Raw genomic sequence first — 72,089 nt, 5'->3', positions numbered from 1 at the left:
TGTTTAAGGAGGGTAACTAGAGTCCGAGGTAGCATATTATGTGATTACACTAGCTGTTTCGAACAATATCATCTTGTATAGGTGTAAAGTTTATTTAATTAAATGTTATTTTGAAAGATGACTGGCAATACCTAATCTTTATGGATTATATTGCTTATTTTGTGAGATTTTTTCTTTGTTATCAAATTTCTGGTAATACGTTCTCATAAGTTAATCTATTAACTCTTTGTGTGCTTCACCGACTAAAAGAGGAGTAAACTATTTTGATAATTGTAGTATTGATCTCTCATGATTACACTTTGTGAATTACTTCTTAAGACTATGTAAGATGGTATCTAGTAATCGGCTTTCCACCTTGAATGCCTAACGGCCAGGGAATAAGTTCAAGAACTTTAGTCTCGGCGTTCGTACATGGATATAGAAGATATAAATCTTATGTTGAGTCATATCATATAAATTTTCCTTTTTGTTCGTAAGTGGCCTAGAGAATAATTTTTGTCGATGATTATTTTCTCGGGAAAATATTGTGTCTTAGTGCCTCTAATATTAAGATCGTTATTTTCACCTTCTTTGTTCGTAAGTAGCGAGAAGAGAGACAACTATTGGGGATTCAAATCTATTTTGTTCGTAAATGACAAGAATTCTTTTTAATATTGTTCTTTCGGGAATGACATCAAATGGTGGAGAATTCAATTTAAACTTGTGCGTAATTGTTATATCTTTGTGGGGAGTGCGGCTGTAAAATTATAGGAGATGCTTATACTTATATACAAGTTTCAAACCCGGTGCATACGCACCGCCATTACCGAGTTGTATGATGAGATGAATTTCCTTTTAGTATGCGGTTTTAGTTTAACTTTGATCTCATTTAATTTGTGCCATCCAATCGTTATCATCCACTGTACTGTTGAGAGGTTTCCGTTTCCAAATTTCAACAGTATACTAATTACGAAGTTACAGTGCTGTTACACCTGGAAATATTAAACCAATGATAGTAGATTGGTTTTCATTCTGAATGCCGGATAAAATATAGCTATACATTTTTCTACGAAACATAGCTTTAAACATTCCTACGTACCATATCATTCACCATTTCACCTTGCAGTTGTGTCACGTACGGTTTCATCAATGTACTGCATTTTATGCTTCTTGTTACTTTATCATGCAAGAAAAATAAATAAAGGGAGTGGGTCAAATATGAAACTGATAAACAACAGTTCAATGATCCTTAAGGGAGAATCTAATTATCTATATATGATTTTGAAATGTAGAATCCTAATCACATGTCAATGAACCTTAAACCTTATAGAAAACTATTTTTGAAGCAAAACCTTACTAAACTAATAAGGCTGGTCCAAATCCTTGTTTACCACTCCCTCGTCAAATCAATTCACTGATTAGCAGTAGGAGTTCCAATGGCCAACGCATATATCGTTCAACATTGGCATCGATAATTTTTTGGAACAACCCTAGTGAATCTTAAAAGCATCTTCATCGTCTTCCTTGCCTATACATCAGAACTCTATTAGTAAAGAGAAATAGAATTTGATTGGTAAAAGCTTTTTTTTTCTATAAATTTGCCAACTTCCAGCTTCATGAATGATCTCAATTTCTTTTACCAAGGGAATTCACGACCGCTTCTCATGTACTTGTTGAACGTTGAAGGGAAGCATCTAAAGAATTCAAACCTGCCGATCTCTTGTAGATCAAATACTCCTAATTATATTCTCTTTTTTGCCACTAAATAAACAACAATATGATCGATCTCACGATTCGCCCTTCCTTGCGGACTCTCTCTGTTCTAGTTCCTCTATTCTCTTCACTGAATTATCCTTATTACTCACTGCATTACTTTCAGCAAATCTATGTATCCAAAGGACCAAGGCATCAGTATCCCGTAGATCATGACAATCACCTGATTTTAATTATAAAAGTTGTTACTTGTTAAAAATTTGATTTGTTATGTGCAGGAATTATATATCTTCGTCTCATAGCAATTAATTAATCACCATGAAAGATCACCTTCTACAGAAGCCAAAAGAAATTATGCAACAAAAATCTAATTTTGTAGATGGCTATTTTTTAGCCAGAGAGATATGTTGACAACTTGATATTACTTGAAATGATTATCATTAGAGAATATCATGGAATTAACAATCTGAAATTAAAAGGTTCTGCTGTAACCCCTCCAACACCATCTTCGCATTCTTGCCCATCCGAACTACAACGTGTTTTCTATATACATCCCAACCAAGAAGACGTTTGGGAAGCGAGCTTGGGAAGTGAGGTGGCTTTCATCTAGGATCAAAATTACTGCGTGAGTAAGTGTCTCTTAACCGAATGTAACCTTTCAACTTGAAAAGGGAAAATAAAACATACACATGTTATTTGCGATTATGTGAATAGGTTTGTGATGACACGGTGCTGTCAATGTAATGAAAAACAGAGGATTGTTAATTAGCTACATGCTTGTAATTCTTTTTGATAAGTAAGAGATCATCTGTCTCTACCCGGCATGAGAAATATTTAAACTTTGTGTTACGAAGAGTGAGTATCTCAAAGAACGAAAGGTTGTTTCCCTCGATGAGTGAAAGATTATGCTTGATTGGATATGTCTTTTAGGTGAATGGACGTGACTTTTCGTGTAAACATTGGATGGTTACACCTAGGATGATGACATGGCGATAACTTATCATGAATGGATGACTTGGCTTCACCAAAATTAAGAATGATTATGGTGTCGACATGTGGCAATTTGGGTCCCTTATTATATATAAAGATCTCTTGATGAAGACGCTAATTTTACTTGGTGAAATCATCTTAATAAAATCTGATATGTGTTCTATAGTCTTGATAACTCTTTTGTTTAATTCATTATGATTCCTGTTTTTCGCTACAACATACGGCTTTTCGGAGCATTATGTAAGAGGGAGTGGATCATGAACTACATGTTATACCTATTATGCAAAAGAAGTAAGTATTGACGAAAGGGGGAACATATCACCATAGTGTTGCTTCAAAGTTGTAGTGCAATTTATCTTTGAGGAAGGTAATAATACTATGTAGAGTGATTTTTCATTCTAATAAAGCTCTAATTGAGTATTCTCATAATCTGTTATTGCTACGAATCTTCAACAACAAAGGCGCTGAACGAACACATGCAGAACCATAAAAGTACGAAAAATTCAAGACGATGTTGAAGGACCATGGAAATCAAGCATGATATGTTCTGAGCTGAAATATCAATTTTGAATCCATATGTATTAATAGTTTTATCACTAAAATTGACAAAGGGGGAGAATGTTAGAGCACTGCTCGGTAGAACTCGCAAGTTTTTCTATCTCAAGATTGTTGTCAATGTTAGATGTACAAGTTAGATGTCAAGTTTTAGACTAGGTATAGATATTGGTAGTTTAGTATCAGACATCAATTAGTAACCCACGAAGATTGAAGATCGACGAAGATATTTGGAGAACTTCATCAACAGAAAAGGATATGAAGACTGAACCATTCTATTTACTCACAACATTACCATTTTATCTTTATGAGACTATGTCGTTTGACTTGTAGTAGATTAATATTATAACGAAGAAATTTTGAGGCAAGCTTGCCTTGTTAAACATCTCGAAATATGGTTTTAAGCAATGCATGTTCATTGGTCCTTAAAATTCTTAGTTCGAAATAATTTATTGTTCAAAAACTATTTTTGTGGATCATTTGAAGGATGACCAAACAATGATATTTTTTATATTTATGGCAAATGAGAATGATTCAACATCAAAACAGAATTTATCAGAACTACTGGAATCTGGATCTTAGGTAAGTTGGCGAACCATTTTTCAAACCACGGATATCTGAAGTTCCGGAATAAAGGTAGGTTCATAAACCTAGTTCGCGGATTATAGAGTTCTAAATGAGATAGTTCACGAACTGTGGGTGATCTGAATTTGTGAAATATCCAATGGTTCACGATTACAGTTCACGAGCCGTAGACATCTGAGTTCGAGAATAGCAGAACAGCTTACGAACGGTAGCACCCTGAATTCACAAACTGGATAACAGTTCACGAACTTTTTAACAAACCGTCCCGGTACGTATTAGCAAATGCTCAAAGGCTATTTTTATAAAAATGTTTAGCATTTCTATGGCTCTCATAAACATCTCTAAGATATCTTTGATCACTATAAAACACCTTGTGTATGTCCATCATGATTCGAATCTTAAGTGTTTAAACGAACACAATATTGCTTACAAGTTCGAAAGACATATTTTCTAAGAACTATCATTACACATGGTTCCGGAACCTGGACCACAATGAATATTCTTCTACGTGAATTTAAGATAGGTTTCTCACATGCTTACTTGAAACCCTAACTAGAGTTTCATCTAAACGAAGAAAGTGTCTTGATTGTCAAGTTATCTTAGCTTGAACTATAAGCAACCCCCAGTATTAAAAATCTATAAATAGAAATACTTATTCAACTGGAAAACTAATCCCTAACACTTACGTCCTTGTTTATTGCTAGAGTCGTTCTCGAGAAACATAATTAAGTTTACGACCGAAAGACTTCGCATAGGGATTCGTGAAGCCAGGTCAGACTATCTTTACCTCAATAATTCATATATCCTGATGTTTTTCTTTCTATTATCGAGGTTTTAGTAATATCTTTTAGGAATGAGATTGGTAGAAATATCAAAGTTCACTTCGTCTCAGACTTTGTGATTCCTCAAGATAGATATCTGAAAACTATTTAATTGATTAGTTCACAATTGTTCTTGAGAGGTGGTTAAGAATAAAGAGTCATGCTTTGTTATATGTTGTAAATAGTCTTATAAAAAGTAAGGAAGGGTGTACCTGTCGATGTACAACATGGGTAAACTGAAATATCACCAACTCTTAAGGTGAACATTCACAATTCTCGTAAAGCCAAATAGCTAGCTTGTTTTTGAATTTGGTTCTTAGCAAATATAATATCTCTTAGCAATTGGCAGTCATAATCATTCTCTATATGTGTAGATGCACATTACACTCTTATCACATGTTTATAGTTGTCCAAGTGCTAGAATTGTGCCTTTGAAAGCTAGTTTGACATATCCCTTGTTGTGAGCTAAAACTGAAATGCAGGTGTTACACTTCATTGAAGATGAGTTTATTCTTTGACCTAAAACTATGTGGGTGTTTTCTAAGAAAACCCTCACGAAACTACAACTCGTCCATTAGGGTCACCTGCGGGTTTTAAGGCTTTTTTCATTCGCCACATGCAATCGAGAGACTAGTGATAGTGGTATAATTAGTTTTTATTTAATTTCTGTTTCACTTGAGGGAAAGTAAAATTCAGGTTTGGGGTATTTTATAGTTGCCAAATATAATAATTCTATATCATCTTATTGGCTTTATCCCATTTCATGTGCTTTAATTCTCCATTTTATCCCGAATTCTGTATTTTTTTATTTTCAAGTATAATTACTTTTACTTATTTAATTTGTTCTTTAAGGTAGTAAACAACGCTTGGATTCTTATAGAGCGGGAAATTGGTGGCGGGGCAGAAAGCAAGATCCGCGCTAAAGGATTACGAGAAGTGTAGTAGAAATATCACACAGAAAGGTTGTTACAGTCCGCTTGCGCTCTTGTTGCAATCCGCTTGTGCTCCTGTTGCAATCTGTTGGCAACTAAACCTAGAAGTGGGATCAAAGGAAGAAACCGTCTTGGAAGAAGTCAAGACATCCCTTAACCCGTTTTCACTCCCGATACATCAACATCTGATGCAATCACTCAACACTTTAGCTCCCTTATTCTTTTCCCTTCATGGACAGAACCAAATGCTACCTTTATCTCTTCATTCACAGAGCCTTCAGCTCCTTCATCCCCCTTCATTACTTCATCTTCCCCACATCTCTGTGCATGACAACCACCATCATAACATCTCTTACAGTTTCAGTTCATTTTTTCTCTCTCAACTTCATCGTCAAAATTATCATCTTCAATAGTAAACCTAGGAAACTAGGGTTGGGGGAGCTAAAATAGGCTACACACTATGAGATGTAAAGACATCAAACTCTGGGACAGAGCCATGACTGATATGCTATGGGACCAAATAAATTTCATTCCAGCATGTTTAATTTTTTTTTAAAAATAATTAAACTACAGTTTAAAGTAATATGGAAGCCAGCATGATATAAAATCTTACCTTAATATGCTAGATTTTAGTCCAATTGATCTATGATCATCAACAAATCCTCCATACCCCTACAATACAGTCGCATAGTTGTTGTTTTTTTCTTTAGTTTTAGTTTATAAAAAAATATGGTCGGGTAAATAAAAAATCTAACATAGAAGAGTTTAGAGTTAGTATAAGTTTATGTTTGACTACTGTCAACCAACGGTTAAATATCTCAAAATTTTAGATAAATTATCTCATATATATGTGTGTGTATATATATATATAGTTTTTTTATTTTTTATCATTGCAAGTGTCTCGCAACGGTTAAAAGCTGAAAATCGTAAATAAATCTTTATGTTGCAAATAGATTTGGAGGTATGGAAGGAGAAAAATTCCTTATGGAGGGAGATCATTCATGAGAAGTTTGGAGGCAACATCTATTCTTTTTTAACTAACTCATATTCTAAATCAGTTGGACATAGTTTATGGGTAAGGATTCTCAAAGTAAGTAATTATGTGAAATATAATATTGATCTCATTTTGAAGAGTATCTCAACAATCCAATTTGGACTGATAAGTGGGTGGAAAATTATAATCTTAAGGACATATTTCCATCCATTTTCAAGGTCTTTCATCATAAACGTTCTTGTATAAAGGATATGATCCCATTACAAGGAGTATGGAATTTCAATTTCAAGAGAAATTTAAATGAAAGAGAGATAGGAGATACGGCTCTCATGCTCCAGTTGCTTGATGATTTTTCTATAATTGTGCATAATAATGAGAATGATGATGACAGAAAATGGAAGTTTGCACATGATTTCACTGTCGCAAGCTGCTATTCCTTTTTAGAAGTTGATGGATTTTTGACTTTTCCACATAAACAAATCTTAAAACCAAAAATTTCATTAAAAGTGTCAATTTTGGCTTGGACTTTGTGTCATGATGGAGCACCTTCTTTTGGAGTTTCTGCAGCGAGTTGGTAAGGTAAAATCGATATTTGTTTACTTTGTAATACAGAGCAGGAAATACAAAGTCATTTGTTCTTGCATTTCTCAGAAACAAAAAAAATTATGACATTATTTTCTGGATAAAAAGGGGGCAGCATAAATATTTAGGAGAGAGAGTGTTCGCGATTGTAAGAGGCGATTTTCATATCTTAATTTTTCGAAAAATGGAGAATTTTCTAGCCAATTGGCATCGCATGATCAATCATGGGAAACATATTGAGAGGGTTAATGAAGGCAAGGTGATAGAGGGAAAGGTTTTTCAGGAGCAACAGAGCATTTCAGGGTACAGGGGCAGTGATCAAGAAGCAAGGTTTTGTCAGGGTTCTGAAGTTAGAAATGGGTTTATGCAGAAGTCTTGGGTTGATACAGTTCGTGGGTTTTCTTCTTCTTCTGATTCTGAATCGGATCAGAATTAGAACTTGGTTTCTCATAAGAGAGATAATTATATTTATATCAGGATTGATAGTGAATATAAAGCTTTTATTCTATCCAATGCAGTGAAAAGAAACATAAGAGGTATGTTAATTAAGGAAGAAATCAGAAATTCAGGAAGTGATCAGAGTTTTTATCTCTCAAAAGCTATATCTCAGTGGTTATTTTCTATTATGAAGAAATAGTCTAATAAGATTTCTTACGGAAATTGGTACTGGGATCATGGAAAAGGTGATCAATTAATCACTTTATATCGTTCTTACAACAGAGCTGGTGAATATCTTAAGTTGGTTTTCCATGGAGATGGTAAAAGGGGTAAATCAATGTTTTTCCCTACTGAAAACAATGAGGATCTTTGGAAAAGATTTGTTGTGGGTTATGATCAATTCATATCCATGTCTAAGAAACCTATTAAGAAACAGGTCATTCATACATTTAATATGGTTGAAGATGAAGCCGTGATTTCTGAACATATTTTTGATGATTTTTGGGCCAAGGAAGTGATAATTGATTTTTCTTCTTCTGTTAATCTTTGGAACAGAATTGGGAAAGAAATTGCTACTTGTTTCAATTTTAGAGAAACTTTCATTATTTATCCTATAGATGATCACATGGCTTTATTTTTTGCACCATCTTTGTCAGCCAAAAATCCCATGCTATCCAACTGTTTTTGGATGTATAATTCTTGTTCTCTAAGGTTGGACCCGTGGTGGTCAGCTGTTAATGCTATGGAGTCTTTTCCATTATATATCTACTGAGGAAGGTGAATGGGTGGAGATTAAAGGGGTTCCTTTTAACATTTGGAGTCTCAAACGTTTTGAAGCTCTAGGTCAGAGATGTGATGGTTTCTGGAGGTTCATCCTAGTACATCACAATTGGAAGATATATTTGCTATCCTATTAAGGTCAAGTACCTACTTATAGGAATTTCACTTTTTCATTTCAATGGTTTATCCTTTACAATCAAGATTTGTCCTATGATTTTTATCAATGGAGATGTTGACCCAATCAATAAAACAATCATGATTCCTCCATCTAAGAAAGGTCCTTTATTTTTGCAAGATTTTCATCCCTCTAAGGATTTTCCTTTTATTGAGAATCATCATTAAAAACCTTTTGCTGGAGATTCGCAACCACCTCAACCTGTTAAAGAAGGAAAGAATAAGTCAGGGCGCGATAATAGCAGTTCAAACAGTAATACTTCAAATTCAAAATCAAATAATCGGGTTTCACTGCGCTCGGGTCAAAATAAAGATTGACATGTTAATATTGATGAATCGGTTCATAACGATGTTGACTCAGACTCAAACAGGTCTTTGATAATATGGTATTAGAACTAATTCTTCCCACTCCGGTTATGGGTTTTATTCTTCCTAATCAAGGTTTTGAGAACAGGATAACAAATTTGGAAAACGAAATATCTAGTTCTAATTCCAATGATATTTCCTTTAATAATCAAGACGATATAAATAATTTTTTGAAAGAAGCGGTCTCGTTTGAGAACTTGGTGCAATTGGACAAAGAAACGATGAATGAGGGCTCTTCAAACTCTCATACTTCTATAAGTATTTCCAGATTGGATCCCAATTTCAAAGCAAGATGGAGTTTGTTGCGTAATAAAGTGGATCCACAGGTAAGAAAACAGTTTGATTCCATATTCATTCAAATCAATGAAGTAACACCAAAATTGGGTTTGTGATTTCAAAATTCAGGTTGTGATATGAATGATGATTCAATTAAAATACATCTCTTTTCTTTTGAAAAAGATACATGATATGTTTTCTGGTTCTATTTGGGGTATTGTTTGATTTTTAATGGATAACAATTTTGTTTGTTGGAATGTTCGTGGTCTTAACGATCTGCATAGAAGATATATTATAAAGAAAAAAGTGAGGGAATGAAAACTGAAAAAGCGTGGGTATAACAACCACACCCAATATTTCGATTAGAAATCTGTATGGACTAACTCCAATATACTTTTAAGAGAATCAACTAGATAGTCATACTCACTCTTAATAAAAGTATAACAAAGAGTTATATCTCTCTTTCTCTATTCAATACTTACTCAAGCAAATAGAAATCTGTGAGTCTAATTGAATACAAGAGAAATCACTTGAATGGTTTCAAAGACCAATGTTCAAGTATCAATCAATTTCAATCAACAACCAAAGGTTGGATTTTCCCAATTGATTGATTAAACGTACAACCTGTGATATTTCAAATATATAACAAAATATAATGCGGAAAAGAAATAACACAGATACCAGAAGTTTTTTTAACGAGGAAACCGCAAATGCAGAAAAACCCCGGGACCTAGGCCAGATTGAACACATACTGTATTAAGTCTCTATAGACACTAGCATACTACAAACTAACTTCTGTATGGACCGTAGTTGAACCCTAATCAATCTCACGCTGATCCAAGGTACAGTTGCGCTCCTACGTCTCTGATCCCAGCAGGATACTACGCACTTGATTCCCTTAGCTGATCTCACCCACAACTAAGAGTTACTACGACCCAAAGTCGAAGACTTTAATAAACAAATCTGTATCACACAGAAAAGTCTACGGTAATAGATAAATCGGTCTCCCACAGAAATACCTACGAGTTTTTGTTCCGTCTTTTCATAAATCAAGGTGAACAAGAACCAATTGATAAACCAGACTTACATTCCCGAAGAACATCTCAGTATTATCTATCACCTCACAATAATCTTAATCGACTAGCGAAAGAAGATATTCTGGAATCACAAACGATGAGATGAAGATGTTTGTGACTTCTTTTATATCTTTCCTATCGGAGGAATCAATCTCAAGCCAATCTAACGATTGTAATTAGTATGATAGAAACAACAAGATCAGATCACACAACTACAAGAAAAATAGTATCGGTCTGGCTTCACAATCCCAATGAAGTCTTCAAGTCGTTAACCTACAGGGTCTCGGTAGAAACCTAAGGTTAAAGGAGAACCGACTCTAGCTAATATAACTAGTATCACACAGGAGGTGTGGGGATTAGGTTTCCCAGTTGCTGGATTTCTCCCTTATATAGTCTTTCAAATCAGGGTTTGCAATCAATGTTAGCTTAGTAGCATATCATTCAATATTCACCGTTAGATGAAAACCTGATTAGATTCAAGCTAATATCTTTCAACCGTTAGATCGAAACTTAGCTTGTTACACACAAATGAAATTCACGTTTATTTAGGTTTGTGTAATCGTACCCAAATATGTACATCTAGTTGGTTCAACAGTAGTTAACCAAATGGTTATCCATATGAACACTTTCATATCAACCATATTGTTCTTTACCATAACTAGTTAAAATGACTCAAATTAACTAGTTAGAGAGTTTTTCAATTGCTTAGATCTTATAAAAGTATACAAGACACAATCGAAGCAAAAAAGATTTGATTCACTCGAATCGATTCATGAACTTTATAGCCACGGTTTGAAAACTTGCATTCCTTAGTTTATATAAGTTTAAGTTCATGAATAATCGTTTTTAGAAAATAACCAAATTAATTACGCGGACTGGTACGCGGACTTAAGTACCCGGAATAAGTTTGTAAGCAGTTCACAAACTCCAACAGATTTTCTCGGGAAGAGAACCTCTGACAGTACGCGGACTGGGTTCCGGACTTTGTTACGGTTTTCCTGAGCAGCAAAGTACGCATACTTTGGTTCAAGAAATAAGGACTTATACATGTATGAGTTACCACACAATGCTTATAGCCAACAATGGTTATATAATCTAAACTCTCATTTCAATCATTGAAACATTCTTAGAGGACGTTATATAGTTGTTGTTCACACACTATTTTTCGTCAAAGCAATTTTCAAGTAATTGAAACTCAATATGACTTTTGTCACTAGTAAAGATGAACTTGGAAAAAACGAAAGCTTACCAACATATATTTCGAGAAATAGATAAGCGATATAAACTCGGCTCGAAATAGCAAATGTGTATAATCAAAGTCTATATAGCAAAACGACTTCTGTCTCAAGATAGGAGATAGAGTAGATATACTTTTGAGTGATAGATAAGTTCAAGTCTCCACATACCTTTTAGTCGATGAAGTTCCACCAGGTCCTTGAGTAGTTCTTCGTCTTTGTATGATGATCGCCATGGAGTCTTGAGCTCAACTACACATTCTATCCTAGTCCGAGACTTAGCTACAAGTATACTAGAAATCAAGACTTATAGTTTTGATCACTAACATTGAAAAACATTCTTGAGATAACAATGCATGCGAGTTCGACCGAGCAGTGCTCTAACAATCTCCCCCTTTTTCAATTTTAGTGACAAAACTATCAATACACATGGAATACAAAAATAGATAAATAAACTTTTGTAGCTTCTCTTCACATGCCTGATCTTCTTGGTTCTTCAACATTACTCGAAATCTTCGTCACTTCCAAGTACTCCAATGATCCCAAAGGTTGTAAGTTTAGTATCACCACTGCTGAAAATCCGTAGTCATAACAATGAGAAAACAAGAATTCTCAATCATTGTTATACAGTTTCATAGTATTATTACACAGCATCAAAGTTCAATTGTATCACAACTTCGACAACAATACTATGGTGATATGTATCACTCACTCTTAGTAAATACTCCATATCACATGGAAACCACTCCCCCTTACATAATGATCCTAAAACCATATGTATTTGTAGTGTGAACTACACATTAATTCTCCCCCTTTTTTGTCAATAAAATTGGCAAAGGTACGAAAACTAGTGGGATCCCAATGAAATTTCCATAAAGACATTTCATGACCAAAAGAAAGCACATATCAACTTTTTAAATGCCATCATATAGCCGAAGCTAAATGCATTCATCAAGGAGTTTATAAAGATACAAGATAACCCTTATAATATTCCACCGCCGCACTCCCCATAAAGATTTGGAAATTAAGCACAAGTTCAATTAATAACTCTCCCCCACAAGATTTCATTCCCGAAAGAACAACAAGAGCGACCTTACTTTCACAAGAAAAGAAGGATTTATTTGGACGTTACAAATCACATACGAATATGAATTTGAATCCAAAAATACTCAATTAAATTAACCACAAGAAAACCATGATTAATTAAATCGGAATACACAACTAAATTACCACAAGAGTGTGATCAATTCAATTGGTCATGCTTGACATAAGAAAACTTACGGATCCGCACAGTATATACATAAAAAAATGGATCAGGGAAGATCAATACTGCGGAATAGACAAGGATTCATTCTATTCTCCATCACTATTTGCACAATGATGTATATCTTCCATCAATATTTGCATAATGCCATATAACAGGCTTAAAACTTTTGTAATGTCAAAAGTTCATTCATTCTTTTATCAATACATGCATATCGGTATATGAAAGACTTAACTTTTGACAAGGTATGAGACAATCATAGTTCACGGACGCAAACACACATATCCCATAATAAGTTTGCAATATATAAAACTATAAAGATTAATACTGCAAAAATCATCTTCCAAACAAATTTTTAGAATTTAAGCAAATAAAGCTAAAAACAATAAAGATGAAAACGTTGGACATAGCTATGTGTAATCACAATAATGGTTATTCTAAATTCTATATAATCTTCTTAAAAACACAAGAATAAAATTTTCATAAGAAGATTTACTAGACATTAAGACCTTTGAAGATTTCTTTATCGTCCCCGAACTCCTTGTCGTCAACAGCCATTGGGACATAAGGTTCATGAATATAAGAGTTAATATCAATAAACCTTATTGACTGATGTCGAACCAGGGCCTTCTGAATCTCCAGATTCTTGACCACAACAACCTTAATCTGTTGAATCTCTTTTCGTTTCTCCTTCAATACTTCAAGAACATCAGAAAACTTTTGAGCATTTGAAGGAACATCTCTTGGTTTCCTCACATTCCTTCTTTTCCTTTTCAAAGTTGGAGGCAACAGAGATTTCTCTTTTTCCTTCATGATCGATGGCTTGACAATCATATTAACATCTTTTCCATCAGAATACATATGGAGTATCCGTAAGAGTATGGGTTTGTGAGAGGAAATCACAATTCAACTCAACAAGTAGTCTTAAGATAAAATAAGTTTCAAGAAAAAAGGAATGTAGGGTTACACAACCTTTAATAGGTTCGTGCACGCACAATTTTGAACCCTAGAGAGAGTAGAAATGTCTAGAATAACCCTCCTTTATTGATATACAAGGAATTCCAAAACACAAAACTAAGAAAAGATGAAAATAAACTTTTCCTAAATCCTGAGAGGTGCACAAACTTGTCTCTTTTGATCAGCCACATGAGACAAGATCTACAAAACAACATAATCAAGTTGTGTTGTGGTGAACAACAATTTGTCCACCATGTTCCTCTTGAGAGGAATCCATAGACCTCTGTCTATCAAAACAAATGGACCATATTTCTTCTCTAATGGTCTTGTTTTATCCTTGGAAACTAACTTATTTGACGAAGACAAAATCTTACATACCTCAGCAGTCTTTTGAACAAGTTTGAGCTTGTTTGCTAATCGATTGCTCTTCGTTGAAATTTGTTGATATGTCTCAATTTGTGCTTGTACTTGTAACACTTTGATAGTTCATGACCTTTCAGAGAACAATATTAGCTCTTCAACCTTGAATATAACTCAGGCATCTGAGATGTGCAAGCTTCTAGACACGTAGTTGAACCTGAAACATTATTCACAGAGTTTCCAATAGAAAGGTCAGTTTTATCTTCCAGATTGGTTGAGTTTTCTTCTGAAAGAATATCAAGATTGATGTATGTATTGCTACAATTATCAAAATCAATATTTTCACAAAGAACTGCAACACTTGATTTTTCGTCTTCATTAGAATAATAGTTGTCAGACATTTCATCAAGAGTTGCAGCAAGACCTTTGTTCCTAGTGTATTTCTTTAGAATTGGAAACTCATTTGAAAAATGAACAAAGCCTTTACACTTAATGTGACGGACCGGAAAATATTTCTTTGGCGCGTTGCCCCACAGGCCGTAACTCCCCTGGTGCGCCATGATGAAGCTACGATGCGGGCCTTGCAGCTAGGCAAATGCACGTCCATTTGCCCCTTTGCAAGCATGCTCGTGGAGCATGATGCAACTAATTTAGCTTCCACACTGCTCCAAACTTTACCCTTGTCCGCTAAAGGGTCTAGGGCCATAAGTCCAAAGTTGATGCATATTGCATGCATCTCTAGCTCTGCCTCAACGTAGGGAATTCATCCCTGAATTTCCTATCTAGCTGACCAACCGTCATATTGCAGAGTCTTGTCCAGGCGTGAGCCTTGGAATTTGGCACAGTCCGCACCAAGCCCTTGCCATTCCCTACCTTATCTCGTTTACCAACTCTACATAGCTTGATATGAAGTATGAGCATCCACTTGTTGGCATGCAACTAAGCCTCGTCAAGCATGGCCGCAATCATCTCTTGCATCGATCTACCGAGCTTAGATGATAAGAGGGTCCAACGTGCTGGACCGGCAATGCTGCAACTCATTGCGGCTGCCTTCGTACCCTTCCCTACTCTAAAGGGATCAAGCACAGACCGTATTTCATCCCAACGTGCTGGATCGGCAATGCGACAACTCATTGCGGATGCCTACATACCCTTCCTTCCTCTAAAGGGATCAAGCACAGACCGTAGTTCATCCTCGAAGGGACGGAAGCTTAACCAACTCGTTTGCAAGGCCGTAGCCTAGCAAAAATGGTAATTGCCTGGTTCGTAGGCCATTCCGTCAAGATGAACAATAATTATCATCATCGGGTCCGCGACATGGCATAGTGATGCCTAAGCATCAAATGCTCTCTTCGAATGGCTGCGCAACTATAAATGAGTCTTAGGCATCATTTATTCTCTTCCGACTAAGCTATGAAGCTTACTTGGTACATAGTCCGCATATGCACCTTCAATCAACTACCCCTCCCTATATATGTCTTAATGGAATTTCTACGAGTTAGAAAAGGGGAGGAGATTGACATGCTTGCTTCACTATTCATCGCAATGATTGCGCACCACTCGTTATGATTATTCGTACTGGTTGTGGCAAAATGATTGTGCAACACTGGTTCTTGCTGTCGCATAATGATTGTGCTATATTCGCTCTAGACCAATAACTTTCGTAATGCGAAATTGTTACGCTGCAAGATCAAGGCCACCTACCCAACTGTCCTAATGCATCATGATGATGCAACATTGACCCTTGGAAAAATTCCAAACATAATGCGCCATTTTGGCGCGACATTGTCGTTAAGCCAATCTACCGCGTACCACGCGATAGAAGCTTTAGATGAAGCTTCATCTCAGGCCATGGCGCATCTTTTAGCATGCGCCATGCTAAAAACACAGGGTGTTACACTCTTCACCCCTTTAAAGAATTTCGTCCCCGAAATTCAAAACTAAAAACTATTATGGACAATCTCTTCGGTTTGGATTTCCTGAGAAAAAGTCTCATACCAGATGCTCAGAAATTACGATTTTCTTCAAGTTATCGTGAAAAACAGTTTAAACCTTCTGAGCAAACATCCCATACTTCATACTCAGGAATCTAAAAAGAGTCCACAACAATACCAAGAATCACAATTGGCCAGTGCCAAGAGGATATCTCGACCAGGTATCCTAGATGGTAACCCATACTACCACCCAGGAATCCCTAAGGTGCACAAGTTTAAAGATGTCATTGAAATGACAATACTTTAGCACAGTACTGTGTGGAACAGTTTCCAGTTGCCCACCGTCCCTAATGGTCATCCAGGTTGCCACTCGTAAGTGGGATGCTAGCCGGGCCTGACAACGCACACCATTGTCCAATTGTCAATGTGTGGGGATGATCAGTCCCATTGTCTACCCATTGTACCAGGCGGTCTTATGGATATCCACTCGTAAGTGGGGTTCCACTTAGGCTAGGAAAACTCACATTACTTGAACAAGCTCAACTCGATTCTCATAGTAACTGGCTAAGCAGTTACAAACTCTTTCTGCGCAAAAGTTGGCCTACTCGTCAATGAGTCCACTCCGCACAAGTCCCTAAAGTTTTCTTGGAACTTTCTCTGATACCAACTGTTACGGACCGGAAAATTACGCTTTTGGCGCGTTTCCCCGCATGTCGTAACTCCCCCAGTGCGCCATGATGAAGCTACGATACGGACCTTGCATCTAGCAAAATGCACGTCCATTTGCCCCTTTGCAAGCATGCCCGTGGAGCATGATGCAGCTAATTTAGCTTCTATACCGTTCCAAACTTTACCCTTGTCCTCTAAAGGGTCTAGGGCCATAAGGCCAAGGCTGATGCATATTGCATGCATCTCTAGCTCTGCCTCAACGTAGGGAATTCATCACTGAATTTCCTATCTAGCTGACCAACCGTTATACTGCAGAGTCTTGTCCAGGCGTGAGCCTTGGACTTTGGCACAGGCCGCACCAATCCCTTGTCATTCCTTACCTTATCTCATTTACCAACTCTACGTAGCTTGATAGGAAGTATGAGCATCCACTTGTTGGCATGCAACTAAGCCTCATCAAGCATGGCCGCAATCATCTCTTTCATCAAGCTACCGATCTTAGATGATATGAGGTGCCAACGTGCTGGACCGGAAATGCTGCAACTCATTGCGGCTTCCTACGTATCATTCCCTACTCTAAAGGGATCAAGCACAGACCGTAGTTCATCCCAACGTACTGGATCGGCAACGCTGCAACTCATTGCGGATGCTTATGTACCTTTCCCTACTCTAAAGGGATCAAGCACATACCGTAGTTCATCCTCGAAGGGACAGAAACTTAACCAACTCGTTTGCAAGGCCGTAGCCTAGAAAAAATGGTAATGGCCTGGTCTTTAGGCCATTTCGTCAAGATGCACAATGATTATCATCATCGGGTCTGCGGCATGGCATGGTGATGCCTAAGCATCAAATTCTCTCTTCGAAAGGCTACGCAACTAAAAATGAGTCTTAGGCATCATTTATACTCTTCCGTCTAAGCTATGAAGCTTACTTGGTACATAGTCCGCATATGCACCTTCAACCAACTACCCCTCCCTATATATGTCTTAATGGAATTTCTACAAGTTAGAAAAGAGGAGGAGATTGACATGCTTGCTTCACTATTCATCGCAATGATTGCGCACCACTCGTTCTGGTTATTCGTATTGGTTGTGGCACAATGATTGTGCAACACTGGTTCTTGCTGTCGCATAATGATTGTGCGATATTGGCTCTAGGCCAATAACTTTCGTAATGCGCAATTGTTACGCTGCAAGCTCAAGGCCACCTACCCAACTGGCCTAATGCATCATGATGATGCAACATTGACTCTTGGCCAAATGTCAAACATAATGCGGCATTTGGCGCGACATTGGCTTTAAGACAATCTACCGCGTTCCACGCAACAGAAGGTTTAGATGAAGCTTCATCTTGCTAAAAACACAGGGTGTTACACTTAAATCACTGAGGCATATCCTCGTCATCAGTTTCATCATTATCCCTGTTTTTAGGAGGAACACGATTATGTGGTTTATCTGATGACTTGGATTTATCTCCTGAGAACCGTTAACATCTCTTCAAAATAAGATCCCTAAACTGTCTTGTGATCAACGAGACTGACTTATCAAGATTTTCATATGATGAGTCATCCTCAGAAAGATCATCTTCAGAGATGTAAATACTTTTACTTTTGTCAAGTAATTTAGTGTTCTTTAGTCTTTTGAAAGCAACATCCTAACTGGACTTGGACGTGTGCTCATGATCCAAGATCTTTAGCTTCCCAACCAGAGTATTTTTGGACAGCGTTGCGATATTATTTCCTTCAACGATGGCATGCTTCTTAGAATCGTATCTAGATGGCAACGATCTGAGAATTTTCATCACAATGTCCTTTTTAGGAATGGTCTTACCCAATGCAAAAGATGCATTAACAATTTCAGACACTTTGTGATTAAACTCATCAAATGTTTCTTCATCTGCCATATGAAGGTTTTCCCAATCAGAATTTAGATTTTGAAGTCTAGCTTCTTTCTCACTGGTATTTCCTTTAAATACGGTTTCTAAGATATCTCAGGCTTCTTTAGACTTAGCGCACGTAGTCACATGGTGCTGAAAATCTGGGGTAATGGCATGTATGATAGCATTTAAGCCATCATAATTTTGCTTTGCAGAAAGGATTTATTCTAGACTATATCTACCAATATCATTAGGTATAGATACATCGCCTTCTGTATTAACCGGAGGATCATAGCCATTAACAACACGTACCCATGTTTGAAAATCACGAGCTTGAAGAAAAGCACGCATATCAATTTCCCACCATAGGTAGTTTGAGCCATCGAAGACTAGTGGAACGTTTATGGAGATATAATTTCTGTCCATAGAGTCAGATCGCTACAAACACAGACTTGTAAGGTATTTAAACGTGTTTGCCTGCTCTGATGCCAATTGAAAAAGCGGGGGTCTAACAACCACACCAAATATTTTGATTAGCAATCTGTATGGACTAACTCCAATATACTTTTAAGAGAATCAACTAGACAGTCAGACTCAATAAAAGTATATCAAAGAGTTATATCTCTCTTTCTCGATTCAATACTTACTCAAGCAAATAGAAATATGCGAGTCTAATTGAATACAAGATAAATCACTTGAATAGTACCAAAGACCAATGTTCAAGTATCAATCAATTTCAATCAACAACCAAAGGTTGGATTTCCCAATTGATTGATTAAACGCGCGACCTGTGATATTTCAATTAGATAACAAAATATAATGCGGAAAAGAAATAACACAAACACCAGAAGTTTTGTTAACGAGAAAACCGCAAATGCAGAAAAATCCCGGGACCTAGTCCAGATTGGACACACACTGTATTGAGTCGCTACAGACACTAGCCTATTACAAACTAACTTCGGTCTGGACTGTAGTTGAACCCCCAATCAATCTCACACTGATCCAAGGTACAGTTACGCTCCTACGTCTCTGATCCCAGAAGGATACTACACACTTGATTTGAAAATGCGGGGGTCTAACAACACCACCCAATATTTCGCTTAGCAACCTGTATGGACAAACTCAAATATACTTTTAAGAGAATCACCAAGACTCAATCAATTAAAAGTATATCAACAGTTTATATCTCTCTTCTTGATTTGATTTACTCAAGCAAGAACTGCGAGTTCTAATCAAATACAAGGAATAACTTGGATGGTGTCAAAGACCAATATCCAAGGATCAATCAATGACAATCAACAACCAAAGGTTGGATTACTCTAATTGATGATCTAACGCACAACCTGTATTATTTCAATCATAAAGATAAAACAATATAATGCTGAAATTGAAATAACACAGACACCAGAAATTTTGTTAACGAGGAAACCGCAAATGCAGAAAAACCGCGGGACCTAGTCCAGATTGAACACACATTGTATTAAGCCACTACAGACACTAGTCTACTCCAAGCTAACTTCGGACTGGACTGTATTTGAACCCCAATCAGTCTCCCACTGATCTAAGGTACAGTTGTACTCCCTACGCCTCTGATCCCAGCATGATACTGCGCACTTGATTCCCTTAGCTGATCTCACCCACAACTAAGAGTTGCTACCACCCAAAATCGCAGGCTTTGACAATAAACATATCTGTCTCGCATAGACAAGTCTATCAAAGGATCAATCTGTCTCCTACAGATAAACCCTAAAGGTTTTGTTCCGTCTTTTGATAATAATCAAGGTGAACAGGAACCAATTGATAATACGGTCTTATATTCCCGAAGAACAGCCTAGAGTTATCAATCACCTCACAACAATCTTAACCGTATGGTAGCGAAACAAGATGTTGCGGAATCACAAACAATGAGACGAAGATGTTTGTGATTACTTTTTATATCTTGCCTATCGGAGATATCAATCTCAATCCAATCAATCTGATTGTACTCGTACGATAGAAGATGCAAGATCAGATCACACAACTATGATAAAAGTAGTATCGGTATGGCTTCACAATCCCAATGAAGTTTTTAAGTCGTTAACCTGGTTTTAGAAGAAGAAAACCAAAGGTTAAAGGAGAACCGACTATAGTATGCAAACTAGTATCACACGTAAGGTGTGGGGATTAGTTTTGCACAATACTAGATGTCTCCTTTATATAGTCTTTCAAATCAGGGTTTGCAATCAATGTTAGCTTAGTAACAAAGCATTCAATATTCACCCTTAGATGAAAACCTGATTTAGATTCAAGCTAATATTTCTCAACCGTTAGATCGAAAACTTAGCTTGTTACACACACTTGACAATGCACGCTTCTAGGTTTGTTAATCGTACCCAAACGTATGCACTTGTTGGTTCAACAGTAGTAAACCAAATGGTTAGCCATATGAGCATTCCATATCAACCATGTTCTTCTTCACCATAACTAGTTCAAATGACTTCAAATGAACTAGTTAGAGAGTTGTTCAATTACAAGGAAATCTTATGTACTACACAAGACACAGTTGAAGCAAAGATGATTTGATTCACTTGAATCGGTTCATGAACTTTTATAGCCACGGTTTGCAAACTGCATTCCTTAGTCTTTTTCAGTTTAAGTTCAGAAATCATATTCAGATATATAACCTTCTCAAGTTCGCAGACTAGGTTCGCGGACTTAAGTTACCGGTCAAAGTTTACAAACTCCACCAGAAATTCTCGGGTATGAGAACTTCGCCGGTAATCGGACTGAGTTCGTGGACTTAGCTTCACGCAAGTAGTTTGTCAACTCCAGCAGAAATTCTCGTGTTTGAGAACTTCGGGAGTTCGCGGACTTGGCTCACGCCATTCTTCCGGTTTTCTTGATCAACAAAGTTCGCAAACTTTGGTTCAAGGAATATGACTTATACATAAATGTGTTTCCACAACAATGCTTATGTCCACCATTGGTTATGTAATCTAAACTCTCATTTCAATCATTGAAACATTCTTAGAGGACGTTATATAGTTGTTACACTATTTCGCGTCAAAGAAATTTTCTAGATGATTGAAACATATCATGACTTTCGTCACTAGGTAAAGATAAACTCGATCGAAGCGAAAAGCTTACCAACACATATTTCGAGATATAGATAGGCGAGGTATACTCGGATCGAAATACCAAATGTGTATAATCAAAGTCTATATATATATCATACGACTTGTCTTAGAGTAGGAGATAGAGTAGATAGACTTTTGAGTGATAGATAAGTTCAAGTCTTCACATACCTTTTTGTCGAGAAGTTCCACCGGTTCCTTGAGTAGTTCTTCTACTTGTATGATGAATCGCCATGAAGTCCTTGAGCTCAACTGTACTTTCTATCCTATTCCGACACTTAGCTATAATAGACTAGAAATCAATACTTATAGTTTTGATCACTAACATTGACAAACATGCTTGAGATAGCAACGAATACGAGTTCGACCGAGCAATGCTCTAACATGATTTCTTTAGCTGATCTCACCCACAACTAAGAGTTGCTACGACCCAAAGTCGAAGACTTTAATAAACAAATTTGTATCACACAAAAAAGTCTACGGCAATAGATAAATCCGTCTCCCACAGAAATACCTACGAGTTTTTGTTCCGTCTTTTGATAAATCAAGGTGAACATGAACCAATTGATAAACCAGACTTATATTCCCGAAGAACAGCTCAGTATTATCAATCACCTAACAATAATCTTAATCGACTAGCGAAAGAAGATATTCTGGAATCATAAACGATGAGACGAAGATTTTTGTGACTTCTTTTATATCTTTCCTATCGGAGAAATCAATCTCAAGCCAATCTTACGATTGTACTTAGTACGATAGAAACAACAAGATCAGGTCACACAACAACAAGAAAAGTAGTATCGGTATGGCTTCACAATCCCAATGAAGTCTTAAAGTCGTTAACCTACAGGGTCTCGGTAGAAACCTAAGGTTAAAGGAGAATCGACTCTAGCTAATACAACTAGTATCACACAGGAGGTGTGGGGAATAGGTTTCCCAGTTGCTATAGTTCTCCCTTATATAGTCTTTCAAATCAGGGTTTGCAATCAATGTTAGCTTAGTAACAAAGCATTCAATATTCACCGTTAGATGAAAACCTGATTAGATTCAAGCTAATATCTTTCAACCGTTAGATCGAAACTTAGCTTGTTACACACAAATGAAATGCACGTTTATTTAGGTTTGTGTAACCATACCCAAACATGTACGTTTAGTTGGTTCAACAGTAGTTAACCAAATAGTTAGCCATATGAGCACTTTCATATCAACCATATTCTTCTTTACCATAACTAGTTCAAATGACTCAAATTAACTAGTTAGAGAGTTGTTCAATTGTTTAGATCTTATAGAAGTATACAAGACACAATCGAAGCAAAAACGATTTGATTCACTCGAATCGATTCATGAACTCTATAGACACGGTTTGCAAACTTGCATTCCTTAGTTTATATAAGTTTAAGTTCACGAATAATCGTTTTTAGAAAATAACCAACTTAAGTATGCGGACTGGTACGTGGACTTAAGTACCCGTAATAAGTTTGTAAACAGTTCACAAACTCCAGTAGATTTTCTCGGGAAGAGAACCTCTGACAGTACACGGACTGGGTTCGCGGACTCTGTTCCGGTTTTCCAGAGAAGCAAAGTACGCATACTTTGTTTCAAGGAACAAGGACTTATACATGTATGAGTTACCACACAATGCTTATATCCAACAATGGTTATATAATCCAAACTCTCATTTCAATCATTGAAACATTATTAGAGGACGTTATATAGTTGTTGTTCACACACTATTTTTTTTCAAAAAGCAATTTTCAAGTAATTGAAACTCAATATTAATTTTGTCAATAATAAAGATGAACTTGGCAAAAGCGAAAGCTTACCAACACATATTTCGAGAAATAGATAAGCGGGATAAACTCGGCTCGAAATAGCAAATGTGTATAATCAAAGTCTATATAGCAAAACGACTTTTGTCTCAAGATAGGAGATAGAGTAGATAGACTTTTGAGTGATAGATAAGTTCAAGTCTCTACATACCTTTTAGTTGATGAAGTTCCACCAGTCCTTGAGTAGTTCTTCGTCTTTGTATGATGATCGCCATGGAGTCTTGAGCTCAACTACACTTTCTATCTTAATCCGAGACTTAGCTATAATATACTAGAAATCAAGACTTATAGTTTTGATCACTAACATTGACAAACATGAGTGAGATAGAAACACATGCGAGTTCGACCGAACAGTGCTCTAACAGAAACCAATTATTTTAGTACTCTGTGAGACAAAACTTCAAGAATGTAGAGAAACAATTGTTTCTCAAATCTGGGGAAACAATAATGTAAAATGGGTTGATGCTCGATCTCAAGGGAGATATGGAGGCATTCTTTGTATGTGGGGTGCTAATAAAATTAATGTAATTGATCATCTGATTGGATGGTATTCGATTAGTCTATATGTTTGTTTCTCTTCTAGCAATTTCGAATGGATGTTCACCGGTGTGTATGCACACCCTGATCCATCTGAAAGGAAATTATGTTGGAGGGAATTAGAAGAAGTTAGATGTTTGTAGACTTTACCTTGGGTCCTTGGCGGAGACTTTAATGAGGTCAGGTTCAGTCATGAAAGATCATCCTTTGGTGATACAACTAGTGGTATGGCTATATTCAATAAATTCATTGTTAATCATGAACTTATTGACTTGCCTCTTAATGGTGCCACTTATATGTGGAATAATAATCAACTGCAAAACATCAGAAATAGAATTCACAGGTATTTATTTTCTGCCGATTGGGAGGCTCATTTTCCAAATGTGACTCAAATTGCTTTAGCAAGACCCTGTTATGATCACTGTCCAATTTCCCTGTTGTGCGAAGGTGTTCGTGGAGGACATAGCCCTTTTCGCTTTGAGGTATTATGGCTCACTCATCGTATGTTCTTTTGACTTATGAAGACTTGGTGGGACTCTTTTTCTTTTGCAGGTAGCGCTGTTTTATTTTTTAAAAGAAACTATATAGCTTAAAATTGAAATTGAAAGCTTGGTGTAAGGAGGAGTTTGGACAAATTGATAGGCAGCTAGAAGATATGGAATAAACTTTTGTAAAGTTAGTTAAACGCAGAAGAATATGCAAACAATGGTCTTTCTGAAGCTCACCTAAGATTAAAAGCTAGGCACGACTATTATAATTTGGTTACTGTGGAATCCGAAAAATGGAAAAGTAGAGCTAATATTCATAATCTGCAATTTGGAGACAAGAATACTAAATATTTTCACAAGATTGCTACAGATAGGAGGAGGAGAATCTACATTGCTAAAATCAATGTCAATGGTCAAATGACTGATGACCAAAAAAAAATTAAGGCGGGCATTGTGGATTATTTCAAAAATAATTTTCATGAGCAGAATCATTCTATACCCTCTATGGATGGTCTAAATTTTAAGTCAATCCTATGCGAATTGTGTGAATTGCTGGAAAGAGATATCGATGAGGAAGAAGTTATCAATGTCATCAAATTACTTGGTAAAAATAAGGCACTTGGCCCTGATGGGTATCCTATTATTTTTTATCAACAAACTTGGAGCATCATTAGGTGTAATGTCATGAATGTGTTCGCGGATCTTCATAGTAAAGGCTTTCTTGATTGGAGACTAAAGAATACCTTTATAGCTCTTATAACCAAGGAAGAGACTATAGGAGAAATAAAGTATTTAAGACCTATCAGCCTTATAAATGGTGTTTACAAGATACTATTCAAAGTACTAGCTGAAAGATTTAAAACTTATATTCCTCATGTAATTTCTCAACAACAATCAGCCTTTATTAAGGAGAGACAAATTCTAGACGGTGTTTTTATTACGAATGAGCTTATAGATTCGAGGTTGAAGAGTGGAATTTCTGGCTTATTATGTAATATCGTTTTCGAAAAATCTTTCGATCATGTTAATTGGATGTTTCTAGATAAGGATCTTGAGAAGATAGGTTATGGTTCAAGGTGGAGAAGCTGGGTACAATGTTGTGTAGAACATGTAAGGTTTTCAGTTCTCATTAATGGCAGCTCGGAAGATTATTTCAAATGCAATAAGGGCATTCGATAAGGTGATCCTCTCTCACCTTTTTTATTTTTTATTGTTGGTGAAGCTTTGACGGTGATGATGCATAAAGCTCAGGTTGATGGGTATCCCAGTGGTTTTCAAGCTCCACAAATGGCATAATGGTGAATCACCTGCAATTTGCGGACGATACTCTTTTCTTTCTCAATGACGATATTGAGCAGGTTAAGTTCTTGGGGATACTTTTGCTTTGTTTTGAACTTCTTATGGGTCTTCATATTAATTTTAATAAGATCCATATGTATGGAGTGGGTTATTCAGGTGACATGTCCCAATTTACTTCTCAACTAGGCTGTTATAATTCCGTGCTGCCAACCACTTATCTTGGTCTTCCTCTTGGTGATAAATACATAAATGGGACAAGATAGTCGACAGATTCAATGTTAACGCTCTCTGGTTAGAAAAGATCTCTCCTCAATGGAGCCGGTAAGATAGTATTAATCAAGCATGTTCTCTCAAGCCTCCCAATTTATTACATGTCTTTATTTGAAATGCCAAAATCAGTTGAGATAAAACTTGAAAGAATTATGAAGCGTTTTCTATGGAATAATAACAAAGAAAATTGAAAAATTAATCTAGTCAAATAGAATGCAGTTTGCAAAAGGAAACAAAATGGTGGGCTTGGTGTCAAAAAACTAAAGAGCATAAATGATGCTTTACTAGTAAATGATTATGGAGGTTTGCTAATGAAAATGATGTGCTTTGGAGGAAGATTATTCATGAAAAATATGGTTCAAATGTTATGTATTGGTTATCTAAGTCTCCAAAAGGTGCTTTTGGTTCTTTAATCTGGAAAGGTGGTATGCAAAGGAATGACTTTTTCATTAAAAATAGGGATATTTTGATTTTGGGTTTCAAAAAAGTGACCAGTGTAGCATTTGGGTCCTAGAAAGCTTCAAATTAGAGTTTGGATCCTGGACTATAGTTAACCGTCTTGACTGTTAGTAAATTAATTTTTATTTAATTAACGCCATCACCGTTAGCACGTGAGTCGGGTAGCTTAAAATCTCAGCTTCCTAACTTCTTCCATCTGTTTTTCTTCTTCTTTCTCTGTCTCTCAGTAATAGAAAAGAACGGAAATCCTAGAAAAATAGGAAGAATCGAACCAACGGCAGTGAAGAAGAGCAGAAGTTAGAACCATGGAAAGATTTTAATTAAAAGTAGTAATGGTCATCATTTACGTGGTCAATTTCATCTAGATCTAGAAAAAGTTGGTTTGTCAAATTGTTGCATCTGCTTGAATTGATCGATTAAAATCTTCGTGTAAAGAGATTAATCAATTATCCATTCTCACCATTTTCTCTCTTCAAACATTTTCCTTTCTAAAATCGAAGATTATATTTTGTTTCAATCAATTAGGGTCTTAGAGAGACTGGTTAAAATTGACAATATTAAGTGGAGATATCGTGAAGAAAAGGAAGGGGAAAAAGTATTGGAGTCTCTTGTTTGGATTGAAAAGTAACTGATTCTTTACGAAAAAGGCATCAGTGGTTTGAATTATGAATAAATAAGATGTGTTGTTAAGGATTTGAGGATATGGTTTCAAATGTTCTTGAAGATTAGGTTGATGAATGCGAAATGTTATTGCTATCGAATGAAAAATGAGAAATCTTTTTCTTTTATTTCTTTATTTTCTTGTCTTGCTGATAGAATCAAAATTGAATTCTTTTGTTTGGATTGATTTGGGATTTCATACTGGTACTTATTCATCACCTTTATTGATTCGTAGATTCGGTAGTAGACTCGAAGAGAAACGGAAGAGAATGGAAACGGAGAAGAAGAATGACATAGTTAGTAAATAAACACAAATCCAAGTTTAAGTTAGTAATTTTCTTATTTAACCAGATTTTCTAACTGTCAAAACGGTCAACTATGGTCCTGGTACCCAAATTCTGATTTAAAACTTTCTAGGATCCAAAGTTCCTGGGACCCAAACTCTGATTTAAAACTTCCTGGGACCCAAATTCTACGGTCAACACTGGTCAACATTGGTCACTTTTTTACGACCCAAAATCAAAATATCCCTTAAAAATATTACTCTCATAGTTAATGATGGTGTTAAAAGAAGATTTTGAGATGACCGTTGGATTCTAAATGAGCCTTTGTGAATTTTATTTCCTAACTTATATATAGTAGTTAGATCCGAGTCTCAATCTATTGCTGCTATATGTAATGGCTCCTCTACTGAGATTTTGGGTAAGTTGCAGGTACCTAGAAGATTGTCGCATATTGTTGAGGGTGAATTAGAAATCATCTCCAACAGTCTAATGGATTTTTCTATTCAGAGTTAAAGTGATGATGTGATTCAGTGGGTTATAACTCCAAAGAAACATTTCACAGTCAATTCAAGTTATGAAAAATGGGTTGAAAATGCTTCTTCTTTGGAGGTGAGTAACTCAGGAATTTTTTAATTCATTTGGCAGCGAAAATATCAACCAAAAGTGCCTTTTTTTCATCTGGTGCATCTTCCACAAAAGATTAGCCACCAGAAATTCCTAGATAAGAAAAGGCATCAGTACTCAAGTAAATTGTGTCTTTTATACTGAAGATGAAACCACCAATCATTTTTTTTGTTGCACTGTAGTTATGTGAAAGAGATTTGGATGCATTTATTAAACGGATGTAGCTTCTTTTCATTGTTCCCCGTGATGTCCCGGCTACATTATTGTCTTGGCAACTTAATCATTTTGATATCCAAAGGAAGGAGATTTAGAATCTGTTAGCAGCGGCTATTTTGTGGTGTACTTAGAAAGAAAGGAACCCTCGTATCTTTACAACGAAGCTCACACCACAGTTCATACTATTCGAATGACCAAGTATGCCCTATTTCAATGGTCTCTGGGATTTAAAGACTTTGAAGATGTTTCTTTCAAAGTTGTGATAGAGAATTGGTACTCAGTATATTCTGATCCTCCCTAGTTTTTGTTAAGAGTATGATCTCCCGTTGATTTGATCAAGATCACTTTTTTTCTCTTTTCTCTTTTCTTTCTCCCCAGTTTGGCTGTGTATAATTTTTTTGTACTCCCCTTTTTTGATCTATAAAATATTTTTTATCGTTCAAGAAAAAAAATCTGGATAGTTTTGGAATGAAGTGGGTGTAAAAAAAATCTGGATAGTTTTGGAATGAAGTGGGTGTTTTCCGAGAACATTAAATCCAATATGTGAGAATGGAAAGTTAAGAAGAATATAAATATGATAAAGAAAATTTGGAGCATCCTACCTTTCGCAATTTGGTGGACGATCTGGAGAGAGCAGAACTCCATGGTTTTTTAACAACAAAAGAATGATTAGTTGATTGTGGCTGTCAAATGTACTCTGTTTAATTGGTCTTTGCATTCTTTTTGAAGGCTACTCATTGTGTACGCTCATTTGTAATTGGGAAACTGCGACTAGCAACAACTGATTTCTTTATACCTTCCTAACATTCATTGTTTTCATGAGTGAGTCCCCAAAACTAGTCCCTCTTTCTCCTTCCTTCCACCTCTCTTGCGATAAGAGAAATACAAAAACCCTAAAGCGCCGCTGCTCCAATATGATAATCTCTTCTATTCCATTCCTTTGCTTGTCTGTTAAATTGTAATACTTGATTTAGCTTTATTGTTTTCCAATTTTTAGATCTACAAAGTCTGCAACTATTTTAGAGTTCGAAACTCTCTTAGATTCAGTAGCAAGTCTGTAAATCTCTTTTTATATTTGGGTTTTTTTCTTAGGGTTTGTGCTTGTTTTCCTTCATTCATGTGAAGAATTTGCTCAAGTGTAAGAACATGTGTTTCTATGGTGACATATCAACTGCAACAACAACGGCTTCAACTCTATCAATGGAATCAACAACAACAACCTCAAGATCATCATCAACAATCTCATCAACTGCAACAATATGTACCAAGACCCCAAGGCCGATTCAGACAGTTTCAGACCGATTTCAACCTACACCGAAGAATCCGGTTACTTAGTTTTAGATTTAGTTTATGTTACTTTGATACTTTAGATTACCTTGATTTACAAGGTGTTAAAAAAACCTGGCCGGATCTTTTGAAGATTCTAATAGCATAAATGTGTCATGTATGTGTCTGTGTGAGTGAAAGTGTGTGAGCAGTATAATTGTGAGTGTGTGTGGCAAGTGAGAAGTGTAAGAGAGGCATCGTGTCTGTAGATTCGAGTACATATACTCTCTGGGACTCTCTGTAACGATTATCTTTCTTCAATCAATTTGATTCAAACCGTCAGCAATGTAGACATCAGGAATTTCCTGTGTTACTATGGTATCAGACTCAGAAATCAATTTCTGAGGGTACCGATCCTAGCCTGTGTTTATTCACCATCACCACCATTACTTCCATCTTCAACAATTATCACCACCCTTAGTCCATCATCTTCTGCTGCTGCTACTATAAATCGAAATTCGAAGGCTCATTTGATTGAATCATCTCAGATTTGCGACTAATTTGACGGATCTATGTGTTTCTATCTATATCAACAACATCAGTAGGTAATTTTCTTCATCCACCTCCATTAATGGTGTTTTCTGATAGTAATCAGGGTTTTGATTTGGTTCGATACCCCTGTTACGTCAACAAACATAATTAAGCATGTATTTTAGGTCTAAAACTCAGTTTTAGGGTTTGAGCTCTTGGTTATTTCAATTTCCTGGTTGGTGTTTGGATTGAAATCTCTCACCTCATCAACTAAAATTTGAGTCCTTGCTGGTAATCTCCAATTTCATCTATAGATTACTTTAGATTTGATCTCATGTGTTCAATTTCTACATCACTAGCTCAATAATAGACGATTCTTTCTTCAAAAGATTTTTCATCATAACTAGTTTATGGCACCTAGTTTTTTCATCAAGTCCTACTTGTGCTGATACCTAGAGCTTTTAAGTCTGAGCATGCATATCTCCTCTACACCTTGTCTAGATAAGAGAGAAGCTTAAAGTTGTTCCACTTGAAAGTGAGGAAAATCTCCTCTTAAATCACAGATGTGTAGTGATGTGTGTATGGAATGAAAGTTTGCAGCACTGTATGTGCTTAATTAGCTTATTATCAGTTCATCCCATTTGTACTGGCTTTGGTACAGTCCTCTTTTTATGAGTGAGTTGGCTTGCAAGTTTAATGATGAAACTGAAGATGATATTATGAGATTTGCGTTGGTGAGTTACATTAAGTGTAGATTGGAGTTATTTTGTTGAGTTTGTATACACTCAGTATGCAACCTAGTTTTCAGCTTGCATATGTGTTCAATGTGCAACTTATGGTTCTTCTACTTTGCATGCTCTTAGAATAATTCAGTTGAAGTTTATCTTCAATGGTGACAATAAAAAGATTCAATTCTTGAATATGTTTTTAGTTTGTGTTGGTTTGTTTGATCTTTTTCTTCTTTGTTGCTGGCAATTTCATAGGTTTAGAAATAAGTTACTTCAAATGAGATATTCCCTGCTCTCAAGGCACTTCAACTGGGATATTCAACTCTCAAGGCTCATACTATTCTTGGTGTTGATCGATCTGCACTATATATATTTCTACAGCCTCTGCTATTCATGTTTGATATACTTCTTGTGTTGATGGTACTAATGATTTGATCATACAAAGAAAGGCTGCTGCTGCCAGTGTAGATAAGAAGGTTCAGTTCTTGCCTCTGTTTGGTATATGTGTTGAAGTTCAAGAGTATACACCACTAGAGTAACGTCCAATTAAAGTTCTAGTTCATGTGTTGGTTATCCAGTGTAATATTTCAGAAACATTTAAATATTTTCCATCTGCTGGAATACTATTGCGAATAAGTGGCGCTAATGAATTATTCTATGGCAGTATGATACTATGATTCATGTTGGTATTCGCTAGGTTCCGGGTATTAATTGTTTCATATGGCAGTAGTGATTTTTCTTTACATTTTACTGAAGCTGCATCAATCATTTTTGGTGCTTGTCTAAATAAGAGCCAACTATTGCGACTGTATTTCCTTCTTATTCCTCGTGAATATTTGTTGTTGTGTGTGAGCTCCAAATTTAGTTGGTTCAATTATGTTGATGGGTACTAAGTGGCAGAAGTGTTGATAGTCGTAGTGTGACTGGGGTACTACGATATTGCAGTAAGTGGTTATTTCCTCTTGTTAAACTCTGCAATCAGTTATATATATATATATATATATTCTGCCATACTATACCTCATATCACCCTGCTATATCAAATGCCAACACTGCTTCTTCTATATGCATCAGCTGTTGCTGCGGCATCTTATCCTACTCACAATATTATACTTTTGGCAATACCGTTGTTGATACTTATACGTGCTCCGACTACTGCTACAACATCAACTGCCAGCATGTTTCACTTCAGATTCCATCTTGCATCATCAATAAATTCTGCAACATCTGGAGTGGATTTAGATTGCTAGTACTGCTTGTGTTTATATTTAATTGTTGTACAACTTAGTCAACGTTTTTCATCTTGGTTATCTCTTCAGAATGACAGTTTTTCAAGTCACCAACTGTCTAGTATGGCTACAGTCAACATCAACTACTTCGACTACATCTCCAGCAGTTGTTATTTGGTTGATTGATCATACTCTGCATCACCTCCTTCCAATTCTACAAAAGTTCACTGCAGCGACAGATCCTGCTATGCCTTGCTTTAATGACTTATATTCGTGAATGTCTCAATATGTGTGAGTGAAAGTGTGCAATCTCTAGTTGGCTAAGCCTCCTTGAGATTGAGGGAAGGTAATAGCATAAATGGGTCGTGTATGTGTCTGTGTGAGTGAAAGTGTGTGAGAAATATAATTGTGAGTGTGTGTGGCAAGTGAGAAGTGTAGGAGAGGCATCGTGTCTGTAGAGTCGAGTACATTTTATCTCCGGGACTCTATGTAACGATTATTTTTCTTCAATCAATTTGATTCAAACCGTCGGCAATGTAGACATCAGGAATTTCCTGTGTCACAAGATTCCATGGCTGCTTTTGGCAGTGATGCAATGTTTAGTTTGGTTTCAAACAAAACAATATTGGCCACCTGATGTGGATTTGTCCTCTAGAACAGTTGAGAATTCTGATTTGGATGTAATGTGTGTAATGGTAGGAGTGACAGTCAAGAACTGGTGGATAAAATATTTAATGATTGTACCCGATCCTTGTAAACTCTGTAACGATTCCGATCTCAAATCGGTTTCATTAATCAACTTTTGACGCTTGCCTTATTTATGAGAAAAGGAAAAGAAAATTATTTCCATGAGTCAGTTTTTAATTTTATTAAAAACCTCTACCCATGTCAGCAAATCAAACCCTTTACAGATCTACCTGTTCTAGTTACTAAATCCCAATCGATTGTTACTTCTGAGATCTGATTCCATCTGTTTTTTAAGATCCTAAGACACCAAGACTCAAAGATCCGATGACACAGAGGCTCCAAGACACCAAGTTACAAATATTCATAGACACTAAAGATTGAAACAACTTACAAAGACACAAAGTCACTGAGATTCAAAATTTCTGAAGAATCAGCTCAAGTCCCTTTATTTATCTATCTAAAGTTTCGATCTGGAAAATCCAAATCATTCTGGATTCGAATCCCGCATATAAACTTTCTGTTTTATGATTTATTTCCTTCTTCTTTCTAATCGTTTTTGATTTAATTACAATAATTTCTTGTTGATCTTTCCGCAACTTGTTTTCCCCTGCTTTTAATCCTGTGTATTGTTTTAACGTATTTATATGAAGCTAATTAATTTCTGCAAAGAACGTTTCACTTCTATCTCAAAGCTAATGTGTACTCGTCAAATCCCGGGTACCTTTTGTTATAACTGGAAAAAAGAGAACTCCGGGGAAATCAAAGAATTCAAGGAAATTTACAAACATTTCTTCTGACCAACTATAAGGTAAATCCTACAATTTTGGAGGAAAAGGAACCAGATTCCAGATGTTGTATTTCAATAAAGTATGCGGGTAATTTGAATCACTCTATGAAAGCCTTGTCAAACTACTTTGAGCATAAATTGTTTCGTAAGTCTCCTAATTACACTTCGAGTGATTTGGATTCATGTCATAACAAGACTTTCTCAAAGGACTCCAATGAGGTAAGCCTAAAACTCATCTCCATGTACGTATTTTTGATAACTAAAGTTGATAAACATAGTAACATAATTGCTTATTGCAAACTTCAGTTACATGACTTTGATTGGGTGATAAATATGATTTACAATTTTATGCTTTACAAAGCAGTGAACATTATTATCCTGATGCATCATGAATATATCACCATAAATATTAGCACACACGATCAACCATTCATGTATAACTTAGAATACCCAATTGTATCTTATTTTTGGCAATTTATTAGTGTAATAGCATGGAATTGTCAGGGATTAGGTAAAATTGCTACCATGAATAGTCTTAATGATACTTTGAACAAAGATAACCCTGATATATGTTCATTTCGGAAACAAAACAAAAAAGTGAGGAAATGTGTAAGATCATGAGAAAAGTAAATGTTAGTAATTTTTGGCTTGTACCTCCTATAGGTTCTGCTGGAGGCCTTTGTCTTATTTGGAAGGATAACATGAAACTTGACATAATTGACAATCATCATAACCACATAAATGTGAATGTCCATGCTAGTAATAATAAACCTGCCTGGATCTTAACTTGCTTTTATGGTAGTCCATATAGACCACAAAAGTTGGAATCCTGGAATATCATTAAACATATGGCGCCACATATTGATAAACCTTAGATTATAATAGGTGATTGAAATGTTGTTTTGCATAGAGAAGAAAAGAGAAGTAGATTTCCATTTAAGGAATCAGAAGCTAGAACTTTCAAAAATTTAATTAGTAATTGTGGATTAATGGACCTTGGTTTTATTGGATATACCTTTACTTGGAATAACAAGAAAACTAATTCAGACTTTAGAACAAAGACTAGATAGATCCTTGGTAAAATCCTTTTGGAAAACTTGCTTCCCTAACTCTAACCTAAAACACTTGAGTCCTTTATATTCTGACCATGTGCCCATTTGCTTGAATACTCATAATACTTGGAGAGATGGGCCTACCCCATTTAAATATTTTGGTGATTGGATGAAACATGAACAATGCAAGCCCCTCATACAAGAATGTTGGAGAAAGGATATTCAGGGATCCCCTGCTTATACTTTCACGAAAAAAGCTTTATTATATCAAGACCATTCTTAGATTATGGAATAAATCCACATTTGGCAACATAAGAAATAATATAGATCTAATTAAAAATAAGCTGGATCAAACCAATAAGAAAAATTATTACATTGATAAATCAAAGGATCTAGCTACTTTAACTGCTGAGCTAAATAGTTGGTATGCCATTTTGGAAAAGTTTTGGAAAGATAAAAGTAGGGAACAAAATCTAGCTCTAGGAGATAGAAATACTAGATACTTTCATAGCAAAGCAAAACAAAGATTTAGAAGAAACAGAATAGTGACACTTCAAAAAGATAATGGTGAATGGGTTAACAGTAGAGAGTAAATTGTCTCTTGCATTACCAATCATTTCCACAACATTGCTACTACTGTGAATCCTGACATTGACGAAAAAATGATTGACTTTATTCCTAGATGTATAACTGATATTGATAATGTTATTCTATGTGCCATACCTTGTATGCTTGAGATAAAGAAAATTGTTTTCTCCATGGAACCTGACAAGAGCCCTGGTCTCGATGGTTTCCGCCCAAATATTTTTTTCAACAAAATTGGGAAACAATAGGGACTGACTTAACTCTAATGATACAAAAGTTCTTTGAATATGGGCATATTTCTAAGGAAATGAATGTCTCTTTCATATCCCTCATACCTAAAACTCTGAATCATGTTACTCCAGCTGAATTTAGACCTATAGCACTAGAAAACACCACTTATAAAATCATCTCTAAACTGATGTCTGGAAGGATGAAAGGTCTGATACACAAGATAATATCTCCCTTCCAATCTGCCTTCATCCCTGGAAGGCAGATCTCTGATAATATTACAATAGCTTATGAACTAATTCATAAAATGAGAAATAAAAAAGGAAAAAATGGGTTGATGGGTCTAAAGATAGATATGTCAAAAGCTTTTGACAAAGTAGAGTGGAATTTCTTAATTAAAATTATGGATAAGTTAGGATTCAATGAAAAATGGTGTAATTTGATTTATGAATGCATATCCACCACTACTTTGGTTGTTTTGATCAATGAGTATCCAACTGAATTTTTCAAACCTACTAGAGGGTTGAAACAAGGAGACCCATTATCTCCTTATCTGTTTCTTTTTTGTATGGAAGCCTTGTCTAGAAAAATTTTGCATGTTGATTCCTTGGGCCACATAAAAGGTATAAAAATTACAACTCGTACTCCCTCTGTAAGTCATTTACTTTTTGCTGATGACTTCTTAATCTTTTGTGATGTTAATATTACAACTAGTCATAATTTGGTAAAACTGTTTAAAGAGTTTGGCTTAGCCTCTGTTCAATTGATCAACCTCAGTGAGTCCGGTGTTTTCTTTAGTCCTAAAACGAACCCTAGGATTAGGGAAGATATTCAAGCCATTCTTGGAGTTAAGGTAATACCCTTAAACGATAGGTATTTAGGTTCCCCACTGTTCACTAATAGATCTAAGATTGAATGTTTTGAGCCACTAGTAGATAAGATGAGCAAAAGATTGTTGAGTTGGAGTGGTAAAAACCTAAACACAACTGGTAGGACTGTCATGATAAAAAAAGGTTACCTCTTCCTTGTGTGTTTATCAAATGAATTGTTTCAAAATCCCTGTAAAAATCTGCAACACTATCACTAAAATGCAAAGAGACTTTTGATGGGGCAAAAATGAAAAGGGAAAAAATAAAAATGGGAAGAAGGGAGTGTGTCTTAAGGCATTTCTGTTTGTAAACCTGTTAGTGAGGGAGGATTGGGTCTTCAAAACATGCAGAATTTCAATCTTGCAATGATAGCTAAAATGGGTTGAAGACTTAAAGAGAACCCAAATTCTCTTTGTTCAACTTCACTGAAATCTAAATATTACCCAAACTGTAATATTTTCCATGTTAACTCTAAATCTAAACATAAAGATAGTTGGATTTGGAAAGAAATGTTGACAGGTGTCCAACAGATCAAGAAAAACTTATTCTAGGAGGTTGGAGATGGAGATAAGATTGATATATGGAATGATTACTGGATACCAGGCCTCAAACCTCCTCTTGTCAAAAACTCTGCAGGAGCTGAAGATTTTAAAAAGGTTAGTTAATTAATAACAAATATGCATACTTGGGACCATTCAAAACTCTCAATTTGTTTTAGCCAAAGTACCATTCACAAGGTTTTGGGAATTTAAATCCCAACTAGAAGATTAGAAGATAAACCACATTGGACATTAAATAAAACAGGGTATGTTCTCTGTTAATTCTCTGTATAATTCTATTAACTCTAGTGGTACCATCGGTACAAACTCGAAGGATTGGAGCAGAATATGGAACATGAAAGTAACGCCTTCGATTAAAACTTTTGTATGGAAAGCTGCTCATGTTATTCTTCCCAATAGTATGAGAATAACAGCCATCCTACCAGATATAAATACCACTTGTACTCTTTGTAAAAATGATGAGGAAACCCTTACACATCTTTTTCTTCAATGCAACTTTGCTTCTCAGGTATGGATGCATTTAAACTTTGATATGCATTTTGTTACTAATGGCACTACTGATTTCCATGATTGGCTTAACACCTGGTTTATCGACCATAATAGAAATGGATGAGCTATGGATTGGGTTGTTCTTTGTAATATTGTTAGTTGGAATATTTGGAAAGCAAGGTGTGAGCTGGTGTTTCAAAAATCTAAGCAAAATAGTGCCCAAACTGCTAAGACAATAGTCAAGTTTATAAATAACATCATGAACATAAGTACAACAGATTATGACAACATGCAAACACTTTATTGCAACCCAATGAATGATGAAAACTTGAGAATAAATTATGAAGACCCTGAAATGGATAAAGTGTTTATGTCTGTTAGGATCAATGTTGCTATTGCCATGCTTGATTCTATTACTAGATATGGGATAGGCTTGACACTCATTGATTATGCAGGAAACGCAACAGAAGCAAGAGGATACCCTGCAGATTGTAGTACCAGAGAAGAGGTCGAACCGAGAGGGGCTGAAGAAGCTTTTAAGTGGGCAACACAATGGAGTGGCCACAACGTCATCTTTCAAAGCGATTCCGAACCTACTCTTTTGCTTTTGATGGGAATGTATGCCAGAGCAAGGGAAAAAAGGTATACTATCAGCCAAGACTTTGACTATGAAGCTACAGATTGCATAAACTTCAAAGCACAAGGATTTGTCTTGAAAAGTAAATTTCATATTGTAGAAGCAGCACATATATCTACTTACTGTAACCGTCTAGATGTAAATTACATATGGACATGTGAAAATCTTAGGGTACTTTTAATCAATCTTCACTTCCAATTTTGGAAAGATGAAGTAATTCAGTCTATTGCCTATTGTAATCGTTTAGCTACAAACTATTTAGGGTTAGGTGAAATTGTGTAGCCTATTTAAACAATCCTGAGCTTCGGAGCTGGAATGTTAATGTAACTAACTCTGCTACTCTTTATTACGAGGAGTCGGATACTCTTTATTACGAGGAGTCGGAGATTCCAGTCAATGAATGAGGTTTTTCCTCTTTTTTGAAAAAAAAGGTAAACAAAAAAAAGAAAAAAAAATCAATCCAGGTTATCCAAAGGGGAAATTAGGGGGAGACCCAAAAAAAAAATATTCTCATTCTCAGGCCCACAATTAATTTTGGGTACTGTGACGCCCATAATTATTTCCGTGACACCCATAATTATATGAAATTATTAAAAACTTCTGCATGACGGATTATGCATCTGCATGACTGAGTTATGCATCAGGGGTATAATTGGCAACTCAACTTGGACATAACATATCTAAAAATCCGCACCTTAGAAATTTACAAATTTTATATGGTTGGAAATCTTTTAAAGATAGCTACGCAACGAGTACAAACAACAATATCAAATTTTTGTTTTTCATGAAAAAAATCAGAGGTGATCATCGTTTTAGGCAAAGTTTTCGAAAACTTGATACATAACCATTATGCAGCCACCAAAAAGGATGTATAACGCATTATGCAGACGCATAACGAATAATGCAACCATTTTCTCAACTGCATAACAAATTATGCATCTGCATAACAAAGTTATGCATCTATAACAAGTCATGTACCCATTGTTTTCACACCCTTCTTGAGTATAAAAAATTGATGCATAATGCAGTATATATCCATATTTACGGATGCATATCATGTTATGCATTTATTTTCTCGATGCATAAAAGATTGGGCAACAATTTTCTCGATGTATAATGCATTATGCAGTCATATTTTCGGATGCATAACAGGTTATGTATCCATTTTCACGACTGCATAACATGTTATGTAGATATTATTATAGGTGCATGACAAGTTATGCAGCCTTATTTTTTGTTGGTTTCAATACTAAGAAAAAAGTAGCTGCATAACGTGTTATGCAACTTTTTTCTGGACTGCATAACTAGTTACGCAAAAAAACAAAAGTTGCAGAACGTGTTATGCAACCAATTTCGAGAATGCATAACAAGTTATGCAACAAATTTTGTAGATGCATAACCTGTTATGCATCACTATTCACACCTCAATGTTCCTATCAGATTGTAATCTGTGACCTTACAGAGATGTTCCCCACCATGATTTTAGTGGTTCGGGTACTGATGAGTCCCACCTAGTTCAACAACTACCTAGTCATGAACAACTCCACTTTAAAGCCTTTAATCAACCTCAATATACATTTCATATCTGTTTAATTTGTTTTTAGTAAAAACTAACAAAAGATCAATACACCATGAAATAAATTCAAAATCTGTCCACAATATATCACTGAAAAGAAAACTAAAAAAGGAAAATAGAAAAAGAAAAGCTCATCAGTAACTCACCACCAGCAAAATACTGCTATGTCCAGTAAATTAAATGAGCAAATATCAAAGCACCAACCAACAAGATAAAAGGCAATAATATCATATCACCACCACCAACACCACCATGAATACCACCACCACGAAAATCAGTAACAAGATCCCAGTGACCCCATTATACTGAGCAAATTTATTACAGTAAGTTTTATCCAAAACAGCAAATGGGTTCCTTTTCATCAAGTCAGTTCTACTAATATGAGTTCAATAGTCTCAATTATCGTTGCACATTAAAAGAATTGAATCAACATTACATGTATCGTTTCTCTGTTGCCATTGACTCAAACCAATTCCTTTGTTGATACCCATTCCTTTCACCTACTCAATTTTAACCAAATTGAGCTAAAACCCTAACTTTATTCATCAAAAATTTCACCCGAATTTTTTGTTTTTCAAACTTTATTCACCAAATTCAATATAAATCAATACAAAAGTTTCAATCCTTAATCATCTAAACAATCTCGGAGTACCTCTAACGGTGAAGGTCGAAGATGTCTAGTAACTTCTGGTTTCGATTGGAGAGGGGCTGAAAAGTTCTTGATAGAAGGTGGCCTCCATGAGCATTCCATTGTATTTAGAATCCAACCATTTTAGGGTTTGTTCTTCTACTTGCTGCTTTAGAGCTTCTTCGGGAGTAAATGTTATCGATGATGATCAGAATTGGTGGGTGAAGCTAGATGGTAATGAGAGGATTTTGATTTTGAGAGGACTCATAAACCTGAGCGGAGGTGATCTGAAGAAGGAAAGCACATGAAATAAAAGAAAAAGAAGAAGCGACAACTAATTTTAAGAATTATGGATGTGAGAGAAATTTTCTCACAAAATATGGGTGCGAGCGTGATTTTTTCTGAGCGTGAGTTTGATAGTGGAAAAATTCTAAAAAATGGGTTTGTCCATGTTTTTCACTTATCCAAATCCAACCTTAAGTTGGGTCTATGTGAAGAGTAAGATTAGGCTCTTGGCAATTGTGTGGGTCCCACTCCCACTTGTTGCCTTCCTTTTCTTACTTCCCGGGGAAATAGCGAAGGAAAAATAGTATCATTAATTTTCGCCGACACTTATTATTTGAGTTTGTTAATGAAACATGAACCGTTAGATATAAAAAATCCATTTAACAGAATCTCACATTACTCGTCTTCTTCATCGTAATAATCATCATGACAGAAAATTGTTTGCAAACTTCTTAGATCTGCATTAACACACACTCTCTCTCTCCATAACTTAATCACTCTCGCCATATGGTCCTGGCATTCTTTTCAACAGGATATACTTCTTTAGTTAATCTAAGGTTTTTTTTTGATAAGAATTGCATTGAAGAGTGAATCAAGTTGAGATCTGAATTCCAATATCTCTTTCTACCAGTAAGTTTAGTTAAGTTCTATTCTGTTTTTCTAGATGCGCGGTAGAATGAATAATTGCTTATTTATATTAGTGTACAAGTAATTTTGTTATGGATCTGAAGTTTGCTGAATTTTGTGTACGTAGATCTGATTGTTTCTACAATATGAGAGAGCTATTACTATTATCATTCGGATCCAATATTTGATGTGATTTCACTGCGGACATACATTCCTTAACATTTTGGTTTTGTGTCTCGTTAATTATGTATTGAACTTTTTTTTGTATTTCTGACAAAATGTACATGATCCAGGACAATGCTAACTTTCTGGTCTTTATATTTTTTAGACTACTGAGCTAATTTGCGTATCTGGTAGTTTTTCCACCTTATGTTTTTATTTGTGGTTTGTGGTGTTGATTTTGCATCTTTCTTTATTTCTTGAATTGGGTAGAATTTGTTTCCTTGTTGTGTCTAATTGTTGGCTGTTCTTGGTGTCTCTGCGCTTTTAGACTTTTACTGGGAATTTTTTGGACTTTTAGTTAAATTAAACAGTTATTTTTCTCATGCTTAGTAAACAGTAACTAGTAGGTAAGGGTAAGCGGTGAAGGCCGAGGTTAAGCTACTCATTCACACTTGCATTTTGGACCTGGCTGTTCTTATATGTCCACAATATACTAGTGCAGCCCTTTGGTTAATGATGAGAATATTGTATACACACTAATTCCTTGGAACCACTGATGCTATGCTATCTTCTTGTGAATGTTGCTTCTAACTTTTGCTTGTTTCTTAGATTGTTGGGTTTGACTGATATTTGTTGTGTTTTTACAGATTGCGACTGTAACGTGTTATGAGGAAAGGGCATATATGTTAGACGGACCTTGCTTGCCTATGCAAATCTGACAATAGGAGTGCTCTCCATTCCTGATGCTTATTTGAAGCAATTCTTTTAAGTAGTTTGTGATTCGTTTTACATAAACCGGGAGAAGTACATGGTATTCACTTTGTGATATTCTTATTTCTATAGAAAGTAGAAAAATAAATAAAAAGAGCTTGGCACTGGAAAGATGAGAGGAAGAACAGATGAAGTTCAAAAGAGGAGGTTGATCACATCCTTGTGCCTTGTGGGAATTGTGATCTGTTTTGTATTTGTATACTATGGATCCTTTTTTGGCTCTCGAGTTCAACGTGGCACGTCAACTTTAAGACGTCTTGGATCACCCTACTTGGGTGGCAATGAAGATGCTGACAGTAAGCAAAATGAATCTTCCACTGCATTGGTCCAAGAAGATGGAGATATTGATATCGCACTGAAGAGCTTTCCTGTTAGTTATTCTTAAACAAGCTTGATTTTTTTTTTCTTCATGGCATATGTTAACTGTAAATTTCATGTACTTGCATTAGATTTATCTTTATCTGATTTGTATTAGTAACAATGTTATGTGCCTTTACATCCTCCTTCAAAGGTATGCGATGACCGACATTCGGAGTTGATTCCATGCTTAGACAGGCATCTTATATACCAGTTGAGGTTAAAGTTGGATTTGTCTTTGATGGAACATTATGAGAGACATTGTCCCCCGGCAGAGAGGCGCTACAACTGCTTGATTCCTCCACCACCTGGCTACAAGGTTCATACTTCTCTGATTAATATTGTATCATGCTTACTTTATATGCTGGCAAAGTGAGAATTCAGTTCAGGATTCTCAGTGTTTCTGTCTAGTCACTTCAGTTTAGGTTAGCTTAACTGTTTGGTTGTGTTTTGTCACAGGTCCCAATAAAGTGGCCAAGAAGCAGAGATGAGGTATGGAAAGCAAATATACCACATACTCACCTTGCCTCGGAGAAATCTGACCAGAACTGGATGGTTGTCAGAGGTGAAAAAATTGTATTTCCTGGAGGAGGCACTCATTTCCATTATGGAGCAGATAAATATATTGCCTCATTAGCGAATGTAAGAGTTTTTCCCTTTTAACAATATGCTAAGCTGAATAACATAAAGTTCTTTTTATGGTACAAACTGTCGCCATTTCATGAGTTACTTCTCAGATTCTGATTGTATTAGGAACTAAAAATATTGTCATGCACTTATTTCTCTATAGCTATCGGGTATCTCCCATTTTATGTTAAGATTCTTTTTTAGGAGACCTTCCTTGAACTACTCGAGTAACACGGTATTTTTCTTCTTCGCTTGGCTGTACAGATGCTCAACTTTTCAAACAATAATATAAACAATGAGGGAAGGGTTCGAACAGTCCTTGATGTGGGCTGTGGAGTTGCAAGTTTTGGAGCATATCTTCTTTCATCTGACGTCATTGCAATGTCTTTGGCGCCCAATGACGTGCACCAAAACCAAATTCAATTTGCCCTTGAGAGAGGGATCCCAGCATATCTTGGTGTTTTGGGAACAAAGAGGCTCCCGTACCCAAGCAGGTCGTTTGAACTAGCCCACTGTTCACGTTGTAGAATTGATTGGCTTCAAAGAGATGGACTACTTCTTCTTGAGTTGGATAGGCTTCTTAGACCAGGAGGTTATTTTGCCTATTCATCTCCCGAAGCATATGCACAGGATGAAGAAGATCTAAGAATTTGGAAAGAAATGAGTGCCCTTGTAGACCGTATGTGTTGGAAAATTACTGCCAAACAAAATCAAACTGTTATTTGGGTCAAACCTCTAACAAATGACTGTTACATGGAAAGAGAGCCTGGCACTCAACCTCCTCTCTGCAGATCTGATGATGATCCAGATGCAGTTTGGGGTGTTCCGATGGAAGCTTGCATCACACCTTATTCTGAACGTGAGTAACCTAATTTGGTGCATCCGCGCACTCTCCCTTTTAAATTTTTGATATTTATGTTACTATCTATTTTTTGGGATTATACCATAGGAATTCTGTGTTGCAACGATACGGATACGGTATCCGATACAGGATACCAATACGTTACTAGGATACACCAACAAAAAAATGGTAATACGGCGATACGGAATACTCAATATTAATCTGTAGTCTTAAAATATATATATATCATATATGAGATAGAAACATAACAAAATACATACATCTTTTTCCTTGTTTTTCAACATAATTCCAAAGGGGGGTGTTGAGATTTGTGTCTTTTCTTTTCTTGCTCATAGTTGTATATCAGTATCTGGGATAAATAGGGTTTTGGTATTCTACTGGTTTTGGAGGAGATAAAACAGAGAGAGTTAGAGGTAATCAGATAAGTGTTGAGATTAAGAGGAGGAGGAGAAAGTTTGGGATAAGTATTGACTGGAGGGGGTGATGACAGCTGGTGATAAATATGTAACTTTTATTAGTATTAAAGAAATATATGGACAGCTGTTGCTTCTTATCCAACTTTTGGTATTTTAACTGAAAAAAAGGATTATATAGTTGGTATTGGCCGTATTGGACGTATTGGATACACGTATCCATACAATACGTATTGATACGCCAAAAAAAGAAGTTTTGACGTATTGTTGATAGGATTAAAGATTTTAAGTTCAACCGTTAGTTTATAGAAATATACAGCCAGAAATACAATCAGGTATAATAGTACTCAAATTCTGTGTCTTTTTTAGGATAGGAATATGAACCTTTTCCTTTGCACCCAAAAGACTCTTCTTGGTGATATATTTCCAAGTTCCAACTACCTAGCAAATTAACGCCTGAAGATTGGTGGGTGGTAGAGAAATAAATAAACTGCATACATGTAACTAGCCTCCTTCACCATTTGTTTTGACTTCCAGCTGAATTATTGTGTAAAATTATGATAACTTGTGGGACTATGTTAAAACTGAACTTTTGTTTCATTTTACCAGAGAGCCACATATCCAGAGGGAGCGGGTTAGCTCCTTGGCCAGCTAGATTAACAGCTCCTCCTCCACGTCTTGCTGATTTTGGTTATTCTAGTGAGGCTTTTGAAAAAGACACGGTAAGATAAAGCAACTATTCTTCTATATATGTATATACGATTCAATCATGTGTGCATGCTAAAACACGAGTGAATGATATCAATTATGTGCTGCAGGACGTTTGGAGCCGAAGGGTAGAAACTTATTGGAATCTCTTGAGTCAAAAAATGAAGCCAGATTCTTTGAGAAACTTGATGGATATGAAAACAAACATGGGTTCATTTGCAGCTGCTCTGAAGGAGAAGGATGTCTGGGTTATGAATGTTGTGCCAGAGGATGGTGCAAACACACTAAAATTAATATATGACAGAGGCCTGATTGGAACTGTACATAGCTGGTATGTAAACAAATTAAAGAATTTGACGTTGGAGTAGTAGAGATGTAACTGAAAAGCTTACCATGTTGCTGAATTTGTATGTGTTGCTTAACAGGTGTGAAGCCTTCTCAACCTACCCTAGAACCTATGATCTCCTTCATGCTTGGACTGTACTATCTGACATTGATACGAAGGGATGCAGTGTCGAAGATCTACTGCTGGAGATGGATAGACTGCTCAGGCCCACTGGTTTCATTATAATCAGGGACAAGCGACCACTGGTGGAGTCAATTAAGAAGTATTTACCGGCATTGCGTTGGGAAGCTGTTGCAACAGCTGAAGGTGAGTCAGATTCAGACCAAGATGAAGACGAGGTCGTGTTTGTGATTCAAAAGGCATTGTGGTTAACAAACGATAACCTCAGGGATTCAGAATAGGAGGACATTGTTTCCACAATTTTCAGTAGTCTCCATATGTATTCCTCCCTTTATTATTTTATAATAACCTTCCCTATGCAGGCCTCCTATGGCCGAGTAGTTATAGGTTATTATCAATTCTTTTGCGCTTTTATTGTCCCGTTGTAATCTCTAATTTTTGCATAATCCCAATATATCAGTTGTAAGTAGTGTCAATTGATGCTTGTGTTCCTCTTACATTTATTTTACTAGATCGGAGGATGGGGAAGTCACTTCGGCAGGACGAGGAGTGCCTGAAAAGGATATCTTACGATATTTAGATACGATGCTGCATAATGAAGGTGAGATTGAAGAGGATGTTAGCTATAGGATTCAACTGGGATGGATAAAACGGCGACAGGCATCTGGCATCCTATGTGATAAAAAAAGTTATGCAAAAACAAAAAATAAAGTTTTATAGGACCGCGATCAGGCCAATTATGCTCTATGGTGTGGAATGTTTGGCTACCAAAAGGCAACACGTTTAAAAGATAAGTGCAGCAGAAATGCATATCCTGCGGTGAAGTTGTGGCAACACGATACATGACCGAATTAGGAACGATGATATACGTATTATACTTGGAGTAGTCCCCATCAAGAAAAAGCTTGTTCAGTGTCGCTTGAAAGGGTTTGGACATCTCCAACAGTGGCACCAGTGCGCATTGGAGTTACAACTCGCGTCGTAGACACAAAGAAAGGTAGAGGTCAGCCAGTCTTAGACAAGAGTGCATGGAATTCTACGATCCACATACCAGAACCATAACATGAGAAAGATGGTTTGTGATTTGGGTTTCATTTCTAGCCTACCACAACATGTTTGAGACCAAAAGCTTAGTTTGTTGTTGTTGTGCACCCATACACAAGATACAAGTCCACTGGAGAATGTAAACAACAATAAACAATATGAGAGATAATGTTAATTTTGCATCTATAGAGAGAGAAATTCAAAGAATCCACGTGATAACGTTTTGTTATTTTGTGCACTCATGCACAAGATAAGAGTCGATCATTGACATTCGAGAATGTAAATAACTATAAATAATACGAGACAATATTAACTTCGCATTTATAGGGAGAGACATTCAAATTATCCACAAGATAAGTCTTTTTTTTCACTCATCCACAAGATAAGAGTCAATCATTAGCATTAGAGGATGTAAACAACAATAAACAATAGAAGAGATGATGTTAATTTGCATTAGAGAATGCACTAACTCAATCAACATACTTATCTATTTATCGCTAGAATCATATATCACTAACGGTAAAGTAACAACAGACTCTGGTAACCTCAAATTTCCTCATCTACAAAATCTTGTTGTGTGCTTTTACTTTACTTTCCGCATTATAATTTGCTTAAGTTATAATTAAAATAATTGCACTTGTACGTTAATCCCAAACACTTTGGTTGATCCCTATAGTTTTAGGTTCGGTGTCGAACTAGTAAAAGCACATAACAATAAATAAAGTAAAAAAAAAAATCGAACTAGTAACTATACCAAGTGTATACCTTATGGTTGTTATCTTCTTGACGGTCTCTGTCTACATTAGATCACACAGAGTATATGACTTATAAGTTGATATCGAAAAGATTATGGTGTACTTGGTACCCTCGTCATTTCAATTTGTATCAAAGCAGGCAAACACAAAAACATCTAACAATCTGTGTTTGGTACGATCCAACTTATAAGACATGGGTCAAAATAAAATTAAAGGAAAGCAAAGCAAAGCAAAGAAAATACACAATTAACGTATCAGAAGAGGTTGCTAAAACACTCTCCGAGTCAGAGATTGTAAGCAGTGGTAATGGTTCTTTCTCATCTCAATCAAGATCGAAATGTTCTTCTGATATTATCTTGAATGAGTCTGATGGATCTCATGATGTGTCAGAGAGAAGAATGTCGTTAAACAAATCTCTCAGTGAAGATGAATTTCTGATTCATGAATTTCTTGATTTTCATTACAGACACAGGAAAGAGAACATATATTTAAAGCTACTGACAAACCGACTCATTGCAACTGTAACTAGTAACCAACCAATAACAAACTAACACCTTTCAGTGCACTAACACCAATAACCAACTAACACCTGACAGTGCACTCAAGTGATTCACACGCTGGAAGACATATTCTCTAACCCCCCCCCCCTCGCAAGTGCAGTGTCTGATAGCTAAACATTTGGTGAAAATATGTGCAATTTGATCCTGTGTGTAGATAAAACGAACCTCTAAGGATTTAGAGGCAACCAGTTCTCGAACATAGTGGAAAGCAATCTCGATGTGTTTCATACGATTGTGAAAAATGGGATTTGCAGTCAGGTAGGTTGCATCCATATTGTCACACCAAAGAACAGGAGGTCTTAGTGAAGAAAAATGAAGCTCTGACATGAGAGATTGTATCCAAATGATCTCTAAAGTAGCATCAGCCAGAGCGTGATACTCAGCCTCAGTGATTGATTGGGAAACTGTTTCTGCTTTCTAGAACACCAAGAAATGATATTAGGACCCATAAAGATGGCCATTCCACTTGTAGAACGTCTGTCAGTAATATCTCCATCCCAGTCTGCATTAGAGAATACTTGAAGTTGCAGAGAACTAGGTTGCTTAAACTGCAGTCCATAGCCAAGTGTGCCCTGCAAGTACCTGAGAATGAGCTCAACTGCAGTCCAATGAACTTCAGTGGGAGACTGCATAAACTGGAAAGACTTGTTAACTGCAAATGCTATATCTTGTCTGGTGATTGTGGCATATTGTAAAACTCCAACTACACTTTTATACAAAGATGGATCACTAAATGGTGCAGCAGTGGCAGTAGAATGAGTGGTAGCAATAGAAGTAGATGAAGGATGAGCAAAGGACATTTTGGTCTTGAGTAATAGATTGGATATATACTGCTATTGAGAAAGTAAAATACCTTCATTGTTTCTTGTAGCTTGAGTTCCAAGGAAAAAATGTAATTCTCCCAAATCTTTGATTGCAAATTCTCTACCAAGATCAACAAGTAATTTATCAATTGCAGCAGGGGAACTTCTCTGACAAGGATATCATCAACATAAACAAGTACATATATTGCTGCAGAAGATGCGACTCTGAAGAACAAAGAAGTATATGTCTTTGAAGGATGAAATCCACATTGTAATAGAAACTGACGAAGCCTGGAAAACCAAGCTCTTGGAGCTTGCTTCAATCCATATAAGGATTTTTGTAGTTTACAAACATGATTTGGAAAAATCTTATCAGTGTACCCTGGAGGTTGAACCATAAACAAATTTTCTGACAAATGACCATGCAAAAATGTATTTTTAACATCAAGATGCCTGATTTTCCAACCCTTGTAGAGATAAATAGAAAGTATCATTCTGACTGTTGTTGGTTTGACAACAGGACTAAATGTATCTTGATAATCTATTCCTTCAACCTGATTAAATCCTTTGGCTACTAATCTAGCCTTATATCTCTCAATGGTACCATCAACATTTTTTTTATTCTAAAAATCCATTTACAACCAATGACATTGTCATCTGAACTAGGGTAACACCAATTTCCAAGTCCCATTTTGCATTAATACATTAATCTCTTCATCCATAGCATCTCTCCACTTTGGATCTTTGCAAGCTTCAGAGTAACAGGTAGGAACTGTAATGTCTTCACAAACAGTTTGTACTTTTGAGGCAAACACTTTTGGTTTAGAAATTCATTTCTTTCCTTTAGTGGTCATAGAATGATCATTAATAATGGGAGCAGGTGAAGATGCAGGCACCGAACAATAAGCAGTAGGTGTAGTTGACAGGACAAAATCTACCTCATTAGAAATAGCAGCAGAAGTAACTGTAGATGGTAAACTCTCCGCAGTTGAAGCAGAAGCAGTGTCAGAAGAAATAGCTTGAAGTAGTTGATTGTAGGAAAACTCTGATTCAGCAAATTTAACATCCCTAGAAATAATGTTTTGTTGGTGAAAGGATTGAGGCATCTATATCCTTTATGCATTTTACTGTAACCAATAATATACATTTAACTGATATTGGTTCCAATTTATGAGTATTGAAGGGTCTGAGACAAGGAAAACATGCACAACCAAAGGTATGCAGTAATTGATAATCAAGTTTGATATGAAAAAGGAACTCAAGTGGTGAAATTTTTTGTAGTGTAGATGTTGGAAGTCTATTGATTAAGTAATTGGCAGTCTCAAAAACATAACTCCAATAAGAAATGAAAAGAGAAGCATGAGACAATAGAGGAAGTCAAGTTTCTACTATGTGTCTATGTTTTATCTCAGCGGTTCCATTTTGAGCATGAGCATGAGGACAGGAAACTCTATGTCCTATGCCACAATTATCCAAATATGTAGACATATTTATGTACTCTCCTCCCCAGTCAGATTATACAAACTTTATCTTTCTGCTCAGTAGATTTTCAAAATGAGATTTGAATTTGATGAATATGTCATGAACCTCTGACTTATATGCTAAAGGATAAATCCATGTAAATCTGCTATAAGAGTCAATAAAGGAGACATAGTACTTATATCCATTGATAGAGCAAATGGGAGAAACCCATACATCTGAGTGAATAAGGTCTAAAGATACACTTTATTTGTATTGGTAAGATATGGTAAAGCATGACTTTTAGCAATTTGACATGCAGAACAAACTTGAGAAGATAAATGTGTATCAATGACTTCATCTACAGAAGATAAAACATGCTTCAAAGTGTTATAGGCAGGATGACCTAGCTTATTGTGCCAGCTGATCTTGTAGTAGAAAGAGCTTGCTTGAGTTGAGCTGCAGAGAATTCCAAATGATATAGTCCATCTTTAACAGGGCCACTGAGAAGAACCTTGTGAGTAACCAAATCCTTCACAAAGAATAAATCAGGATGAAATTCAAAGAACCATTGATTCTCCTTTGTAAATTGATGCACAAAAATAAGATTCTTTGTAATTTCGTGTACATGAAGGACATTAGACAGAGTAAATTGAACATTGTCATGTTGAAAAATAGAAGTACCAACATGAGTAATATGCAAACCTGATCAATTTCCAACTTTCACTTGATCATGACCTTGATACTCTGAGTGGAGATTCATGTTAGAAAGATCGGGAGTAATGTGATGTGTATCCCCCGAGTTTGGTACCCAAGCAGAACTAAAAGAAGTTGTGGAATTTAAGTTATCATAAACAACAAATGCTTCTGGTTCTGGACACCAAAACTCATCAGAATCTTCTCCATAGTAATCATAACTGGTGTTATAATCCTGAGCATTGGAGTTATCACTATATCTATATTTACAATTGGGTGCCAAATGACCATCTTTCTTGCAGATTTGACAAGGAGGAGAATAGTTGTTATATGGAGCTTGAGATTGTGGTGGGAAGAAATTCTTGCGATTAGATCGACCACCATGCTCAAACCTTCCAGTTCTACCACCAAAATCTGATCGACCACCACGAAAACCACCTCTATAACCTCCACCATCTCTATTACCTCTATTCGTATTAAATCGATTAAATGAACCTCTATGAGAAAATTTTGAAGGTGCATATTGTGGAGGACCAAAGTAATGTTGATAATAAGCTGTAGGTGAATGCGAGTAACCAGGATATTGAGAATCAAAGGATGAATAAGAAAGTGTATTTGAGAAATTTATTGTTGTGTGGTTACATTTGCAGAAACTGATGTTAGATCAGATTTAGACTCAGAATTCACATGCACTTCTTCAGAAAGTAATAATCCTAGTAACTCATAAGAGGTGATGGGATTATCATTCTTTAATTGTTGAGTGGTTACAGAGGTTTTGAAAGCATTGAATTCAGGAGGTAGGCCTTATAAGATATGAAATACAAGATCCTTATCAGAAATTACTTTACCAATCTGTGCTAACTGATAGGATAAAGATATATCCTTATTGAAGTAGACAATCATTGATTCACTACTTTTCTTGAGATTCACCAAATCAGATTTAAGCTGCATCAATCTTGATTTAGTATAAGCATTAAAATTATGTTCTAATATAGTCCAGATCTCATGAGAGAAGGTACAATCGATTGCATATGAATGAGTTTATTCGGTGGAGGCACTAAACAACCAAGATAGAATAGCTTGATCTTGATTAATCCAGTAATTGTAGATCGGATTGCAGACAAAATTATTGTCTGGATCAGGATCTGGCAAAGATGTAGCTGCAAGAACTGCTTCACCAGCAGGAGTAGATTTGCGAAAGAACTTAAACGGACATAAAAACGATCCATCGACAAATTTGAAGAGATTATAGCTTCGCAATAAAGATACAATTTGAGATTTCCATAAGGTATAATTGGTTGATGATAGTTTTCATGGTGGTTTGAAGGTAAGTGGGATATGTTTTTCAGTTTCAACTATTGTTGATGTTGTTGTTTTTGATGAAGTAATGGTTTGATTTGAAGAAATTTAGGGTTTGAAACAGGTATCTGATACCATGTCAGAGAGAAGAATGTCATTAAACAAATCTCTTAGAGAAGATGAATATCTGATTCATGATTTTCTTGATTCTTGTTTTTCATTACAGACACAGGAAAGAGAAACATATATTTAAAGCTACTGACAAACCGACTCATTACAGTTGTAATTAGTAACCAACCAATAGCAAACTAACACCTGTCGGTGTACTAACACCAATAACTAACTAACACATGTAACACCTGACAGTGCATTCAAGTGATTCACATGATGGAAGACATATTCTCTAACATGTTGTGTTAAATTTAAGTCTTGTAGACATGTCCAATGACTTATTTAAAGATTCTTCAAGGTATGTTGCAAGTCTTGTGGATATGTTAACCTCCAAGATGGAACAAGCCTGTGAGTGATTGCTTTCTTCCAACAATCACCTAAGTATGTCTATTGATAGGGAAAAAAATCCTCATGGATGATTTACAATCAAAGACTACTGAATATGAAAGGCTTTGTCAAGATCTCGAAAGGTTGGGGGAGAATGTTTCTCAAAACTTACAAAGTCTTGAAGACAAAGTAAGTACTAGTCTTTCTCAAGCAAAATTATTAGAAAAAGATCATGTTATTGATCTCTTGAATATCAAATGGTTGGAAGAAAAACTTGCTAAATCTGAAGAAGGGATTAGTTCTCAATAATTTTGCTTTGAAGAGAAAAAAGGTGCTTATCTCTCTTGAGAAAAACACTCGGAGGCTGATCTAGCTAGTGCATTTGATAAATTTAAGACGTTGGAAGAAGAAATTTTGAACTTGAAAAAGTTCAATAATAACTCAAATAATTTAACCTCAATGTTAGAATCAAGTAGAAACCATCTTGATACACCAGAATTAGCTATAAGGGAATAAATGCTTCAAATACTACCAAAGAGGTAAAAATTTTCAAAGCTATAAATTCTTCTCAACCAGAGGCTTCTATTGATGTCAAAGATGCTTGTAAAGAGGTAAATCCTGTCAAGCCTAAGAATTGTGTTCAACCAGATTCCTTAAGTGCAGCCAGCAAAGAAAGCACTTTTGCCAATGTCAAAAGAAAAACAACGTTGAAGAAAAATGGGAAAACAAAACTCGTCAAGCTCCAATGCAAGAGGATCCACAAAAAGGTAACATTAAAATTCACATTGTTTATGTTATTAAGCATTTCTTTATTTGTGGAAGTAAAGAACACTTGCAAAGGGGATGCAAAGTTCGTAAGATTCAAGATGCACTTTATTTTGTATCAAATTAATTGGCTAATATTTCTCCCCTAAAGAACTCAGATCGTTGTTTTCTAAAGTTTTGGTAAAAGAATTATTATAATGATAGTTCAATTTTTGCCTATCGCTCGACAAGGTTATCTCATAAAAGACCCGATCATAAAAAGAGAGATGACTTTTTAAATGCGAAGACAAGATTTGATGTTCCAAATTAGATAAAGGTTGTTTCGGAAAGTATCCAAAAGGCAAATGGTCCTATTGGTACGAAGGAAAAAGTTGTTCCTGCGAAACCCATCTATAAGTGGGTCCCGAAGTTCTCCAAAACCAAGGAGAGGCCAAAAGTTAGTCACAAGAATGACACTCAATTGGTAATTTGGTAGCAATGTTTATGACAGTCTTCTTGAAAGAATAAATATGGACATCATGTTGTTTAACGTCTCTTGTGCGAATGCATGTTGTGATAATGCCACTCTTCATCACAAGTCAACGAAGAAAAAATGGAGAAGTCAAACCAAGCAAGAGGTCAAGAATGATGATTCTGTCTTAGTCACCTGTGACAAATAAGACAAGTATCAAATCAACACAACCTAGTTGTGTTGGAATGTGCATGCTCACCTTTTTGCTCAATCTTATGGAAGGTGAGGAAGCACATGAAACAGAGCATACGACTGTTTAACATCTTCATGGAGATTTGTCTCTTCTTTATTCATATATTCTCTATCCATAATTGAGCATTTGATAGAAAGAGTAATTATGAGTTTATGGTGTTGATACCCGCAGTTCATATATATGTATCTCTTGTTTAGATGGTTAAAAACGTTCCAAAAATCACTCAATTCAGACATCATATGCAAAAGTTATGCCTAAAACAGTTTTTATCCGTGGATCCATGTTAGGATCGGTACCTACCTAGCCTAAGGATCGGTCCCGGGATAGTTCCCTAAGTCCATACGAAGGAGTGTAAACCTGTTTTGACCATAATTTCTTCGTCCGAACTCATAATAAACTCTTCTTTTTTTTCTTTTTCTTTTTTTTTTCTTTCTATGGTTTTGTATTTTCATTTCTTACAAGACTGAGATAATTGTGACACTTGATTTTATGTTGAACATTTATGGTGTATTCCAATTGAGTTCATGGGATAAACCGTAATGTTTCAGTCCCATATATTGGTTCACTTTCTTATGATTTGTGACTTCTGAGTGTAACTGATCTTTGGTTATATCCTTGTGATTGTTATATCAAAATCATAATAAAGTTATGATAGTGTAACTCATGTATGAAGTCATAATTTATAATATTATCAATTTATGTCTCATTAGTTGGGTATTTAGTATACATATGAGTTTAGGGTTTAGCTTTTTACACTGGCACGAAATAGCTAAGACCTTGTCGACCTATCTCAGGTAAATGTTGTGAAAATGCGGGGGTCTAACAACCTCACCCAATATTTTGATTAGCAATATGTATGGACTAACTCTCATATACTTTTAAGAGAATCAACTAGACAGTCAGACTCAATCTTAATAAAAAGTATATCAAGGAGTTAATATCTCTATCTCTTGATTTGATCTATACTCAAACAAATAGAAATCTGCGAGTCTTTATCAAATACAAAAGATATAAACTTGGATGGTACCAAAGACCAATATCCAAGGATCAATCAATTTCCAATCAACAACCAAAGGTTGGATTTCACAATTGATCGATACAACGCACAACCTGTGATATTACAATTATATAACAAAATATAATACGGAATAGAAATAACGCAGACACCAGAAGTTTTGTTAACGAGGAAACTGCAAATGCAGAAATACCCTGGGACCTAGTCCAGATTGAACACTACACTGTATTAAGCCGCTACAGACACTAGCCTACTACAAACTAACTTCAGTCTGGACTGTAGTTGAACCCCAATCAATCTCACACTGATTCAAGGTACAGTTGCGCTCCCTGCGTCTCTGATCCCAGCAGGATGCTACACACTTGATTCCCTTAGCTGATCTCACCCACAACTAAGAGTTGTTATGACCCAAATTCGAAGGCTTGATAACAAATCTGTCTCACACAGAAAAGTCTATAGAATTGAATAAATCTGTCTCTCACAGAAATACCCAAGGGTTTTTGTTTCGTCTTTTGATAAATCAAGATGAACAAGAACTAATTGATAAACCGGACTTATATTCCAGAAGAACAACCTAGTATTATCAATCACCTCACAATAATCTAAATCGTATGGTAGTGAAACTAGATATTGTGGAATCACAAACGATGAGATGAAGATGTTTGTAATTTCTTTTTATCTTGCCCTATCGGAGATATAATCTCAATCCAATTATTCAATTGAACTCGTATGATAGAAAATGGCAAGATCAGATCGCTCAACTACAAGAAAAGTAGTTTCGTCTGGCTTCATAATCCCAATGAAGTCTTTCAGTCGTTAACCTACAGGGTCTCGAGAAGAAACCTAAGGTTAAAGGAGAATCGACTCTAGCAAACCAACTAGTATCACACAGGAGGTGTGGGGATTAGTTTTTCCAGATGCTAGATGTCTCCTTTATATAGTTTTCAAACCATGGTTTGCAATCTAAGTTACCTTGGTAACAAAGCATTCAATATTCACTGTTAGATGAAAAACCTGATTCAACCAAGCTAATATCTTTCAACCGTTAGATCGAAACTTAGCTTGTCACACACACAAACAAAATATATTCATTTAGGTTTGAGTAACCGTACCTAAACATGTACACTTAGTTGGTTCACAAATAGTTAACCAACAGTTAGCCATATGAGCACTTTCATATTAACCCTATTCATCTTTCTCATAACTAGTTCAAATGACTCATAAGAACTAGTTGATAGAGTTGTTCAATTGCTTAGGTCTTTATTCATATACACAATTGAAACAAAATCGGTTTGATCCACTTGAATCAATTCATGAACAATATAGACGCGGTTTGCAAAGATTGCATTCCTTATAATTTATTGTTTTAAGTTCATGAACTACCGATTTAAGATACCACCAGCTTGAGTTCGCGTACGGGTATGCGTACCTTAGGTGACTGGTTTACTAGATTGCAAACTTACAAACTCCGGCAGAAATTTTCGGTATGAAAACTTTCCTGGGTACGTGTACGGGTACGCGTACTCAACCTGTCTCCTTCACCAATACCGCATACACACATATGCACGCACTTGGCTTCCGGCATATGGATTTATACACTAATGTGCGAACACACTATATATTCTTATATCCATAGATGGTAATCTCAACTCTACATTTCAATCATTGAAACATTCTTCTATAATGTTATAACAATCGTTATTCACGACTATCGTTATCAAAGCTATTTTCAAGATTGAAACGTCATCATGACTTTCATCATGGGTAAAGATGAAAATGGTTAAAGCGAAATCTTACCAACACATATTTCGAGAAAAAGATAGGCGAGTAAACTCGGCTCGAAATAGCAAATGTGTATGTATGAAAACTATCATACTTATACGACTTTGTCTCAGGAGTAGGATATAGAATAAACTTTTGAGTGATAGATAAGTTCAAGTCTCCACATACCTTTTAGTCGGATGAAGTTCCACCGGTTCCTCGAGTAGTTCTTCATCTTCGTAAGATGATCGCCATGGAGTCTGGAGCTCAACTACACTTAACTATCTTATACCGAGACTTAGTCATAAGTAAACTAGAAATCAAGACACATAGGTTTGATCACTAGTATTGACAAACATGCTTGAGATAGCAACGCATGCGAGTTCGACCGAGCAATGCTCTAACAATCTCCCCCTTTGTCAATTTTAGTGGCAAAACTATCAATACATATGGACTACAAAAAAAATAAAACTTTGTAGCTTCTCGTCCACATGCTTGATCTCCTTGGTGCTTCAACATTACTTGAAATATTTATCACTTCCAAATACTCCAATGATTCCAAATGTTGTAAGTTTAGCCTCATCGTTGTTGAAGTTCCCTAGCCATAACAATGAGAAAATAAAAGCTCTCAATCATTGTTATACAGTGTCATAGTATTATTACACAACATCAAAGTTCTCACATCACAACTTCGACAAAAATACTATGGTGATATGTATCACTCCCCCTTAGTCAATACTTCGTCTCAACACGAAAACCACTCCCCCTTACATAATGATCCGAAAACCATATCTATTTGTAGTGTGAACTATATATTAATTCTCCCCTTTTTTGTCAATAAAATTGGCAAAGGTATAAAAACGGGATCCTAATGAAATTCTCATGGAGACACTTCAATCCCAAAGAAAAGTACATATCAACTTTGTTTTGATGCAATAATAAAGAAGCTAAATGTGTTCATCACGGAGTTTATAAAGATACAAGATAACTCCTCAAATATTCCACAGCCGCACTCCCTACAAAGATATGAAAATTAAGCGCAAGTTCAAAAGAACTCTCCCCCATTTGATGTCATTCCCGAAAGAAAAACAAGAGCGGCCTTACTTTTAAAAGAAAAGAAGGATTTCTTTGGACACCAACAACCAAAAAATGATTTTGTTATCCAAAAATTCTCAATCAAATTAACCACAAGAGAACCCATGATTAATCTAATCGGAATACACAACCAAAATAATCACAAACGAATCTATAATTAGTTTAGTTGGAAATGTTCACACAAGAAGACTTATGGAGCCACACAGTATATATATAAAATATGGATCAGGGAAGATCAATACTGTGGAATACACAAGGATTCATTTTATTTTCCATCACAATTTGCATAACGATATACAATAGACATAATCCTTGTAAATAAAAGATTTTTAACCTATCTTCCATCAAAGAATTGACATAATAGGCGTAACTTTTGTTTGTCAAAAGTTCATTCATTCTTGTATCAATACATGCATATCGACATATAAACGAGATAACTTTTGACATCCTATGGGACAATAATAGTTCACGGACGCAAACACACATATTCCATAACATATTGCAATATATAAAACCATAAATATTAATAATGCAATCATCATCTTCCAAAATAATTTTTTATAATTTAAAAAAATAAACCTAAAAACATGAAGATGAAAACGATGGACATAGCTATGTGTACTCACAAAAATTTCTATTCCAAACTCTAGTAATCCTTCTCAAAAATAAGAATAAACTCTTATAAGAAGTTTCCTAGGCATCAAGACAAACTCGTAATGTACATACAAGATGATTTGTCCTTAGAGGGTAGAATCAATCTTTTTCGCACGAATTTACACCAGAATAGCTACCAAAGGCGTATAAAAAGATTTTCTTAACAAAGAAGAACATACAAAGTCATTAACGACCATGCACCATAGTTCACAAAATGATTGTGAACATTCAAGAATACCATAACAACGCGTACTATTGCCCATTATTGAACTTCCTTCTTTGTGATTCACCAACAACATTCTTCTAAAAGATATAAATGAGCTTAGATGAGTATTACTCCAAGAATCCAAGTGCACAAGTCCAAAAGAAGTGGAACAAAGGCGACGAAACAGAGCAAAACACTCAAAAACAAGAGACAGGACAAATACCAATCTTAACTCATCCAAATTCACAAATTCTCATCTTCATTTTGAAGATAATTCAAAGAGGAAGAGAATGCAAAAATAATGAGGTCATTCCGAGTTCGGACGAAGAAGTTATGGCCAAAACAGATTTGTCGAATATCGACGTCAAGTATGCATACGGGTTTGCAAACGAATTTTCGTATCCTGGAGCAGTATGAAAATGGGTATGCATGCTTAACCCCCTGGATTTTGATTTTAAATGATGATATGCATACCTGGTATGTGTACCATGTAGTCCAAACATACCGAACTGCTATTTTCAAACCTAAACATTTAAGAACCTTAAACACAAATCAAGTTAGGTAGAAATGAACGATAAGAAAGGTACGTGGATCATTATAAGTACTCTAAGCAAATAAATAAAAGTACCAATCCTTCTCATGTTTATAGACATACCTTTTTAGATGAATCTAGTCGAATTCTGCAGTCTTACCAAACATGATCTGTGCGCCCCATTTTTCGTGCTTCCCTCACCGTATACATAACAGGGAATTCCTTGGTGAGGATGCACTTACAACACACTCAAGTTGTGTTGAGATGAACGATGTCTTGCTCACCACAAGTGACTTTTGTATTATCATGAAAGAGGTCGCCTTTAGAATCTTTCACATCCAAATCCATCTTTCCAAAGAACTTTTTAAGTTCCAACATCATGGATACTGCCTTCTCCATGGTCATGGAATTTTCTGGGAGATCATTCCTTTTCATACTCAAAGCGGCATTGACTTTCTTTGGAACCCAGTTAAGAGTGCGTTTAGAAATAGCCGGAACCTTCTTCCCGTTACTCTCTTCAAGATTTCTCGAAAGAGAATTGGATTGACTATTCTTTTGCAAGTTAGTCTTTCTCCAACTGGGAACATCGGATCTTGTCTTCGTCTTTACGAAGTTATCCTTTTGAAAACCATTACGATTGTGAAAATTCTTCGTATGACGTTTATAGGAAAATCTAGGTTTATCACAGCACTGTTTCCTTTGCCTAAAGGTTGGACAGTTATAACCTGTAACGTTAAGGGGATTAGTCTTAACATATGATCTTGGTTTCACAACTTCTTGTGATGCCCAAACAAGAACATCATGAAGTTTCTCATCCCTTATACGGAAACAACATCTCCTTTCCAGGTGACCTTTATTTCCGCAGTAGTGGCAAACATAAGGAATGTTCTTACCTCGATATGTGTGTGCTGACTTTGGATGTTGATATACTTTGATGTTTCGAACTTTAACTGCCGGTGAAGGTATTTCACTTTTGCCATCAGTGGAAACCTTTTGTTGAGAAGAGTCACTAGCCTTGACAGATTTTACCTCTTTGCTAATACTTGGAGCATGTACTCCCTTATAGCCCAATCCTCGTGTATCATGAGGATTTTTACTTGCTCCTAGCATAGTGGTTAATTTTCTTTAACTAGTATTGAACTTTTTCAAGTCATCTTCCAACATCTTGATTTTATCAAGAGCAACAGCTAAATCAGCCTCAAGGCGTTTTTCTCGAGCGAGATAAGTGATTTCTATGTCACCAAAACTTGCTTGCCTTGCTTCAGTTTCTGCAAGTTTCTCTTCCAACAAGAAGTATTTTTGAAAAATATTTTCACATTCAAGTGACTTCATACGCAGGTTTTCCTCAGAATCCTTGAGGATCGATTGGTTAGAACGATTCGAAACATAAACACCTGCGTAACATCTTCTCAATTTCTTGTTTTCTCGACAGAGATGGGTTAGAAAAGGAGCGATAGAAGAAGTCTTCAACTTTCCCACTGGCTTCAACAACTTAACATAATCTGGATTTTCTCATAAACATCTCTATCAATATCTGAGTCACCTTCGTCAGAAAGTTCATTCAACTGTTCTTCTAGCTGAGTTTCCCAGATATCAGCAATTTCTACATTAAGAGAATGTTTATATATTGACAAAGATGTGGCAGTTCTCTCAGGTGAATTTAAGCTTCGATAAACATCTGGTAATTTCTGAACTGGTAAGTTATTAGAGATAGACTCGTCCATATAGTAAGATAGCTACAAAGACAGACTTATAAGGTCTTTAACGTGTTTTCCTACTCTGATACCAATTGAAAATGCGGGGGTCTAACAACCTCACCCAATATTTCGATTAGCAATCTGTATGGACTAACTCTAATATACTTTCAAGAGAATCAACTAGATAGTCAGACTCAATCTTAATAAAAAAGTATATCAAGGAGTTAATATCTCTATCTCTTGATTTGATCTATACTCAAACAAATAGAAATCTGCGAGTCTTTATCAAATACAAAATATATAAACTTGGATGGTACCAAAGACCAATGTCCAAGGATCAATCAATTTCCAATCAACAACCAAAGGTTGGATTTCACAATTGATCGATACAACGCACAACCTGTGATATTTCAATTATATAACAAAATATAATGCAGAATAGAAATAACCTAGACACCAGAAGTTTTGTTAACGAGGAAACTGCAAATGCAGAAAAACCCCGGGACCTAGTCCAGATTGAACACCACACTGTATTAAGCCGCTACAAACACTAGCCTACTACAAACTAACTTCAGTCTGGACTGTAGTTGAACCAAATCAATTTCACACTGATTCAAGGTACAATTGCGCTCCTCACGTCTCTGATCCCAGCTGGATGCTACACACTTGATTCCCTTAGTTGATCTCACCCACAACTAAGATTTGCTACGACCCAAAGTATAAGACTTGATAAACAAATCTGTCTCACACAGAAAAGTCTATAGAATTGAATAAATCTATCTCCCACAGAGATACCCAAGAGTTTTTGTTCCGTCTTTTGATAAATCAAGGTGAACAGGAAATAATTGATAAACCGTACTTATATTCCCGAAGAACAGCCTAGTATTATCAATCACCATACAATAATCTAAATCGTATGGTAGCGAAACTAGATATTGTGGAATCACAAACGATGAAACAAAGATGTTCGTTATTTCTTTTTATCTTACCCTATCGAAGATATAATCTCAAGCCAATTATTCAATTGAACTCGTACGATAGAAAATGGGAAGATCAGATTGCTCAACTACAAAAAAAGTAGTTTCGTATGGCTTCACAATCCCAATGAAGTATTTCAGTCGTTAACCTACAAGGCCTCGAGAATAAACCTAAGGTTAAAGGAGAATCGACTCTAGCAAACCAACTAGTATCACACAGGAGGTGTGGGGATTAGTTTTTCCAGATGCTAGATGTCTCCTTTATAAAGTTTTCAAATCAGTGTTTGCAATCTAAGTTACCTTGGTAACAAAGCATTCAATATTCACCGTTAGATGAAAAACCTGATTCAACCAAGATAATATCTTTCAACCGTTAGATCGAAACTTAGCTTGTCACACACACAAATGAAATGTATTCATTTAGGTTTGAGTAACCGTACCTAAACGTGTACACTTAGTTGGTTCACAAATAGTTAACCAATGGTTAGCCATATGAGCACTTTCATATTAACCGTATTCATCTTTCTCATAACTAGTTCAAATGACTCATAAGAACTAGTTGATAGAGTTGTTCAATTGCTTAGGCCTTTATTCATAGACACAATTGAAACAAAATCGGTTTGATCCACTTGAATCATATCATGAACAATATAGTCATGGTTTGCAAAGATTGCATTCCTTCTAGTTTATTATTTTAAGTTCATGAACTACCGATTTGAGATATCACCAGCTTGAGTACGCATACGGGTATGCGTACCTTAGCTGCCGGATTTGAGTTTGCAAACTCAGCAGAAATTTTCGGTTCGAAAACTTCCGCCCGTACGCGTACCTTAGGTGACTGGTTTACTAGTTTGCGAACTTACAAACTCCATCAGAAATTTTCGGTATGAAAACTTCCGTGGGTACATGTACGGGTACGCATACTCAACCTGTCTCCTTCACCAATACCGCATGCATACATATGCTTATATCCATAGATGTTAATCTCAACTCTATATTTCAATCATTGAAACATTCTTTTATAATGTTATAATAATCGTTATTCACGACTATCGTTATCAAAGCTATTTTCAAGATTGAAACGTCATCATGACTTTCGTCACGGGTAAATATGAAAATGGTTAAAGAGAAAGCTTACCAACACATATTTCGAGAAAAAGATAGGAGAGTAAACTCGGCTCGAAATAGCAAATGTGTATGTATGAAAACTATCATACTTATACGACTTTGTCTCAAGAGTATGAGATAAAATATACTTTTGAGTGATAGATAAGTTCAAGTCTCCATATACCTTTTAGTCGGATAAAGTTCCACCGGTTCCTCGAGTAGTTCTCCGTCTTCGTAAGATGATCACCATGGAGTCTGGAGCTCAACTACACTTAACTATCCTAGACCGAGACTTAGTCATAAGTAAACTAGAAATTAAGACATATAGTTTTGATCACTAATATTGACAAACATGCTTGAGATAGTAACACATGCGAGTTCGACCGAGCAATGCTCTAACAGGTTGTCTTGTTTGTTATTATTTTGTCTTGTAGGGAACAACTCATAAGGAGAGTTCTATATTAAAATGGCGCTTTAACGTCATATCTTTGTGGGGAGAGTGGTCTTGGAAATCAATGAAAGAATTATTTTGAATCTTTCTTGATATGAAAACTTAATCGGTTCGGATCTTAGTTTTTCATATCGAAGAGTAAGGTAACGATTTATTTATGTTTATTAATCATTTTCCTGTGTCGAAAGATGATTTAAATTCCTATTATTACTTTTGCTTAACGAAAAGTACGTTACAATTGTTATATTTCAATTGGTTCCGGTTAAGAAAAACTAAATCAAGTTTGATTTTTGTTTTTTCTTAACAAAGTTGGAGGTTCAATTGCTTTAGTCCAATTGACTCCTGATAATAAAAGTTAAGTTAATTTTGATCTTAGTTTAGGCTTATCAAAACGAGGTACGATTATTCAAGTCTAATCGGATCCTTGATAAGAAAACTAGTTAACTTAGTTTTGTCTTGTCCAAATGAGGTACAACTACTTATAAATAATTGGATCCTGATAAGAAGCCGAGTTAATTCATTTATATTTTTTTGACTAAATAAATTAAAGGGAAAATTGCTTCGGGAAATTGTTTCCTTGATAAGGTGTTAAACCAAATTACTTAGGTAGTTTTGGTTTTAGTATTACTTGTCTAAAATGGTATGTTAGACCTTCGTGCTTAACTCTTATAGGTTGTATGAGTTCTTATGAAATTGTAAAATCCTTTCGGTTTGCTCTAATATTTTTTTCATGTATTTTTCATTTTTGTAACAAAAAAGAGGAGAAATATAAGGAGTGTACGAGTGATTGGAAATCACTGAGAAAGGATATATGTCACTACAGAAAAAGGCTTTTATGGACAACCACTATTAAAAAAATCATCCCTGGAAGGTAGTTGTTGGGACACCCCAACTCTAGCCGTCCCAAGTGATTATCGGTAAGTTAACTATTTTACGCCCCACAGTATAGTGAAAAAGTTTCCCTATTTATTTATTTTTCTGTAAACTTTTTATTCTTCTTCGAAAATTTTCTTTCATTTTCTCTTATCTGCTCAAACAATTATCTTCCTGTGTTTTTGAAAACCCTAAAATTAAATCTCCATTTTTTTGGTAAGAATCTCTTTGTGAAATCTTCACTTTCTTTTCCATCTCCACCAATAAAGTGAATCATGCAAACTTATGGTAAGAATCTCTTTCTCATTAACTTTAAATTTTTTCTGGAATTCGTGATAAAAAGAATTAAAGGTTGCTTTTGGGAAAATCGTAGTATATCGCTGGTTTAATTAGATAATATTTGCTCATTACCTTTGGATTATTTTTGGTTTGGTGTTTGAAACGAAGAATTAATTTGCTCGATTTTGAGGTGAAATTTGTTTTTTCTTTGGTTCAATTAAAGAATATTATCGATTGAGTTTGATAGTTTTGAATTGAATATGTTATATATTTGGTTCAATTAGATAATATTATTGATTGAGTTTGATAATTTAAGTTGAATCCGTTGTTTTTGAGTTCAATTTTATTCCTAGATAGATAATTTTGAGTAGAATATGTTAGTTTCTTTGGTATTACATGATTAAAGGTAGATGCATGCTAGATGTGAAGCTCATACTTGGTTGACTGGATCATTTGGTAGTTCATGCTGATATTGTATTAGTGTAAACTAAAAGAGAACCATATGAAAAATGAACTGACTTCCTATTACCCAGTTTTCATGTCATATATGTTAGTAGTTTCGTCATGAAATCTGTTGAACAAGAATGCATATCTTATTTATAGTCACTGATAACTTTGAGTTGTTTTACCATGTTGATAAATTCATTAAATAGCTTGTGAAAATGTGGGGGTATAAAACCTCACCCAATATTTCTCTTAGAAATCTGTATGGACTAACTCCAATATATTTTTAAGAGAATCAATTATACAGTTAGACTCAATCTTAATAAAAAGTATATCAAAGAGTTATATATCGATTTCTCGATTCAATCCTTACTCAAACAGATAGAAATATGTGAGCCTAATTGAATACAAGAGAAATAACTTGAACGGTACCAAAGACCAATGTTCAAGGATCAATCAATTTCAATCAACAACCAAAGATTGGATTTAAGAATTGATCGATTCAACTCACAACCTGTGATATTTCAATTATATAACAAAATATAATGGGGAGAAGAAATAACATAGACACCAGAAGTTTTGTTAACGAGGAATCTGCAAATGCAGAAAAACCCCGGTTGCTATTCCAAATTGAACACACACTTTATTAAGCCGCTACAGACACTAGCCTACTACAAACTAACTTCGTTCTGGACTGTAGTTGAACCCCAATCAATCTCACACTGATCCAACGTACAGTTGCGCTCCTTACGTCTCTGATCCCAGCAGGATACTACGCACTTGGTTCCCTTAGCTGATCTCACCCACAACTAAGATTTTCTATGACCCAAAGTCGAAGACTTTAATAAACAAATCTGTATTACACATAAAAGTCTACAGGAATAGATAAATCTGTCTCCCACAGAATTACCTACGATTTTTGTTTCGTCTTTTGATAAATCAAGGTGAACATGAACCAATTGATATACCAGACTTATATTCCCGAAGAACGGCCTAGAAATATCAATCACCTCACAATAATCTTAATCGACTAGCGAAACAAGATATTGTGGAATCACAAACGATGAGACGAAGATGTTTGTGACTACTTTTCTATCTTGCCTATCGGAGAAATTAATCTCAAGCCAATCTTACGATTGTACTCAAACGATAGAAACAACAAGACCAGATCACGCAATTACAGAGAAAATAGTTGGGTCTGGCTTCACAATCCCAATGAAGTCTTCAAGTCATTAACCTACAAGGTCTCGATAGAAACCTAAGGTGAAAGGAGAATTGACTCTATCTTACACAAGTAGTATCACACAGGAGGTATGGAGATTAGGTTTCCCAGTTGCTAGAGTTCTCCTTTATATAGATTTCAAATCAGGGTTTGCAATTTAAGTTACCTTGGTAACAAAGCATTCAATATTCACCGTTAGATGAAAACATGATTAGATTCAAGCTAATATATTTCGACCATTAGATCGAACTTAGCTTGTTATACACACATGAAATATAACTTCATTTAGGTTTGAGAAACCGTACCTAAACGTGTACAAGTCGTTGGTTCAACAGTAGTTAACCAATGGTTAGCAATATGAGCACTTTCATATCAACCTTATTCATCTTCACCATGACTAGTTCAAATGACTCAAAAGAACTAGTTAGAGAGTTGTTCAATTGCTTAGATCTCATAGAAGTACAAAAGACATAATCGAAGCAAAAAAAGTTTTGATTCACTTGAATCGATTCATAAACATTATAGCCACGGTTTGCAAAGATTGTATTCCTTAATTTATAAATGTTTTAGTTCACAAATTAAATTGTTTTTAGAAAATAACCCACTTAAGTACGCATAATTAAGTACCCGAACTGAGCTTGTTTTCAGTTCACAAACTCTAGCAGAAATTCACGGGATGTGAATTCCGACAGTACGCGTACAGGTACGCGGACTTAGCTCCGGTTATCCTGAACAGCAAAGTACGCATACTTTGGTTCAATGATTTTGGACTTACACAAGTATGAATTCTCATAAATGTTTATATCCAAACATGGTTATATATTATAAACTCTCATTTCAATCATTGAAACATTCTTAGAGGATGTTATATAGTTGTTATTTACAAACTATTTTTCATCAACGCGATTTTCGAGTAATTGAAATAATCAACATGACTTTCGTCACTAGTAAAGATGAACTTGGCCAAAGCAAAAGCTTACCAACATATATTTCGAGAAATAGATAAGCGAGATAAACTCGGATCAAAATAGCAAATGTGTATGATTGAAGTCTATATAGCAATACGACTTTTGTCTCAAGATGGGATATAGAGTAGATAGACTATTGAGTGATAGATAAGTTCAAGTCTCCACATACATTTTTCTCGATGAAGTTCCACCAGTTCCTTGAGTAGTTCTTCGTCTTTTCATGATGAACGTCGTGGAGTCTAGAGATCAACTACACTTTCTATCCTAGTCCGAGACTTAGCTATAAGTAGACTAGAAATCAAGACTTATAGTTTTGGCAATTAAACTTGAAAAAAAATCTTTAGTTAACAACGCTTGTGATTTCGACCGAGCAGTGCTCTAACAACTTGCATCTTACTCAGAGTTTCATGTTGTATTGCATTTTATAGAAAATCAGTACATATGTATATACATGCAAAATTTAATAGACATTTTCATTTTTCGATTGCAGGCGGACCTCGACGAGACCTTTCCAACGAGACCATTGTTGTTATATTTCGTAGCTTTTAATTTTTATATTATCTTTTAACTAAAAATCAACTGCAAAATGAACCACCATACGAGTTCATTCTATAAAATTACTACAAGAAACTTAACATATTACAGCACCTAATGGTTAGCATAAACCCCTACTAGTGCCGCGATAACCTATGTAGCAAGAATTCTGTTGCTGCACCCACTCTTTATTGCTGCAGCAAGAGATTATACTTTTTTGCCACATTCTTTTCATATTGTTGTTGCAGTTGTGTGGCAAAAGTTTCATTTTGTAGCAGTAAATTATACCTTTTAGCTGCAGCTGAAAAGTAAATTTGCTTTTGCAACATCTATATTGAAGGTGTGACAATATATAGTGTAACAATAGCTAGATTTTCTTGTAGTGAATGAACTACTTAAATGAACTACCATACTAGTTAGTTCATTCTACAAAGTGAACTATCATATGATTTCATTCTAAAGAATGAACTACTATTACGAGTTCATTCTACCATAATACCATTAAGAGTTCACTACACAATATGAACTATCATTTACGAGGTCATTTTACATATGAACTACCATAATGAACACCTGTTACAAATTCATTATACAATATGAACTACAATAATTAACTATCATCACGAGTTCATTTTACAAAATGATACCATTCTTACAATATGGACTACCATTATGAGTCCATTCTACAATATTAACACCTAGCACGAGTTCATTATACAATATGAACTACAATAATGAACTATCAATACAACTTCATTCTTCAAAATGAACTGCTATTACGAGTTTATTCTATAAAATATAAATTGTTATAATTAAGTATCATATACGAGTTCATTCTACAAAATGAACTGCCAGAACTAGAATGAACTTACTATGCTCTAAAGTAGTGTTCATTCTTGGATACGAACTACCATTATCTTGCAGAAAAAAAAATCAGAAGAAAAAAAATCAAACATAGTAATGGGTACTCGTTGTGGATCTCGTCCGGACCTTTCTGAATATATAAAATTAATTTTCTACTTATATTTTTGGATTTTTAAGTTTCTTTTTTTTATGTTAAGAATCGAGAAACTAGCAGAGAGAGAAGAAAAAAAATATTAGTATAATTATATATATCATGTGAATATTCACATTTTTGATCAAGCATGTTTTAAGAAAACAGTTGCTCTGCGAAACGGGCGAAATATGAGTCGACCCAGGCGATAGCGATTCAAAAATTCAGAAGACCTAAACCCATGAAAACATCCATCATCTGATTTTTATCATCAAGGTCATCTATTTTATCCTAAAATCTTACCACATCTTCTCATAAAATTATATTTCTTCAATGAAAACCAAGTATTCTTCATTCTCATAAATTGATTAATTCAAAACCCTATTCTTAAACTTCAAAATCCAATCCAAAAATTGATTTCCATGGCGACCAATTTTAATCAAGAGTAATCCCTAGGACTCCTGGGGGTTGAATGAAAGATTAAGAGATGGGGGTTGTGGAACTGATGGATGACACATAATTTAAAAGGTATTTTGGTCCTTATTCCTTCTACGTTTTGTTTAGATCTGATTCACTGATAGGGGTAAGTTTCACTTTTTGATGTTTAGAAAAGGGTCTATGTTTTAAAGCTTATCATGTTCTAGTTCTTTCTTAGTATACCTTGGTTGCAGAAAATTGTTATTTTCTTTTTGAGTTGCCACTTCTAGAGTATACCCGTTTAGGGTTATTAATTGGTTTCCTGTTTGCTTATTCATGTTGCTGCCATCTTCTTTGACTTCGTTAACATGATTCCTTGTTGGGGTTATTAGTACATGCGGTTCATAGAATTTCATGTTTAGGCTTCTTGATTATATGAGTTGAAACGCTTATGTTGGTAAATGGTGATCTAATTGGGGGTTCCGAATTGGTTTTCTTTGACTTAAGCGAAATTGAAAATTATATTATGTGATTCAAATGAATTTGGGATTTAATTAAAAATTTGGGATTAAAAGGTGATGTAGAGATAAGTCTCTTAAAATTGGGTCCTAAGGGGTTCTTAGTTTTTGAAGGAAAATGAAAACCTTCTAACAGTCGGTAAGTTATTCTTATTGTGTTCGTTCTTCCTGTTGGTCTTTTGGCCAATGCCTTGTGGTTCTTATGATGGTGTATAAGTTGCCTCATGTATGTTGGTTGGGTTATTCTGCCGACTGTTATCTTATGTTAGTATTAGAGCATTGCTCGGTCGAACTCGCATGCGTTGTTATCTCAAGAATGTTTGTCAATATTAGTGATCAAAACTATAAGTATTGATTTCTAGTCTACTATATCTAAGGTCTCGGACTAGGATAGAAAAGTGTAGTTGAGCTCAAGAACTCCATGGCAATCATCATACAAGACGAAGGAGTACTCAAGGAACCGGTAGATCTTCATCGACTAAAAGGTATGTGGAGACTTGAACTTATCTATCACTCAGAAGTCTATTTATCTCATATCTTGAGACAAAAGTCATTTTGCTAATAGACTTAGATTATACACATTTGGTATATCGAGCTGAGTTTATCTCGCCTATCTATTTCTCGAAATATATGTTGGTAAATCTTTCGCTTTAGCCAAGTTCATCTTTTCCTAGTGACGAAAGTCATGAAAAGTTTCAATCACTTTGGAAATTGCTTACTTTGACGAAAATAGTTTGTGAATAACAACTATATAATAAAGTCCTCTAAGAATGTTCCAAATGATTGAAATGAGAGTTTAGATTATATAACCATTGGAGGATATAAGCATTATTGTGGAAACACATATATGTATAAGTCCTTATTCCTTGAACCAAAGTTTGCGAACTTTGTTGATCAAGAGAACCGGAGTAGTGCGTGAGCTAAGTCCGTGAACTGGCGGAAGTTCTCGACCCGAGAATTTCTGCCGGAGTTTGTGAACTCCATCCGGGAACTTAAGTCCGCGAACTTGAGTAGGTTATATCTAAAAACGATGTTTGTGAACTTATTCTTATATAAACTAAGGAATGCAATTGCAAACCGTGGATATATAGTTCATGAACCGATTCGAGTGAATCACATCGTTTTTGCTTCAGTTGTGTATTGTATAGTACATAAGATTTCCTTGCAATTGAACAACTCTCTAACTAGTTCATTTGAGTCATTTGAACTAGTTATGGTGAAGAAGAATATGGTTGATATGAAAGTGATCATATGGCTAACCATTTGTTTAACTATTGTTGAACCAAATAATGTACAAGTTTGGGTACGGTTACACAAGCCTAGAAACATGCATTTCATTTGTGTATAACAAGCTATGTTTTCGATCTAACAGTTGATAAATATTAGCTTGAATCTAATCAGGTTTTCATCTAACGGTGAATATTGAATGCTTTGTTACCAAGCTAACATTAATTGCAAACCCTGATTTCAAAGACTATATAAGGAGAACTCTAGCAACTGGGAAACCTAATCCACACACATTCTGTGTGATACTAATTGTGCTAATATAGAGTTGATTCTCCTTTAACCATTGGTTTCTTCTTCTAAACCAGGTTAACGACTTAAAGACTTCATTGGGATTGTGAAGCCAGACGGGTACTATTTTCTCGTAGTTGTGTGCTCTGATCTTGCCATTTTCTATCGTACGAGTTCAATTGAAAGAATTGGCTTGAGATTTGATGGTTTATCAAAAGTAGTGATTGTAGTTGTAGTGGTAAACAGGTTCTTTTCAGACTTGTGAAGAAAACAATTTTTATAGATTTAAATTAAACAGGCAACTAAATAAAATAATTCAAAGTTTTGGAGAAAAATACCAAGACTAGGATTCCACCATTGACCAAATAAATATTAAACTCTAAATAATATTCATGCAATTCTATCTTTCAAAATAATTCTAATATTTGCCTCAAATATATTTTTGAAGTAATAATTGTAATCACAAAGTATAAAACATCAAAAGTTTTTAAAACCCAGCATGCTTCATCAAAATAATTCACAATTATTCAATAAAAACTAATATTTCAAATTCAATTCCATGAAAATAATCAAATAATAATATTGCAATAAATAATAAAATTAGAATTATACCAATCAATATGGATCAATGGATTCCTCCGTCGTCTCGGCTAATGGGTTTAGCTCCTCATCCCAAAAACACACTCACAAGATAAATTCATGGCTAAAATAGGTGTTTTTATTGATGTATATAAGATGAAACAGGAATTAGCAACGCTGCAGAAGTGTTACAGCGTCACTGTTACA

The 72,089-nt window shown here is 35.5% G+C and overlaps 3 protein-coding genes across 3 annotated transcripts; 2 read left to right on the top strand and 1 right to left on the bottom strand.

Moving 5' to 3' along the window:
* Nucleotides 1-24,261: 24,261 nt before the first annotated feature.
* On the top strand, nt 24,262-25,701 carry LOC113352473. The gene is made up of 2 exons (XM_026596287.1): nt 24,262-24,535; nt 24,725-25,701. Exons 1-2 carry the CDS (start codon nt 24,262-24,264, stop codon nt 25,699-25,701), a joined length of 1,251 nt encoding a protein of 416 aa, XP_026452072.1.
* Nucleotides 25,702-40,780: 15,079 nt separating this feature from the next.
* Nucleotides 40,781-45,939, top strand: LOC113349913 (probable methyltransferase PMT3). Its single transcript, XM_026593951.1, has 8 exons — nt 40,781-41,100; nt 41,907-42,400; nt 42,542-42,706; nt 42,847-43,029; nt 43,279-43,873; nt 44,899-45,011; nt 45,108-45,328; nt 45,423-45,939. Exons 2-8 carry the CDS (start codon nt 42,143-42,145, stop codon nt 45,742-45,744), a joined length of 1,857 nt encoding a protein of 618 aa, XP_026449736.1. The 5' UTR covers nt 40,781-41,100; nt 41,907-42,142; the 3' UTR covers nt 45,745-45,939.
* Nucleotides 45,940-48,172: 2,233 nt separating this feature from the next.
* Nucleotides 48,173-48,622, bottom strand: LOC113352472 (uncharacterized mitochondrial protein AtMg00810-like). The gene has a single exon (XM_026596286.1). The coding sequence runs from the start codon at nt 48,620-48,622 to the stop codon at nt 48,173-48,175; it is 450 nt and encodes a 149-aa protein (XP_026452071.1).
* Between the last annotated feature and the right edge of the window lie 23,467 nt (nt 48,623-72,089).

This window comes from Papaver somniferum, chromosome 2 (genome assembly GCF_003573695.1).
Source record: "Papaver somniferum cultivar HN1 chromosome 2, ASM357369v1, whole genome shotgun sequence".
Taxonomy (NCBI): domain Eukaryota; kingdom Viridiplantae; phylum Streptophyta; class Magnoliopsida; order Ranunculales; family Papaveraceae; genus Papaver; species Papaver somniferum.
The sequence above is the reverse complement of the archived record's forward strand: the minus strand, read 5'-3'. Positions and strand labels throughout refer to the sequence as shown.

What these genes read in the sequence shown, in the direction of transcription:
- LOC113349913 (XM_026593951.1), top strand. Translation starts at nt 42,143, where the DNA reads ATGAGAGGAAGAACAGATGAAGTTCAAAAGAGGAGGTTGATCACATCC. An exon ending in TCGCACTGAAGAGCTTTCCT is followed by an intron (nt 42,401 to 42,541) that starts GTTAGTTATTCT and finishes CCTCCTTCAAAG; the next exon opens with GTATGCGATGACCGACATTC. An exon ending in ATATTGCCTCATTAGCGAAT is followed by an intron (nt 43,030 to 43,278) that starts GTAAGAGTTTTT and finishes TTGGCTGTACAG; the next exon opens with ATGCTCAACTTTTCAAACAA.
- LOC113352472 (XM_026596286.1), bottom strand. Translation starts at nt 48,622, where the DNA reads ATGTCCTTTGCTCATCCTTCATCTACTTCTATTGCTACCACTCATTCT.
- LOC113352473 (XM_026596287.1), top strand. Translation starts at nt 24,262, where the DNA reads ATGGCTATATTCAATAAATTCATTGTTAATCATGAACTTATTGACTTG. An exon ending in GGTATTATGGCTCACTCATC is followed by an intron (nt 24,536 to 24,724) that starts GTATGTTCTTTT and finishes AGTTAAACGCAG; the next exon opens with AAGAATATGCAAACAATGGT.